General features: G+C 41.5%; 1 protein-coding gene across 1 annotated transcript; it reads left to right on the top strand.

Moving 5' to 3' along the window:
• On the top strand, positions 3420-41702 carry LOC100623190 (multidrug resistance protein 1-like). The gene is given in 16 exon segments (XM_021063963.1): positions 3420-3491; positions 3572-3973; positions 4064-4506; positions 9768-9843; positions 14530-14685; positions 15768-15941; positions 16708-16854; positions 20305-20545; positions 24405-24506; positions 25446-25464; positions 28129-28285; positions 29275-29472; positions 38214-38420; positions 40379-40445; positions 40448-40524; positions 41324-41702. Coding segments are annotated over 16 exon segments (2760 nt in total). The 3' UTR covers positions 41546-41702.

The raw sequence follows: 72089 nt of genomic DNA on the forward strand, positions 1-72089 counted from the left end.
TGAGGAGTTTAATTTGGTTTGGCTTTCTATATTGTTCCATTTTTTTTTCCAGAGTATCAGTAGAGAATCACACTACAGAAAGGCACAGCTTAAAATGTTTTGTTCACAGAGAAAAATGCACATGCCTCCTCTAGCTACCGTTAAACATCTATCTACCACTACCCTACTCATATTTGGAGACACTAAAAACCAAATACAAACCCAATCTGCTTCAAGACTACAACTAGTTTTAGAACTACTATTGAAGGTTACCCATGATCTAGTCCAAGATTACTTTACAAACTGGAAAACAGGAAGGTTGGATGGCTTCTTAAAGGATACTCAATTAATGACAAAGTAAACTTAGAACTCAACTATATTTCCACTAAGCCAGTTTCTTCCCAACTTAAATATCAAATCACATTTGATCTGCCATATGAAAATTAAAAAATAAATTCATTAAGAAACATGAGTGAGAAACCCAGGGTTTAGTAACAGCAAAAGAGAAAAGGGACAGAAATACATAACCACTGATCTGTTCGTTTTGCTGAATGTGAGGTGGGGATATTAAAAACATCCAAATGTTAGGTAGGAGAGGATAGGGACTCTGACCCAGGTGACTCCCAACAGGCCATTTATTGTTATCAAAAACAGGACACCTGCAATCAAACAATGAAGACCCATACAGATACCAGAGGAATGCTTTTCAGAGCATCTACCTATAACCTTTTTTTCTGTGCAAATAAGGCATCCTCATGGAAACCAACCAGAGGATCCAAATGTACCCCCTAAGCAAGCAAGGTGGTGGTGGGGGTGGGACAGGAAATTAGTGGGCATGGGGCAAGAGAATAGGGGTCCCCAAACAGGTCTGTGATATAGGAATATAAGGAGAGATCCAGCTGCAGCCAGCACCAGTCCCTACCCAGGACAGCCTGCACTCTACGGGCATGAATAAAGCTTGCTGTACACTGCTACCTGACTCTTGATTGTGACCTCTGGAAGCAACCAGCAGGAGCGCGGAATGGCTCATTAACAGAGCCCAGGCCAGAGCTGTTACACTGTGGTGTTGGTTTGAGGGGAAATTTCCTTGAATCAGAAGGGCTCCCTTCCTGAGTTGATTGATCCTGCCTGGAGAGATCCCCCTGCCTCCTTCCCTGCCCTGCAAGACCACTGGTGGTGCTTCAGCACCTCCAGGCTGGAACAACCTCCTGCCAGAATGCCTGCCTCCATGCTTGCTCAACAAAGCCCACTGGCTATATCACAGGCTAGGGGTCGAATCTGAGCAACAGCTGCCGGTGTGCACCACAGCCACAGCAACACAGGATCTGAGCCTGCATCTGTGACCTACACCACAGCAATGTCGGATCCTTTAACCCACTGAGCGAGGCCAGGGATTGAACCCATGTCCTCATGGATACTAGTTGGGTTCATTACTGCTGAGCCACAATGAGAACTCCTTAAAATATAATTTATTTATTTATTTATTTTTTTGTCTTTTTGCCTTTTCTTGGGCCGCTCCCGCAGCATATGGAGGTTCCCAGGCTAGGGGTTGAATCGGAGCTGTAGCCGCTGGCCTAAACCAGAGCCACAGCAATGCAGGATCTGAGCCGCGTCTGCAACCTACACCACAGCCCACGGCACGCCGGATCCCCAACCCACTGAGCAAGGGCAGGGATCCAACCTGCAATTTCATGGTTCCTAGTCGGATTCGTTAACCACTGCGCCATGACGGGAACTCCTAAAATATAATTTAAATAAGATTGAGATACAAGTCCCTTTCTTCTACTGAACTGCCTCTGATGCCAAAGTGGAGATGAAAAAGCAATAGGGAATTCCCTTGTGGCAGAGTGGGTTAAGAATCCAAAGCTCCAGTTCAATCCCCAGCCAGGCTCAATGGGTTAAAAGGATCCAGCAGAGTTCCCTTCCCGGCTCAGTGGAAACAAATCTAACTAGCATCCATGAGGATGCAGGTTGGATCCCTGGCCTTGCTCAGTGGGTTAAGGATCCCGCTTTGCCATGAGCTGTGGTACAGGCTGGCAGCTGCAGCTCTGATTCAACACCTAGCCTGAAAACGTCCATATGCCGAGGGTGGGCCCTGAAAAGACAAAGAAAAAAAAAGAAAAGATCTGGCATTGCTGCAGCTGTGGCATAGCTCAGAGTTGTAGCTTGTATTCAATCCCTGCCCTAGAAACTTCCACATGCCTGGGGTTGTGGCCCTTAAAAAAAAAAAAAAAAAAAAAAAGGTACAGTACCCTCCATTAACTGTAATAAATATTTACTGAATGTCAGATGTTATAGTAGGAAATAAGAATTAAAAAAGAAAGACAAGAGCAAAAAACAGACAAGATCATTGCCCTGAGAAATTTAACACTTAACAGAGTTTTATGAAATACATGACCTGGATAAGCACTGTATGTGTTGAAGTCTACTTGAGAACATCCTCTTTTTAAACATGTAAAGTGAAGAAAATCAGCCTTACTTATTCTATTTAGCTATCGTAAAAAAAAGCTTTGCCAGGATGTAAAAAAACTTCCAAAAATCTATCCTTCTTCAAAAGGCTGCATCCTAGACAACACAAATGGCAAATTAAAGGGCTTCTGTATTAATATTTTACTCTAACTCTAAGTGCCATAATAGTCAACTAGTCAGGTATTCCTGCTAGGAGAAAACATCTCTGATAGTATGAGCTGAAAAAAAAAGTCACTCAAAGTTATTAAATATGGGTCCTGCTATAAATATCTATATTCCACTTAAGATGCTAGACATAGGAGTTCCCTTCTTGGCTTAGTAGTTAGAGAACCCGACTAGAATCCATGAGGATGCCATTTGATCCCCGGCCTCACTCATTGGATTAAGGATCTGGGGTTCCCTTGAGCTGTGGTGTAGGTCACATAAGAGGCTGAGATTTCGCATTGCTGTGGCTGTGGTGTAGGTCTGTGGCTGCAGCTCCAACTCAGCCCCCAGCCTGAGAACCCCCAAATGCCAAGGGTGCGGCCCTAAAAAGCAAAAAAAAAATGCTAGACACATTTTAACACAAGGAAAAGAAAAAAATACAGATATCAATTGCAAATGAGAAAAAGTTTCATCATTCTCTCAGCGGATTTTGAGTAGCTGATGAAGGAGTCTCATGAAACAAATTTTACATCTTAATGGTTCAAAGAAGTTCCTAAGAAAGGGATGCTTAAGACTTTAAATTTTTTTCACACCCAGAAATAAGACTTAAAGAAAATGTCAGCGCGTTAAAAGTCAGTTATTTCTGAATATTTAGGACGACAGAAAGTAATTATACCTTTTATGTTTCCGTATCTTGTAAAGTAATACTACAATTAGAGTCGGAAAACATTTATGCAAAGGCAGACTTTGAAATAAATCACTAAGTCTCCTCCACACTTCCACTCTTGACAGCAACTGCAGAAACAGCACTAGCACTGCAATTTAGAATGGAGAGGACACTGCACACATACACACTTGGCTGGCACTCGACATTTGGGGCCCGAAATGACCACACATATGTAAGCAAGCCAAAACAGAAGGCGCTCCGATTTTGAGGCAACACAGTAAACAATCACAGTAACCACCACTTTACTAAAAGCTGGCTGACAGCTTCAGGCGCACAGAATCAAAGAGCTCTTCTTCCCGGCCCTCCTCTTCCCCACACACCCGAGAGCCCATTCAAAACACATCCTCCCCCAGCCCCGCCCCAGCCCTGCCCTCAGCAGCACCCCAGCACCCCGAAAGTCCGGGGCCTTGGCGGCGCCCAGCCCGGCCGGTCTCAGGACGCTCTGGGCCGCGGACCCGCCGGGCGCCGCAGCGGCTGGAGCTCCAACCCGTGGTCTCCGGGACCCACAGCGACTCGCGCTCCCCGCAGCCCTCAGCCCGGGGCGCCGGCCGCCCCCGCCCCTCTCCCCGAGCGGCGGCCGCGTCGTACCTGCACACGGTGATCAGGTTCCCCCTCTCCACCTCGGCGCTGCAGACGCTCAAGCTCTTCTTGACGGTGCCACTGAATCCTCCGCCGCGGCTCACGCCCAGGCCCCCCAGGTACTGGGAGACCATGGCGGGCTGACCCCAGTGTTCTTCTTGTCAGGTGCGACCCGCCCGCCCCCAAACCTGCGTCCCGGGGCTCTCCCTCCGCGGGCGACCGTTAGGGCGTGGGAGGGACGTCCAGAAGGAGCTTGGTTGGAGGGAGGATGAGGAAGACTGTGCAGGGAATTGGCAGCTGGTGCCCCGCACCAGAGCTACACACACACGCACCACCCCCGCCCTCACGAGCGAGATAGTGGCGGTAGCACCCTTACTTCCCCAGAGATCTCAACGACCGCGCGACCTCGAACGCGCCTGCACCCAGAACCCGGCCGCGCAAGCCCAAACAGCCACACCTGGCAGCCCCTTGGGCCCCAGTCCCAGCCTCGACCCGGAGGCCCAGGGTCTTGCGCGCGCAGCCCCGCCCGCCCATCGCCTATACCCTCAGCTGAAACCAATCGCAGTGCGCGAGGGGCGTGGCCTGACGCAAGGAGCTTCCCAGCCGAGGTAGAGCCCCGCCCCCGCGCGTGGGCCGCTATCCCGTTATCTGACTTAAGGGTCCACTTGCTGCAGTTAGTCCCTAAGGGGTGAAGCAGCGCCTCAGCTGGCCTGGGGATTGTGGGATGCGGAGCTCAGGAGTGGCCCAAGCAGGATGCGACCCTTGCCCGGAGCCTGACTATTGGCTGCGCTCTCTAGCTCTAATGGCTGATTATGTTCCCAGAGAATGGCTCCCAAGTCCAGGAGCATCCGAAGCTACAAAGCCAAGGAAACAGCAGCGCTGGCACCCTGCCTGCCCCAGGGCCTGACTCTGGGAAGGAATGGGGTTCCCTTTACCCTATCGCCCCCCACCCGGGCCTAACAGACACCTACAAATAACCCAAGGAGGGAAACTGCCCGCAGAATATTCCTCTTGGGGCTTCTGGTGGTGGGGTTTTTGACCCTCCACACCACGTCTCTCCTGTCCTCGCCCCCAGCACCGGCTTTCGCTGGGACTGGCCGCCCACATAAGAGTGAACACCATTGGAGTGTGTACTCTGCTCCTTGCGCCCTTCTCCCCTCCTAGACAGTTGAATCGGAATTGGGGTGGATGCCATGACTCTTAAGCGCAGTTTGGTCTTGGATGGGCCGGGGCTGCTCCCTGCCAGAGGCCAAGAGTGCTGCCCCTGTGGTGCGTGTTTGGAACATAGTGCCCACTCTACAGAACTTCTCCATTCCTCCACCCTTAGCAGCAGGGAGGTCCTGGCTTTAGTCTCCCATTCTCTGGCGCTCATCTAGGTCGACCATTCACCGCTTTGTGCATCAATATGCCCAGATTTTAGAGTGAATTCCTATTGACAGCTATCCCTATGCAGGGAGTTTGGTGCTGTGCATAGAACAGGTTCTCAATAAATGTTCATTTAATTTAACTTGAAGTCACATTTGGCATTATTTGACTCGAATTTTACAGTTTTGGTAGCTCCAAAATCCATTAAACTTGCACCTCTGGTTTTGAGGTTTCCATCAAAGAATGATACAGAACAGATATATGGATATAGTGTAGATAATCTCTTTGTATATTAAACATAGTATGGGAATTCCCATTGCAGCTCGGTGGTAATGAACCCAACTAGTATCCATGAGGAGAGGTTTGGATCCCTGGCCCTGCTCAGTGGGTTAAGGATTTGCTGTTGCCCTGAGGTGCGGTGTTAGGTCACAGAGGGCTTAGATCTGGCATTGCTGTGGCTGTGGTATAGGCCAGCAACTGCAGCTCCGATTTGGCCCCTAGCCTGGGAACACCCATACACCGCAGGTACAGCCCTAAAAAGACAAAAACGAAAAAAGTACTACAGGAGGTACTTTATGCTTTTAAAACAGTTTTGTATATAAAGCAGTAGATTACTAATCTCTGAAGTTGTACAAGAAAATTTAAATCTGTTTAAAATCCTCAGAGCAATCCCTGGCCCGGGAACTTCCACATGCCTCTGGTGTAGCCGAAAATAATTATAATAAAATAAAGTCGTCAGGCAAAAAAAATTTTTTTAATAAAAAAATAAAATCATCCAGGCAAAGACCAAGCCCCTTCATCTGCTTAGTCTATCACAATAGAATGAAAATATATGTAAGAAAAAAAATTGTTGTATTTACAATAAATATTCACATATTGCAATTATAAGAAAACAGTTTAGACAAACTTTAAACATTATCTTTCTTATAAATAAAAACAGGAGGGTTTTCCAGGACAGGCCATTCATTGCCAAATATTTCTTAACCGCTCTATGGTGCACAGAGGCTCTTAAGGAGGTTTACCCTACTCAAAGCAAAGTTATTGTCATATAAACCCATAGTAAAACTACATGGGGGTGCTCCCTTAGGCAGTACATATACTAAAATTGGAGTGGTACAGAGATTAGCTCGGGGAGTTCCTGTTGTAGTTCAGCAGAAATGAACCCCACTAGTATCCGTGTGGATGAGTTTTAGATCCCTGGCCTGCTCAGTGGGTTAAGGATCCAGTGTTGCCATGAGCTGTGGTGTAGGTTGCAGACATGGCTCAGATCCCACAATGCTGTAGCTGTGGGGTAGGCCAGCAGCTGAAGCTCCAATTCAACCCCTAGCCTGGGAACTTCCGTATGCCTTGGGTGTAGCCCTAAAAAAGACACACACACACACAGAGATTAGTGTGGCCCCTGCAGAAGGATGACAGGCAAATTCATGAAATTTGAAAAATATGAAAAATTTCATATTTTTCAGTAGAAATTGACAGAACATTGGAAAAAAATTATAATTAAAAATTTTTTTGAAACTGCATTGGGGAGTTCCCATTGTGGCCAGGTCATTAAAAAACCCAACTAGTAACCTTGAGGATGCAGATTTGATCCCTGGCCCCACTCAGTGAGTTAAGGATCCAGCACTGCCCTGAGATGTGGTGTAGTTCACAAACATGGCTCAGATCCCGAGTTGATGTGGCTGTGGTGTAGGCCAGCAGCTACAGCTCGGATTTGACCCCTAGCCTGGGAACCTCCATATGCGGTGGGTGCGGCCCTGGAAAGACACAAGACGAAAACGAACAAACAAAAAACCTGGCTTTCTAGCCATTCAAGTACATTATCATGGTATTTGTACTACAAATTTATACTTATCAAAGAAAAATTACTAATAACCCATCATAGATAATTAGGTAATAATGCTATTTTTCAAATGCTACTTTTGGGTATTCAGCTGACTTTGGTACTTACTGAGCAAGGTTATTCCTTCAACCATTTTCTCTATGTAGAAAGTGTCATTAAACTGCCACCTGGGGGCATTATTTGGTAAAGCTTTTTCTTAATTATCCTGAGCTGTATGTCCTGGGTCTCATTCTTTCCTCAGGTGACTAATCCGCAGATAATGAATCAATTATAGCCAGTACAAAGTCTTAGGTGGAAACTAAAAGGAAGGCCTAAAAAAAAAATAAGACCGCATGACTCATTGACCCACCCAGACCCAGACCTGCAGTCTCTACTTTTATCGGACCTCCACTAGTGAAACAACAAAGCCCAGGAAGCCGCTGACCTCCCAAGGACAAAGACAGCCCCAAGGAGAAAGTTAAATTTCATACCATGATCTCAACTGCCATCCTATAGAACTCAGCACATGACCCCCTGCCTATAAAACTTAAAAAGGCAAGGCTCTGTGTTCCTCTTGCTCACTGCTCCCGGCCACTCTGCTAGTCAATACATCTTGCTTGAGATCTCACTGCTCTGGTCAACTGTTTTTCTTTCCCCCAAGCTCTAACACAAAGTACAATACTACAAGAATGTAGAGCCAAATAAATTTTCACACTACTTTTTGAAATTCTTTTGGCACCTATTTCAATTATTTATCTAATCCAAGCATTTGCACAAAGATTATTCAGAGATGTAAGAAACACAATAAAAATAATGAAAACAGGAGTTCCCTTTGTGCCATAGTGGAAATGAATCTGACTTGTATCCATGAGGATGCAGGTTTGATCCCTGGCCTTGCTCAGTGGGTCAGGGATCGGACTTTTCCCTGAACTGTTGTGCAGGTCTCAGATGTGCCTAGGAACCCATGTTGCTGTGGCTGTGGTGTAGGGTGGCAGCTGTACCTCCATTTTGACCCCTGGCCTGGGAACTTCCATATGCTTCAGGTGTGGCCCGAAAAAAAAGCAAAAGCAAGACAAAAACAAAAACATTACATGCCTAACTTAACCCACAAGAACTCTGTAGAACTGAATGGGCATATCATACACATTCACCATTTTCCCAACTTCCTTATTCTCCTCATCAAAAAAGACAAAATTACAACCATAACTTACAAAATATCCTCAACTCTACAATGCTACAGGCCAGAGAGATTACTAAACCATCATTTATTATACTCTCAAAGAAGACTTTCTATGTATGCCCAAACCCAGTAGTCATCCAGAAAAGATTGATAAAATTGAAGAGACATTTTTTTAATCCATGAAGAAAGTATCACCATAAACACAAAGGCAAAATGAAAAACTGAGAAAATATATTTGAAATTCACATCATGTGCAAAAAGCTAATTTCCTTTTATACACAGTACTCCTGAAGATTAGTAAGCACTGTTTTCACAGAATAGTGAAAGTGGAAGCCACAAAAGAGAGTGGGAAGAGGGGAAGTGAGAATCACACAACTCAATTAAAAAGATATTATAAAAGGGGCCAGATGCCAAATAGAAATGTCACAGAGTTTTGGGTGAAACAGAAAAAAATAGCTTTTATTGCTTTACCAGGCAAAGGAGGCCACAGCAGGCTAATGCCTTTAATGCTGTTCCCCATTGGGAGAGAACAGGAGATGTTCTTACATTTGGGAATGAAAAATAGGGGTGCAAATAAGGATCAGGGTAGGTACAAGCTTGCATTCTTCTAAGCTGGTACTCAGTGGTCCTAGGGATGGTTCTGGTGGTCCTCCTTCTTTCTGGAATGAAGAATGCCTCATCAATTAGTTAAATCTTTCATTTTTTGAGGGTCTTAGGTCTACAAAATAGCTCAAAGGATTGTTATGTGTATCACTTGAGGGGAAACCAAGGCCCTGCCACAAGGCTGCAGTATTTTTATTTATTTATTTATTTATTTATTTATTTTTACTATTTAAGGGCCACACCTGGGGCATATGGAGGTTCTCAAGCTAGGTGCTGAATCAGAGCTATAGCTGCCAGCCTACACCACAGTCTCATGGTGGGAGAAGGTAGAGAAAGAAAGCTCCAGGAGAGTAGGCAGGAGGAGCCTGGTGCACAGCAAGCCTCCAAGGAGCTGACAGAGGCCAGTGTAGCTGGATCATGGAGGAGCAAAAAGATAAGAAGCCTGTAGCTACAGAGATGAGTTGAACCTGACAGCACTTCAAGTCTCACCTGGGGTGTGACATGGTCATATGTGCATTTTTACAAATTCCTTTGGCTGGTGCATGCAGAGTGAATTAGAAGGGTTCTAGAATGGATATGGAGACACTAGGTAGGAAGCTCTGAGAGTAGCCCAAGAAAGAGAGGATGGTGGTTATAATGGTTTGGACAAGGCTATTGTCACTGCTGAGAAGAGAATGGATTCAGATCTGACACAGAAAGTAAGGGAGAAGGGGTGCCAAGGCTGACTCTTCCCCTCCCCCCACCCTGGGTTTCTGGTAAAAAGTAAGCAGTGGTGCTGTGTACTCAGAGGTGCATGCTGAGAGTGAAGCCAAGTTGGGGGCAGAATCAAAAGTCCAGGGCTCAGTGTGTCACTCAGGTGACAAGTCCCACAGCGGGATCTTTAAATGTATTGCTTTTAACAGAAACAAAGATGATGAAGACCGAGGAAATCTTGACTTTGGACTAGCAAGAAGGTTTGCTTTGCCATTAGATGAAAAGGTAATAGGATAATATTCCTGGCTTGGATGAACATGCTTTGGCTGTAATACAGAGTAATCAATAAAATGAAAGGAACAAAGCTAGAAGTGGTAGCAGAGTATTAATCACAAACTAAATTTCCAGTTCCAAGAAAAGAACACTGCAGTAGGACAGCAAATAGAAGGCACACAATAACTACAAGGTCATGGAAAGCTATGGCAAGCAACAGAGATGATACAGTCAAATATTTGGCAGGACTACAGAATTCCTCACTGGGAAGGACTAACTCAAGGGAAACCAACTGAAAGGTAAGAATCAGTATTCATCAGTGTCTCAACAAAAGGTCATAGGATAAATGATAAGTTTTGCAATTTTTTACACTACTAGGATTAGCAACATGACCTCATTTTTTATGTGTTAACATCATTTCAGGTATTATAATAATTCAATTATTAGTTACAACAAAAATGCAACTTGTAATGAGCAATAGTCCTTTCAGTGACCAAAAAAGGTAGCTAACCTGTTCAAACTTACACAGCAAAAACAGCAGACATAGTACTTGAATCAAAGTCCAAGTTGTTCGTAGAGTCAGGTACTAAAGAAGAAACTGCTGTACATTAAAGGTTTACATATGGAAAGGCACAGAGTGAAAAAAAGAACACGTTATCTGAGAGGTGAGTTGGGCGGAAATAGATTGAACACACATGTATGTGTTGGGGCCAGAGAGGGAGCGAAGGAAGTGAGGTGGATGAAGGTGGTCAGAGAGGGACAGCATGTTATACTCCTTCAAAGCTCAGTGGAAAACTCTCAGGTGTGCTAGAGTTGGTGGTAGGGGAGCCACTGCAGGCTTTCTGAGGTGGAGTCATAAGGTGAAAATATCTCCTAGGGCTTGGAAAGGCAGTGGAGGAGAGTGGACTGTTACAATGTACCACAGTGCAGGCGGGTGGTTAAGAGTGTAGTTATGAGACCTGGAAGCTGGACTGCCTTTCAAGTCCTGGGTCAGCTGCTTACCAGTTGTGGGACTTTGGGCAAAAATGTCAACTTCAGTTTCTTCCACTCTAAAATGGGCATAACAATAATAGTACACACTTCAGAGGATAATCATGAGGATTAAATTCATCTCTTTCAAGTACTGGAAATAGTTCCTGTATATGGCCAGTGTTAATTATTATTATTTCCATGGCTTTGTACAGAATTGACTGGGGCAGGGATGCAAATCTTGAGGGTTGGGAGAGCACAGAAAAGTTGGAAAAAGGATTGCATAGTGGTGGAAGAGAAAGGTACAGAATTTGGGGGAAGTACACTTCAAAAAGTAAGGATAGAGAGTTCCTATTATGGCTCTGTGGTTTAAGAACCCAATTAGTATCCATGAGGATTTGGCCTTTTTTTGGGGGCGTGTCTTTTCGTCTTTTTTTTTTTAGAGACGCACTCACAGCATATGGAGGTTGCCAGGCTAGGGGTCTAATCAGAGCTATAGCTGCGGGCCACAGCCACAGCCACGCCAGATCCAAGCAGCATCTGCTATCTACATGACAGCTCATGGCAATGCCAGATCCTTAACCCACTGAGCGAGGCCAGGGATCGAACCCGAAACCTCATTGTTCCTAATTGGATTCATTTCCGCTGCGCAATGGCATGAACTCCCATGGGGATTTGGGTTTGATCACTGGCTTTGCTCAAGGATAGAGCATTGCTGTGGCTGGGGTGTAGCCTGGCAGCTGCAGCTTCGATTCGACTGCTAGCTCAGGAAATTCCGTATGCTGCACCTGTGGCTCTTAAAAAATTAAGGGAAAGATAGCTGCTCCCACAAAGGTGTGGGAGTAAAGATTTGCAAAGCAGCTGCTTTCAAAGGGGTTTCAAAGCACGTTAAGGCGGCTCAAAGAGGCAGATTCTAGTTCCACTTTTAGATAATACCAGGAGTGGCCAGCAGTGCTGCAGTAATAGGAGACTGGAGTCAAAGTCTTTAAAGTCAAGAACTGCCTTGGGAGTGGCTAGAACTGGCCATTGTTTTAGGTCCATTGTATATTAAATTTATACTTTCATGTTAGCAGGGCAATAAAACTAAAAGATATTACTTATATTAAAAACAGATAGATTTATTTAATATTTTCTGGGTATTCTGATCCTTAAATTACTATCCTCTATCCTCTGTCCTTGATAGAGATGTTCACTTGAAGCTCAAGGGTGTAGAAATAGTGTCATCAACATTATGTATTTGTAATATTTTAAAAAATATCTTGTTAGGCATAAACTAGAATGAAATAATGTCATGTGCAGCAATATGGACGGTCTTAGAGATTATCATACTATGTGAAGTCAGACAGAGAAAGACAAATATCATAGGCTATCACTTACACATGGAATCTAAAATATGATACAAGGGAACCCATCTGCAAAACAGAAACAGACTCACAGACACAGTAAACAAACTTATGGTTATGGAAGAGGAAGGGACAGGATGAGGAGGGGAGGGTGGGGATGAACAGATACACATGCCATATATAAATTAGGAGGGAGGAAGTGGGATGGATGGGGAGTTTGGGGTTGGTGGATGCAAACTGTTACGTTAGAATGGTTGAGCAATGAGGTCCTGCTGTTAAACACAGGGAACTGTATTCAGTCTCTTGGGATAGACCATGATGGAAGATCATATGAGAAAAAGAATGTAGATATATGTATGACTGGGTCACTATGCTGTACAGCTGAAAATGACACAACACTGTAAATTAACTATATTCTAAACAACATAAAATTAAAACAAAATTTTTGTCTTTTTAGGGCCGCATTCGAGGCATATGGAGGTTGCCAGGCTAGGGGTCTAATCGGAGCTGTAGCCTTGGCCTTCGTCACAGTCACAGCAATACAGGATCCGAGCCACCTCCTCGACCTGCACCACAGCTCACAGCAAAGCTGGATCTTTAACCCACTGAGCAAGGCCAGGGATCAAACCTGCATCCTCATGGATGCTAGTCAGATTTGTTTCTGATGAGCCACAATGAGAACTCCTAAAAAAAATTTAAAAGAGATTGGATTGTTTGCTAGACCTTTGCATATTAGTTTTGCTTGAGGTAGGCTAGAAAGATGTGTTTCAGGAGTTCTTGGTGGTCTAGTGGTTAGGACTTGGTGTTTTCACTACTGCATTCCAGGTTCAAACCCTGGTCTGGGTGTTGTGATCTGTGCCTAAGCCAGAACCACAGCAACGTGGGATCTGAGCCATGTCTGCAGCCTACACCACAGCTCATGGCAACGCCGGATCCTTAACCCACTGAACAAGGTCAGGGATCGCACCCACAACCTCATGGTTCCTAGTCGGATTCATTAACTACTGTGCCACAACGGGAACTCCAGAACATTCTTTTCTTAATTCTCCTCAATATTATTTGTTTGCTTTAAATTTTGATCATTTAAAAAACAATCTTGCCATTTTAAAAAAGTTTTTTGAAGTATAGTTGATTTACAATGTTGTGATAATTCTGTTGTACAAATTGATTCAGTTATATGTATACACACATCCATTCCTTTTCAGATTCTTTTCAAATACAGGTTATCGTAGAATATTGGGTAGAGTTCCCTGTGCTTTGCGATTGGTTAGCACTTCCACAGGGTGCATGTGCTAATCCCAAACCCCAATTCTAGCCACTTCTAAATTAATGCTTTAAGCTCTTAAAACCATCAGGTTTCTTTGGATCTGTTTAACTTCCATTTATTTCTCTGGCATTTTTTAAGGTAGAGATGAATATAATTTCATTGAAAGATAGCTGCAAATTTTAAAAGTTAAACAATGAGAAATTTAGACTCAAATCAAAATTCGTCTTCATTTGTGATCTTGAAAACTTAGCCTTAGAGATAACCCTGTTGTTTAGGTTTTGTAAGTTTCTACCAATGTCAAAAAGAGGAAAGTCTACATTTAGTTTCTAAGATAAAAAATGCCCATTGCGGATTGTGTGGGGAATGAGAAACCTCTTATCCCTAGGAGAGTGGCAGAGCACTGATGATGTTGTGAATTACCTGGTCATCAAATAACCTTGACCATCAACAGAGTTTGACAGTTGTTCAGTTCTTTAGTCTGTGTGATTCCTTCATCAGATTGGACTTGAGTGCTCACGCTGTGCTGGACACTGTGGGCTTGGTTTCTGGCACATGGTGGTAAATAGGCTACAGCTCTGTGAGGACAAGGAATGTGGAAACCTTTTAACCCACAAGTCCTCTATGGTGAAGTGTCACAGTAGAATTCAAAGATGAACTCATTTTGGGTCCAACTCTCCCCCACTCTAATAACGAAACAGCACTGTTTCTTTAAACCTCCTGTAAGTGTGCATAACAAACAGTTGAGAGAGGAAATTGCAAGTTGCTAAACATTTTGTGAACCAAAAGAAAGATATCATGTTGTTTCAGCATATTTAATGTGAATCCTTATTTACTGGCTTTAACTTTCAAATGTAATTACACCAAAAAAGAGCCGTTTTATCCTTTCCTGTAAGAACTTAAATTGCCATTTTCCTTGATAGCTGATGTTCAATGATTATTTTTGGTTGATTAACTGAACCTAACCAGCTTGTGCATATTTCTTGTTTATTCCTTTTATAGCTTACACATTTTTGCAGTGTCCAATCCAAGGCATTGGTGGTCAGTGCATATAAATTGAAGGAATGAATTTTTCCAAAGAATTGTTCATGTGTTCAACAACCAAATTTCTTCTCTCTGTAGGCCAGAGAAGGCCGGACCACCATTGTGATAGCCCATCGTTTGTCCACAGTTCACAATGCCGATGTCATTGCTGGTTGTGATGATGGAGCCATTGTGGAGAAAGGCAGTCATGATGAACTCATGAAGGAGAGGCGTTTACTTCAAACTTGTCACAATGCAGGTATACTCCAAGTCTAGCGTTTTCCCAGAGTATCTCAGGTATAAGCTGATTTTGCTGTGTTTGGTGCTATAAATCAATGTTACTTGACTTGATTGTCTTGAGAAGAGGGGAAAAAAAAAGTGGTGGTGAGGGATCAGGATTAGACCAGTATTTTGGATATTTTTTCTTTTTTTTTTAATGGAGGGTAAATAAAGAAAGATAATTAGAGAAAATTAACATTAAGAAACTTTTAAAAGTGAACTCTCCACTGTGGTAGCCACAGGCATTTGTGACTATTAAGGATTTCAGCAGTGGTTAATATTGAAATGTTTGTAAGTAGGAAATATATATCAGATTCCAATGCCTTTGTCCCCCCCCCCCAAAAAAAGAATGCAAATTATCTCAAAGTCTTTACACTGAATATATGTTGATTTTTTTATCTTGGATACATTAGGTTAAGAATATATAAATAAGATTTATTTTCCACCTTTTTTTTGTTTTTGTTTTTGGTCTTTTTAGGGCCGCACCCAAAGCATATGCAAGTGTCCAGACTAGGGGTTGAATCAGAGCTATGGCTGCTGGCTTATACCACAGCCACAGCAACACCAGATCCGAGCCGCATATGTGACTTACACCACAGCTCATGGCAACGCTGGATCCTTAACCCACTGAGTGAGGCCAGGGATCAAACCCGTGTTCTCATGCTACTAGTTGGGTTCTTTACCACTGAGCCATGACAGGGATTCCTTTCTCTTAATTTTTTTAATGTCAGCACTGAAAAAATTGTAAGTGACAAATGTGGTTCACAGTATGGTTTATACCGTACTGTATGATGATACTGGTCTAAAGCAAATGTGATTGAGCCAAAAACACCCATAAAAAGGAAACGACTATATAATATACATGTAACGGATGTCATGTTGTTTCAGCATATTTAATGTGAATCCTTATTTAGTGGCTTTACCTTTCAAATGTAATCACACCAGAAAATAGCAGTTCATCCTTTCCTGTAAGAACTTAAATTGGCATTTTCCTTGATATCAATATTCATTGAATAAATGAGCCTAACCAGCTTATGCATATTTCTTATTTATTTTAGATAAAAGGCAATGAAATAGAATTAGAAAATGCAGTTGCTGAATCCAGTGGTGAAGCAGATGCCTTAGACATGTCTCCAAAAGATTTAGGATCCAGTCTACTAAGAAAATCCATTCGCAAGAATATCAAGGGACCACAAGGCCAAAACAGAAAGCTTAGTACAAAAGAGAGCTTGGTACGGAGAAACCTATAGAGTTGTGTCTTCACCAGTGGGCCAAGGCTGGGATAGGAGTGGGAACAAGAAGGGGGTTATCCACAAGCCTCTTGTTCTGTCCCCTAATGTGTTCTACAAATCCAAATCTCAATTTTTTATACTTAAGGTATAACTGATGGGAGTTTGCTGATGGCTAAGCAAGTTGAGGAACTGGCAGTCACTGCTGTGGCATGGGTTCAGTCCCTGGCCTGGGAACCATTGAATGCCTGGGGTGTGTCCAAGAAATAAAAAAAATACAAAGGACAATTTGTAGGACAAGAATTTTAGAAAGAGAATTTATAATGTAAAGAAACAGATTTTAATGGTCGTAAATATAAACACTTCTGTTCTTTTATCCTTACTTATAAACATTTGTGTCAGGTTTCAAATGTCAGTTTATGGAATCAGAGCAGTTACCTGGTCTAGTGATTAGGATTTGGCGCCTTTACCACTGTTGCTCAGGTTTAATCCCTGGTCTGGGAACTGAGTTCCACATTAAGCCACTGCACATGGTAGCCTAAAAAAAAAAGTTTATGAAATCATTTACTTCTTAAAAAATAAAGGAGTAACATAACAGAACATATCAACACTTTTTACAAAGTTAAACAGCCATTAATTGATAAGGAAGTAGGAATAAGATATATTCATTTAAAAATTTTTGTTCATAAGGAAGAACTGTACATGGGTTAAATCAATTAATATCAATTCTTTTCCGTATTAGTCTGTTGTAATGTTTTGTGTTCTCCAGGATGAAAATGTACCTCCTGTTTCCTTTTGGAGGATTGTGAAGCTGAATATAACCGAATGGCCTTATTTTGTGGTTGGCATATTTTGTGCCATTATAAACGCAGGTCTGCAATCAGTATTTTCAGTAACACTTTCAAAGATGATAGGGGTAAGTGTTTCTGTCCATTTGGTTTGCGTGTGTAAAGAATGAACTGTTCAGCGTTCCCATCGTGGCTCAGTGGTTAAATTCGACTAGGAACCATGAGGTTGCAGGTTCGATCCCTGGCCTTGCTCAGTGTGTTAAGGATCCAGTGCTGCCATGAGTTGTGGTGTAGGTTGCAGACGTGGCTCGGATCCCGCGTTGCTATGGCTGTGGTGTAAGCCGGCAGCTACAGCTCCAATTTGACTCCTAGCCTGGGAACCTCCATATGCCGTGGGAGCGGTGCTAGAAAAGGCAAAAGAAAAAAAAAAAAAAAAAAAAAAAAAAAGAATGAACTGTTCTACAACTATAAATGTAATAAAATTCATTGAGTAATAAAAAATCTTAAAAAAGAAAAAAGAATGAACTATTCTTATTTTTAACTATATATAAAAGCCACAAAAAAAAAAAACAAAAAACATGCACTTTCATATGACACTAAGCAACTTGAGCATGTAGGAATAGAAGTCTGGTTTGTGATAGGACAGCTGATATTTCGAAATATCCTTTGTTGTGTCAGTTGCTTTCTGTCTTAGAGCCCCATGAATGAGATCCCTGAAAAACAGTCCATGAAACTAAGTGACATTCCCCAACCTGCCATAATTGGACTCTTAGTAAACCTCAGGAACTGTCATAACTCTAGTGTGGGAAAAGGGTTGTCTGCATGTCTGTCATACCAGCTCAGGAGAGAGCTGCTCCTTGACATGTGCTTGTCAGGATGTGAGCAGGCCATGCATGTGCTAAGCTGAAACCAAACGTGATGGCTTCCAAAAGAATGAAGTTAACAGAGGCTGGTTGCACCTACATTTCATGAGGGTTTGTTTGTTTGTTTATGCCTATTAGGGGTCAAACCTGGGGCATGTGGAAGTTCCCAGGCTAGAGGTTGAATCAGAGCTCCAATTACCAGCCTACACCACAGCCATAGCAACGACAGATCTGAGCCAAATCTGGGACCTACACTGCAGCTCACAGTAGTATCAGATTCTTAACTCACTGAGAGAGCCAGGTTTTGGACCTGAATCTTAATGGATACTAGTTGGGCTTGTTAGCTCTAAGCCACAAAGGGAATACCAGTGATGGCATTTTAAGTTACAATATGGGCAGGAGTCTTTCTGTTTAATGGCAGACATTCAAACATCAAGCTCAGGCACCTTTGCTGTAAAGTTGGAAATGCTGTGGAGAGAGAAGTGGATCACTGCACAAAATGTAGCACAAACACTAACTTCTGATTATACTGAAAGATACATAAATATTCAGGAGTACCCAGGCCTGGCTAACTTATTTCAGGATGACATTCACATCTTTACTATCACCATTCAAGACATGTTTTCAGTGCCTGCTTTGTGCCAGCTACCGTTCTAGTTGCTGAAAAAGTAGCAGGAAGAAGATGAACCGTGTGATTACATGGTGCACAAGTTCTAGGCCAGGAGCTAGCAAATTTTATCTATAAAGGGTAGGAGAGTAAATATTTTAGGCTGTGCAGGCCATATGGTCTCTGTTACAAACATTCAACCTTGCTATTATAGTGCGGCAGTAACCCTTCAGAAACAAATTAACATAATCGTTCCATTTTATGTTCCATTAAAACTTTACATAAGATTTAGCTGGTGGCCCATAGCCACCCTACATTGGCTGGAACTAGTCCCTGTTTTCATATTTGTCTTGCAGTCAACAAATGGCATCATCAGAAGGAAAAGAAAGAAGGAAGGAAGGAAGGAAGGAAGGAAGGAAGGAAGGAAGAAAGGAAGAAAGAAAGAAAGAAAGAAAGAAAGAAAGAAAGAAAAAGAAAGAAAGAAAAGAAAAGAAAAGAAAGGAAGAAAAGGAATGAGAGCAGTTAGGAATAAGTTTGGCTACATATATGTTATAACAAAAAACTTGACAGTTGGATTTTCTGTTTTCCTCATTCCTCATGTACAATAGGCCTAGAAGTATGGTCCAGGGCTGACTTACTAGCTCCTCAAGACTGGGTAGACAACCAGTTCTCCGCCTTACCGAAGGATTATAGCACAGAGTTTAGGGTTGTGGGCTCTGAGTTAGATCCGTTAGGTGTGTATCCTTGGTTTATCACTTGCTGGCTGTATTACTGTGAACAAGTTAACTTCTCTATGCTTCGGATTCCCCCTGTGTAAAATGGTGATGGTAAGAAAACAAACCTCAAGAGGTGGTTGTGAGGATCAAGGAGAATATACATAAATTTGCTTAGACTAATGCCTGGCACAGTGTAGGAGCTCACTGATGATCAGCTAATATTTTTGTTGGAATGACTAATCAAGAAAAATTGATTTCTTCCCCAAAGCTTTTTTCATCCTTTCATTTATTTTTTATTTTTTGTCTTTTTAGGGCCGCACCCATGGCATATGGAGGTTCCCAGGATAGGGGTCGAATCAGAGCTGTATCTGCAGGCCTACGCCATAGCCACAGCAACACTGATCCGAGCAGCGTCTGAAACCTACACTACAGCTCATGGCAACACTGGATCCTTAACCCACTGAGCAAGGCCAGGGACTGAACCTAGGTTGTCATGGATACAAGTCAGATTTGTTTCCACTGAACCACAATGGAAACTCCAAAGCTTTTTCCTTTTTAAGAGATAAATCTGTCTGGGTCAGGTTAGGAATGAGGCTCTTGCAAGACTGATTTGGGCCCAGTGTGAAGGGAGATGTGTTTTCTTTCCCTGTGGAGTGTTGTTGTCTGTGTTCCTCGAGCACAGGGCCTCCCATTAGGTCTTCTAACCAGGGTCTCCAAAGGGTGGTTCTAAGTCAGCCACCCGCCCCCAGTTGTCAACCCCCCATCCTACAAAGAAGGCTAGTTCGAGAACCTTTTTTCTTTTTTTCTTTCTGGTTCACTGAAACCACATCAGCAGAGGTGCCTCCAGACACATTTCAACTCCAGACAAGTTGAACTGTCCAAATTGTAAAACAGCTAATTGCCATTTGATGCAATTTCCCATCAAAGGAACAAGAGAGTGGGAGTTCCCATTGTGGCTCAGTGGTAACAAACCCGACTAGTATCCAAGAGGACTCGGGTTCCATCCCTGGCCTCGAACAGTGGGTTAAGGATCTGGCGTTGCCTTGATTTGTGGCGTAGATCACAGGTGTGGCTCGGATTTGGCTTTGCTATGGCAGCTGTGGCTGGAAGCTATAGCTCCAATTCGACCCCTAGACTGGGAACTTCCATATGCCACAGGTGCAGGCCTTAAAAAAAAAAAGTCCTGGGTCCATTGATGAATGAATGACAGGCCCACTCTAAGCTCACAGGGAAGCAGAATATGTCCCCTTTTAGGTCTGCCCTGAAGGAGCCAGCCTGACCTCCACATACTAAGGCTCTCTTGACCCTGAATGCTGTGCTAGATGGGAAATGGGTCAGACTTTGATTGCTTCAGTGATTAAACTGAAAACCCTTTAAATATTTTCTTAACAGGTTTTTACCAAAGTTGCAGATCCTGAAACCAAATGACAGGACGGTGACATGTTTTCACTCTTGTTTCTAATCCTTGGAATTATTTATTTCATTTTTCCTTCAGATAAATGTCTACATTTTCACTTTTGTTCATTGAAAAAATGTATCATTATTCAATTGGGGGAATTTATTAAACATCTCTGTAATTTGCTTTTTAGAATTGCTCGTCTATTCACTGGGCTCTTGGCAGCCAAGTTTCTTTGATGTATTTAAAACAAAGGTGTTTTGCTTCCTCTGGCTCCCTTCCTTCCTCTCCCCACCCTCTCCTCTCCTAAGTGGAAATACTAGTCAGAGGGGACAGATTGTTTGATCTAACATGATGGTTAGAAATAAAAACTGGGATCTAAAAATGGGATTCAGGGGAGCCCTGCACATAACATTTGGATGTAGGTACTGCCGGTCAGTTTCAATACTGGAAGAAATGCTTTCGCGTATTCCAAAGCCAACAAGGAAACCCAAACCCCAGAAAGTCATGCTGGTTTTAAATATACATGAAGAGCTTATTATTCAACTTTTGCTAAAGGACAAAGAACCCTTTGAATAATAGAAGAATGTTAGTCCTGAAACAAAAGCTGTACGAAACATTTGTAAAGAGTCAGATTTTATGGCTTGCAAAGGATTTGGCTAAAAGTAAATTACAAGGAACTAAGGGACCTAAAGGCTCAGTAAGGTAAGGCAGTATGTGCTTTGGTGTTAGACACAAGCTCAAGGACTTGCCCCAGTTCCTAATTTTGTGTCCTTGGGCAAGTAAGTAACTTAAACTGACTTGTCTAAGCCTTAGTTTCCTCATCTGTAAAATAGGGATAATGGTAGCGGACTCTTGATGATTAAATGATTTAATTCATGATGGTTTCTGAGGGAAACTCAATGCTACTTCCTCTTCTCGAATTAGAAAGTCAGCGATACTTAAAAAAAAAAAAAAAAACACACACACGCAAAATGGGCATAACTGCATTTCTTCATTGGTTAGTGTGAAGATAAAATTACTGACATATGATGCCTCTTTAGAACAGTAAAAAAAAAAAAAAAAAAAAAAAAAATTCTCTCTCCCCGTATTAGTTACTGAATCTCTATGGAAAACTCTTGCAGTAAACAAAGCTGTGAGGGTGCAGTGTACTTGATTAAGCCCTTTCCTAACTGCTTAAGAAGCAACTAGCCCCCCCCTCTTTTTGTTTTATTACTCAATGAATTTATCTGTAGTTGTATAATGATCATCACAATCCAATTTCACAGGATTTCCATCCCACAACCCAAGCACATTCCCCCACCCCCCAAACTGTCTCCTCTGGAGACCATAAGTTTTTCAAAGTCTGTGAGTCAGCATCTGTTCTCCAAAGTTCAGTCTGTCCTTTTTTCAGATTCCACATGTCAGTGAAAGAATTTGATGGTGGTGTCTCATTGTATGGGAACTAGCCCTTTCCTAATTGAAGATGATTATGCAGTGGTTATACTTTTTTTACTTGCATTCAAGGTCTGTAGCTCATAAACTCTGGCTTTTATTGGCTGGTCACGCTGTAAAAAGTGATGACATATGCAAACCAGTCACAACAACACACTTGGTTTAGAAAACATGCACAGAGATGATTTCTTAAAACAATCACATTGAAATTTACCATAAAGTCTGACTTTTTCCAGTGTTATAGTTTGTGGGATTTTCTTTTTTGCTTCTTAGGGCTGCACTTAAGGAATATGGAAGTTCCCAGGCTAGGGGGAGAATTGGAGCTGAGGCTGCCTGCCAACGCCAAATCCACAGCAACGTCAGATTCGAGCAGCCTCTGTGACCTACACCACAGCTCACGGCAATGCAGGATCCTTAACCCACTGGGCAAGGCCAGGGATCGAACCCACATCCTCATGGATACTAGTCAGGATCGTTACCACTGAGTCACAATGGGAACACCTTAATTTCATTTTATAAATATGTTTTTGTTTTTTAAGAATATGGTATTGATTTTTTTTCTAACAGCTTTTTGCATGAGGCTTTGAACTGGGTTAATGTCATATAATGTATTCACAAGTATCAGTAAAGAATAAGTGAGATTTGTGGCTCATGATTTTTAAAATGCAAATCATTCTAATGTAATCGAATGTGTCTATTTTTGAATCACTTCTGACCAGTGTAGAGGCCAGAGAGAGGAAGAACATCTTAATGTTTCTTACCGATTTATAATTTAGACTTATAATTCTACAAGTTGATCTCTTTGATTAGAGTTCCAAGGGACTTGAGAGACCCTCTTGTCCATCCTCCTTATTTTATAGATGAGGCAAATGAGACAGAGAGGTGTTTCAAGGTCCCATGCTGATGCAAGCTGAAATCTCCTTTTGTACACTGGTGTTTTTGTCTTTTCCACAGCCCTTTACTCAGTCTCCAGAAGGTAGTAAAGGGTGTATTTGTCCTAATCAAATAGCCTTATTGGGAATTACATTCAATTAAAACACAGTTGAATTGGCCCAGTGGGTAAGGATTTGGTGTTGTCCCTGCTGTTGCTTGAGTTCAGTCCCTAGACCAGGAACTTCCACAGGCTGCCCATGTGGCCAAAAAATTAAAAAGTAAAATAACAGAATTTAAACAACATGGTCAACATTTATGTACAAGGATGTTTACACAGCATTATTTTTAATAAGAATTGGAAACCTTAAAGGAATGCTTTATTAGCTGGCTGGGATATTAAGTGGCCTTTTAAATACCCCATTGTTAATGTATTTTTATTGACCTTGGTAAATGCGCTTGATATTTGGTAAGGTAAACGATAAGGCTATAAGAACAAGCATAGAACTTGAGGTCAATTTTGTTAACCAGGTATGTTTAAGGAAAAAACTACATGTAAGCTTTTACCTAAAATATACCAATATGTATCTTTTCATTACCTTCTCTACCTTTGCAATCTTTTCCAAATATTCTTTAGTTGTCTCAAATGACAACTGTACAAAAAAATAAACATTACATTAAATACATATATGTAATAACTATAAACTTAAAATGTTATCATTATAAAACAAAGAGCATGGCAGTAGAGGTAAAATACTGAGTACTCAGGTGGATTTTGCTCCTGTAAAGTGATGTGGCTTTAGGTCAGTACCTATTTAGGCTACAGCTCCTCTAACATTCACAACTAAAACTCCATTTGATAGATTACTTAGTATCCTTTTCCAGAGCATAGAAGCTCATGGGTCATGCTAAATATTATTTAACATGTGGTGTTCTTGTCATGGAGCAGGGGAAATGAATGTGACTACTATCCATGACGATGGTGCGATCCTGGCCTTGCTCAATGGTCAGCGATCTGGTGTTGCTGGGAGCTCTGGTGTAGGTCGAGGACAGAGCTTGGATCCCCCATTGCCCTGGTTGTGGTGTAGGCCAGCACCTGTAGCTCTGATTCAACCCCTAGCCTGGGAACTTCCATATGCCTGTGCAGGTGCGGCCCTAAAAAGCATATGTATATAATTTGCGATATTAAAAACACTTAATAATAAAATTAATTGTATTAATCTCTTTGATGGAGTTCAGACTCATTGTCACCATTGGCCTTTGTGCCTGTAGTGACTGGGCCCTCTCTCACACAGATTGCCACTGAAGCAATAGAAAACTTCCAAACTGTTGTTTCTTTGACTTGGGAGGAGAAGTTTGAATCTATGTATGACCAGAGCTTGCAGATACCATACAGGCAATAACCCCTGAAGAGTGGGAGGGGAGTGTGGGTAGTTTTTCAGTCATCACATTTGTTTTCTGCAAGATTACTTTTGCTGGAAGGGAGGGGACAAGTGGAGAGTCTTCTAGGAGGGAGCCAATTGGTATGCACTTACAATCATTCAAGAGAGAAATTTCAGACCCTGACTTAGGGCAGGACATGTCTGAGGTAGAAGCTGTAAGAGCAGGTAACTGATGGAATGGGGGGGGTGAATAATGAGAATGAATGATACTAAGTTGGCCTGATGACCCTATTATGTGTTCTCATTGAGAATGAGTTTGTTATGGAACATGAAATTTGAGGTATCTGTGGGTTCTAAGGACGTGATGCTTCTTGAGTTTTCCTTCCCTTCTTCTCTTTAACCTTCTCCAGTGGATGCCTTCTGTTCTCCCTTTAATGAGCTCAAGGTGAGGGCTCTAAAAAGTGATGTCAACATAGGCAAGGCCACCCTGTCTGAATCTTGTTTCTTCAATGGTGAAAGGAGAGGGCTGGGCTTAATTGATAGGTTTTCCAACTTTTTAAAAAATGACAGTAGAGCCTTTTTAAGGAAGAAAAATCATATACCACTATATGAAAGGAATAAAAGCAGAGTTGATTTGATTTGAAGCAGAAATAGGAAGCCCACACACAAGTCTGCTCTCACCTCCACATCGCCCAGTACACTGTGGCTAAAAAAATCCACACACAAAGCCTTTGTGAAGCCCTTTCTAACTCCTCCAGGGAGTTAGTGCTTCCTCCTTTCTCCCTCTAACATGTTATTCAGAAGGTACTTCCATGCATAAAAAATAATCCATGTTCACTTCTGGGTCCCTAAGGGCAAGCACATGCCTGGTTCTACTCTGTGGCCCAGCATGGTCCCTGCAGCTAGTGGGCACTGGGTCAACATGTGTTGAATGAATGTTCACTAAACAGTACAAGCATGTTACATATCCAATAGTGGGGGGAAGGAATGGAATTTATTAATCCCCCACAGACTCTTCTTGTTGTTCTTGGCTTATTTTGACTTGACCTCACACTTGAAGATGTAGTTAATTCTTCATTAAAGATGAAGACACTGAGGCTTAGAGATGAGGTAGTTTCCTAAATTCTCACAAGTGGTGACAGGAGGACCAAACTTAGTGTTTTGGAAACTCAACCCATTTTTGCCTGTCGTACCTCCGTACCCACTGCTGACCTCTCAATGGTGATGATTCAAGGACTGAGGATCAACATCAAGTAAGTGTCACAATGTCTTCTTTTCAGTAACTCTTTGAGGAAGGCACACATCTTTGGAATCACTTTTTCCATCACCCAGGCAATGATGTATTTTTCTTACGCTGCCTGTTTCCGGTTTGGTGCCTACTTGGTACAACATGGCCACATGGACTTTCAGGATGTTCTCTTGTAAGTATGGGCTTCATGTTTCTATTTCAGCTCTAGAATTCAGACCAAGGTGAGGATAAAAAACTCCACTTTGAAGCTTCATGAAGACTTTGGTGATTCAGATAATGGCATTTTATGTCTGCGTCTCTGAGTGTTATCACTGAAGCACCTTATTTCATTTGGGGAATCGGTGTCTTCCCTTCTCTCCAGTGCTGACTCACACATTTGACTTTCCCAAATCCATGACAAGGTGGGACGGTGATTCAGTGAGGTGTTTCCAGAAGGTCTGGGTGTTTGGGAAGAAGCCTAATCTGGAGCTGGTTCCTTGTAAAGGACTCTGAACAGGGCAGCCAAAGAACAGGTGTGGAGGGCTGAGTTCTGAAAGCCCTGGAGGATTCCAGGATAAATTTGATTTTCCTTGATAAGAGAAAAGCAGTTAGAAGGTAAGAGCCAGAGAAATTCAGATGTTGACAAAGGAAAGCTGAGCATGAGATCTGCTGCATCATTGTGAATGCAGCACCTCACTCAGGAGAAGACAGGCTTGGACTTATACTTCTGAAATACTCAGATATGTGGTTCAGTAGTGAAAATGTGTGGAATTTTTCCGGGTCCAGATTTGGTGATGGCTGAGCTGCTCTTTGGCGGTGTACCACAATTAGTGGCAGTACAGTTTTATGTTTAAACCAGAGTCATCTAAGTCTCGAAATATAATGTGTTAGTTTAACATTTCCATCCTATTTAGATACTGACTTCTATAAGCACTACAGTTTTTCAGGATGACACCAACAGAAGATTTAAAATTTCTGAACATCTTCCTGTTAAATAATATGCAGGTGCTATTTATAACAGTGACCAAAAGATGAGAAGCAGGCACATCACTGGTACTGGTACTTTGATTACATAATTATTTCATCTGTGGCTCAACTCTCAGGTTAAGGTACTCAGTTGATGAATGTGGCTGACTCTTGAGCATTTAGACTCAGAAAATTAAATCTTCCAAATGAAGGATAGGGGAGACCTGTCTGAAGAGCAGTGCATTTTGTTACTTTTTTTTTTTCCCATTTTTGGCCATCCTGCGGCATATGGAAGTTCATGGGCTAGGTATCAGATCCAAGCCAGAGTTACAGCCTGTGCCAGATCCTTCAAACCTCCATCCTGGTGCTGCAGAAACACTGCTGATCCATTGTGCAACAGCAGGAACTCTAAGCTGTCTGTCTTAAAAAGATCCGACAGGTCTAAATGATAACAAGCCTGTAATTAATCATCTTTGTGATTTATTTAGAGATTTTTTTTTTAAAGAAGAAGACACTGTGTGCTCCATTATCACAGATATAGAGACCAAAGGAGAGGTCTGGTGTACTCACAGTATTATTCTGGGAAGCATCCTCATATTATGTCAGTTCTAGGCCCACTGTTTAAAAAGGTATTTTGATAAATGCGTCCAGAGAAGGGCAGCTGGGATGTTGAGGGTGAAAAGAGTTATTAAAGATGCAAAAGGGCCTTTTAAACAATATTCCAGTACTTGAAGGAGTGTATTATGCAAAAGCGTGTACACTTTTCTTCTATTTGAAAAGGAACTTTTTAACAATAGATTGCCTCAGTCAGATTTCCTAAAACAAAGGAGGGAAGACAACTTAGGGAAAGTGCCCTGGCTCCAAGCGTGAGAGCCAGACTTGATGTCCTGTGAGGTCCTTCCCAACGTAGAGCCACTAGGATTCCTATGTCATAGATTAAGGATGTTGATGCCTCTTGAGAGCAGCACAGTATCAGGTTCTTTGAAGAGCTCCGTTTGCTGTACAGCTTATAGGTTTTCTAAGAATTGGATGTATTTCCAGCAAAACCACCCAAACCCATTATTGCTTGACAAACATTGCTGCACAACCACCAGCCACTAATGCCCAGCGACATAGGATAATAAACATTTATTTGTGCTTTTAAGTCTGTGGGGCAGCCAGGCAGTTCTCTGCTATGGATTGGGCACAGTGAATCTCAGCTGCACTGCGTGCAGGAAGCCACAAGCTAGTTGGTTGGGGCCACTCAGCACTCTTTTGTCTGTGCCTTGTCCTTCAGCAAGCTAGTCAGTGGCAGAGGAGTGTGTGTGTGTGTGAGAGAGAGAGAGGGAAGTATTCAAAGCTTCCTGAGTCACAGCCTTGGACCTGGCAACAGTCACTTCTACCACATCCTAATGGCCATAGGAAGTCCCAAGGCCAACCCAGATTCACAGAGTAAGAAAACAAATTCCACTTGTTCTTTTTTTTTTAAGGGCCGCAGGTGTAGCATATGGAAGTTTCCAGGCTAGGGGTCAAAATGGAGCTGCAGCTGAAGCCCTACACCACAGCTACAGCAACGAAGGATCCAAGCCAAGTCTGCAACCTACAAGACAGCTCGCAGCAACCCTGGATCTTTAACCCACTGAGCGAGGCCAGGGATTTAAGATGTATCCTCATGGATTCTAGTCGAGTTCGTTACTGATGAGCCATGATGGGAACTCCCACAAATTCCACTTCTTAAATGGAGGAGCTGCAAAGTCACATTACAAGAAGGTGAGGACACAGAGATGAAACATTGAGTCATTTTCCAATCAGTCTATCGCACTGATAAAAAATGAAAAGATTTTTATTTTTGTCTTATTTTTTTACTGATATGATTGAGGCCGTGCTCTCCAGTTGAAGAAAGTGTCAACTTTCTAGCACTGCAGTCATAACTCTGTACCTTCTGACTCTCTTGTGTACAGAGTCTTCTCAACTATTGTCTACGGCGCCATGGCCATGGGGCACGTCAGTTCATTTGCTCCTGACTATGCCAAAGCCAAAGTGTCTGCAGCCCACCTCATCGTGATCATTGAAAAGACCCCTCTGATTGATAGCTATAGCACCACAGGCCTAAAGCCGGTCAGTATGATGTTGTGTTATATGATCTGCTCATAACTGATGAATGAAAGTATATCAAGAGGAAGTTTAATCAAATCTGTGATTTTTTAAATTTCCTAGTAATAAAATGAAACTTTCTAGGTCATGTGCTCTTTTTTTTTTTTTTTTTTTTTTTTTTTTGGCTTTTTGCGTTCTCTTGAGCCGCTCCCACAGCATATGGAGGTTCCCAGGCTAGGGGCTGAATCGGAGCTGTAGCCACCAGCCTATACCAGAGCCACAGCAACACAGGATCTGAGCCGAGTCTGCAACCTACACCACAGCTCACCCCAATGCCAGATCGTTAACCCACTGAGCAAGGCCAGGGATCGAACCCGCAACCTCATGGTTCCTAGTCGGATTCGTTAACCACTGTGCCATGATGGGAACTCTGGTCATGTGTTTATTTTAATAAATGCTGATAATACATGGTAACATCTAGTACATTTGTGTAGCAAAGCCACAGGAATATAGAAATACTGCCTATTTTATGCACAAATCCTGTTCAGCTTTTATTATATGTTGGTTACTATATTCTGGGGGAACAGATTTGAGTAATCACATTTGTATTGTCTTAATGAGTCATGCTATCAAAACACTGACCCTTTGATTAGCAGAGTCAAATTATTATATATAGAATGTATAAACAAGAAGGTCCTATTGTATATCACAGAAGATTATATCCAATATCCTGTAATAAACCATAATGGGAAAGAATGTGAAAAAGACTATATGTATAATGGAATTACTTTGCTGTACAGTAGAAATTAACTATAAATCAACTATACTTTAATAAATTAAAAAGAAACACTGACCCTTTTAGGTCTTAGGTATTATATTCATTTTAGTAGTTACAAACAAAACCTGATTTTAATACAGGTTCACTACCTTCTGACACCTGGAGTAGAGAGGTTTGGCTATACAATGAGCTTTTAGGATTGGAACAATCCAAATTACTGCTATTCTGATTTTAGAATACCATGGAAGGAAATCTGACATTTAATGAAGTCATGTTCAACTACCCCACTCGACCAGACATCCCAGTGCTTCAGGGGCTGAGCCTGGAGGTGAAGAAGGGCCAGACCCTGGCCTTGGTGGGCAGCAGCGGCTGTGGGAAGAGCACGGTGGTCCAGCTCCTGGAGCGGTTCTACGACCCCTTGGCTGGAAAAGTGGTGAGAACACCTTCTTTTTCAGCTCTTTTCAAGTTTTTTGTCTATAGGCCTGGATGTATTTAATTCTCATGGATAAGCCCTGGTTTTACCAACCTTTCAACAATGGTTGATATCCTAGCTTTGGTCTCTGCGTTGTGTCCACTGCCCCAGCCAATTTCTCCTGCCTTTTTCTCAACCCTGCTCCTTTCCCCTGCTCTGCAAGCAGCTGTTTTACCTTCCCTTGATTAGGTCTCAGTTGCCATGAGAAGATCCAGGAAAAATCAGTCACCAGAAAGACAGAGGAGAGGTACAGAGAGAGACAAACAGGATGGCAGCCAGGGATGGGAAGCATTCCAGCAAGAACATGGTTGGCACTGTAAAGTGCCATGGAGAGATGGGGTGAGATGAATGCTGAAAAGACATGGTAGGAGTTGGCAGTTAATGGGCTGCTTTCTGACCTCTTCAAGTTTTCTCAGTGAAGTGGTGGTGGTAGAAAACCATTGAGCGTGGCTGAGGTGTAGTTAGCAGGGGAAATGGAGACTAAATGAAAAAATCAAAGGAGGGTTCTCTGGTGGTGCAGCAGGTTAAGAATCCAGCATTGTCACTGAAGTGGCTCAAGTTGGTTTGGTTTTTGGCCCAGGAATTTACACATGCCATAACTGTGGTCAACAAAAAAGGAAAAAAAAATCAAGGCAAAATAAGAATGAGGAGGCAGAGCTCAGGGAAATGTTGCAGATGGGGAATCTCACACATTTTTAAGGCTGAGGATGAGATAAAACCATTGATGGACAGAGGACACTGAAACATCTAAGGAAAAAGATAAATGAGATAAAATATTTGGGAAGCAGATAAAGAATATAGAGGGATTCTCTTTTGTTTCTTGAACTAAAAGAATAAGTGAAGGGTCAAATTCATTCCTGCAACATCTAATAAATCTTCACTGAGTGCCTGTCAGGGATTGGCTTATGTGGTAGGAATGAGATAGGAGTCTTTTGTCAAGTAGAGAAATTTTAAATGACTATAAAGGAAAATAGGAAAAGAATCAAAGTGGGAACAAATAGAATTTAGAGCAAAATATTTTCATCATGTCAGCACTGAGTTATGGGTTGTACTCAGAGGTGATATTCAGATATTCACCACTGGAATGGCGTGGATCCTGACCAACCAGAATGGACACCTGCTTTGTACAGTCAGATTGATGCCCACCAGCTCCAAATGGTCCTCAATGAATGATGATTCGTAGGAAAATAGGATTTTCAACCTGTAGTCCAAGGCTCTTTTTGCTTTCACACAATAATTATAGTAAAGATTTCTTATTGTATTCAAGACAGTGATGCATTTACTCAGTCCATTCTTTAACAGTTACATTCTTATTTTTATTAACTTGTTTGATATTTTCTGTGAATTCCTTTTTTTTTTTTTTTTTTTTTTTTTTTTTTGCTGCCATGTGGCATATGGAGCTCCCTGGCCAAGATCAGATCTGAGCCGCAATCTCAATCTAAGATACAGCTGTGTCAACCCTGCATCCTTAACCCACTGTGCAGGGTGGAGGATCAAAGCAGTGTCTTAGTGCTCCCAAGATACTGCTAATCCCACTGCACCAGAGCAGGAGCTCTGTGTATTCTGATTTTATGCTTCATTTTTTGTGTTTAGGATTTGGCCAAAGAACTCTCAGTGAAGACCTTACTGACAAATGAAGCATTCAGAGGAGGAAATGTTAGCTCTCACACACTGATCAAGGTCGTTAATGGACTTTTTTTTACTTTTCTTGCCACTATGCAGAAGTTCCTGGTCCAGGGATTGAACCTGTGCCACAGCAGTGACAACACCAGATCCTTAACCCACTGCACCACCAAGGAATGCCTTAACAGACATATATTAAACAGTGTTTTAAATGTTGAGCTCTTATGAGTTATAGGGGATGGAGTCTGCCCTCAAAGATTTTGACTGAAGAGATAGAGTATATCTTTCTATGAGTTAGATTGAAGAAGACAGGCCCAGAGTGTAGAAAATAGAAACTGCTCTACTTATTTCACACAGATATATATTTAATAAGGGGAATTAGGTGCTTACAAAATCATTGGAAGGGCTATCAGAAGGTAAGTAAACACTAAAAGTTAGTGCTCCCAGACATTCACTCCCAGCGCTGCAGCTGGGATTTTGTGGCCAGGAAGTTGCAGGAAAATATGCCAATTCACAGCTGCTCCAAACCTGAAGACACAGGACCTGAATCTGGCTGTTGCCATCTGCTGGAACACAAATTAGTTTAGTACAGCTTCTGTTTCCCAGATTTTGCCTTATACATCTCACTGGTAGAGCTTCAGTTACTCCAGAAGCAGGTGGGAGTCTGGGAAACAGTTTTTCAGTATTTCAGTCCCTTGATATGTGAAAGGCAGACACAGAAGAATGTGGAAATGAATGCTGAGTATGTAGGCCAGTAACCAGCTCAAGACCACACTGATCATGCTCTGAAAACAACATATCCTCAACTGTTGCAGAAATCCAATGATTTGCTCCTGTGCATTTGCACCAGAGCTTTGAAATACTGGCAACTGCTGCCAGGCTTCTAAGTGGAAGCGTCCTCAATAAACACTAGTAAATGGGACAAGTTTTGTTTATGAACATCAATTAACGACCCTTAACCCTGTTAGTAGATTACCAGTGATGAGTTCTTACTGCCACAAAAAAATGAGTCTGTGGATTTGAGCAGTATTTGATCATAAGAGCTGAAGCAGGGACTTGACCCTGAGGTCAGGAAATCCTCATGACCATCAGTGAGCCTTGAATCACAGTCTGAGAAATACTAACTTAAGCCATGGTTCTCAAACCGTGTGCATCAGAATGACTGAGAGAGTTACTAAAGCCCACAGCCACCCTGGCTTATTCGCAAAGGTTAGGGCCTAGCCTTTTCATTTTCATAATTTTCCCAGGTAATTCTCAAGCCAACCATGGTTTGAGAACCACTGAACTTGTAAGTTTGAAAGATTTAGATCAAATTATAGAGAGTCTTGGAGCTATGGAATTATTCAGAGTGGAGGTGCCAAGTTTCGTGGGCCTGAAGGCTGTACAATTTCTGGGACACTACTTAAAAGAACACAAAGTTAAGAATAAAAAAATAGGTACAAAAGTGAAGATTTACTTAAAAGGAAAAAAAAATCACAACAAAATATTGAAACCCCCTAAGAGCAGTTTATGAGGCACCTAGAATCTAGTGCCTCATAAATGCTTACCCAAGAGTTTTCTGACTACAGCCCAGCCTCCCTCCCACCTAGAACACTGTTCAGCTCCTGGCATTTACCTGCATTTGAGGGTCACTGAAGCTTAAGTTCATTAACTTGGCTGAGACGCACTCTGGTTTGAGTTCCCCTGAACTTTCTTTTCTCCCCTTGCCAACCCACCCTACCCATCACTTCCAGAGTCCTTTCTGTAGAGGGTGCAGTTAGAAGGCTGGTGTGTGGGTATTACCCACTGGGTGCCTGGGCTAAGATGGGAGCTTTCCTCTTTTGAGGCAAGACAGAAAATATCTTTTGATTCTGAGACCCTTGTATTGCCAAAACCCAACCTGTAGCATATGGATCTGAACTCCCCCAGTAACTAAATGTGACCTTATGCAAGTGACTTAACTCTGCTCATGTCCTCATCTATAAAATGGGGACTAAAATCACACCTGCCTCATAAGCATCTGTTGTGAAGATTAGAAAGTGCATAAGGCATACTTATCACAGGATCTAGAATATAGTCAGTGCTCTTTTTTTTTTTTTTCTTTGATGGCCGTCCCCAGGCATGTGGAGTTCCCAGGCTAGGGATCAGATCTGAGCTACACTGGCAACCTTCACCTCAACTGAAGCAATGGGGGATCCTTAACCAATTGTGCCCAGTGATCCAGATACACTGCCAATCCCATTGTGCCACAGTGGGAACTCATCAATGCTCGATATTAAATCTATGGGTTATTTCAGAGTAAGTAGTAGCCTAATGCATACTTAACATTTGATTGTTTGCATTCTTGAAAGCAGGCAATAGATGGAGGATTAAGATGGCGGAAAAGAAGGACTAGTGCTCAACTTCTCTCCTAAAAACAACAAAAGTCACAACTAAAAGCTGAGCAATCTCCATCCAAATGGACCAGAAACCTTAAAAAAGATACCCTACTCCAGAAGAAAAAGAGGAGGCCACATCAAGAGGTAGGAGGGGTTATTTCGTGATATAAACAACTCCATACCTCCTGGGTGGAAAGCTCCACAGACTGAACACTAACTGGTTCACAGAGACTCACCTACAGGAGTAAGAGTTCTGAGCCCCACATCAAACCCTCACGTGTGGGGATGTGGCATGGGGAGAAAGAGCCCCTGGAGCATATGGCATTGAAGGCCAGTGGGGCTTGTGTGCAGGAGCTCCACAGGACTGGGGGAAACAGAGACCCCATTCTAAAAAGGCACACACACTCCGATTAGACCCCTAGCCTGGGAACCATATGCCGCAGGAGCAGCCCTAGAGAAGGCAAAAAGACAAAATAATAATAATAATAATAATAATAATAATAATAATAATAATAATAAATAAACAAAAATAAAAAGGTGCACACGGACTTTCACATGCACTGGATCCCAGGGCAGAGGAAGGTCTCCATGGGAATCTGGGCCAAACCTGACTGCAGTTCTTAGAGGACATCCTGAGAAAACAGGGGTGAATGTGGCTTGATGTGAGGGAGGGACACTGAAGGCAAAGCTCTCGGGAATATTCAGCAGCATGCCTTTCTCTGGAAGTGGCCATTTTGGGAAAATCTGGCCCCACCCATCAGCACTGAGAAGCCCCAGGCCAAACAAAAATCAGGTGGGATCACAGCCCCGCCCCTCAATAAATAGGCTACCTAAAGATCCCTCAGGCACACAGCTGCCTCTAATCCCATCCAGAGACTAAGCCCCACCCACCAGAGGGATTAGAATCAGCTCCACCTACCAGTGGGCAGGCGTTAGTCCCTGCCATCAGGAAGCCTACAGCAAGCCCCCATACTGATTTCAGCACAAGGGGGGCAGACACCAGAAGAGAGGCTACAACTCTATTCTCTGTAAAAAGATTCACCACAACAAAAACCTATAAAAATGAAAAGACAGGGAACTGTAACTCAGATGAGGGAGAAAGGAAAAACCCCAGAAAATCAGCTAAGAGATGAGGAGATTCTTAGCCTTCAGGAAAAAAACATTAGATTGTTGATGTTGAAGATGATGCAAGACATTGGAAATAAACTGGAGGCAAAGATGGGTAACTTACAGGAAACACTGAGCAAAGAGATACAAGATATAAAACTTAAACAAGAAGAGATGCAAAATAACTGAAATAAAAAATTCACTAGAAGCATTTAACAGCAGAATACAGGAGGCAAAAGAATGAATAAGTGAGATGGAGGACACATTAGTGGAAATTACGGATGCAGAACAGAAAAGAGAAAAAAGATTGAAAACAAATGGAGAGAGTCTCAGAGGACTCTGGGACAACGTTAAACACAACAACATCCGTATTAAAGGGGTTCCAGAAGGAGAAGAGAGAGAGAGAAGGGGACAGAAAAAATATTCCAGGAGATAATAGCCAAAAATTTCCCTAACATGGGAAAGGAACCACTTACTCAAATTCAGGAAGCACAACGAGTACCATATAAAATAAACCCAAAGAGGAATACACTGAGACACATATTAATCAAACTAACCAAAATTAAAGACAAAGAGAAAATCTTGAAAGCAGCTAGGGAAAAAAAAAACAAGTAACATACAAGGGAACCCCAATAAGGTTATCGGCAGATTTTTCAGCAGAAACTCTGCAGGCCAGAAGGGAGTGGCATGATACACTTAACGTGATGAAAGGAAAAAACCTCCAACCAAAATGACTTTACCCAGCAAGGCTCTCATTCAGATTTGAAGGAGAAATCAAAACCTTCACAGATAAGCAAAAGTTGAGAGAATTCAGCAACACTAAACAACCCTTACAACAAATACTAAAGGAACTTCTCTAGGAAGAGAAGAAAAGACAGCAACAGGAAACAAAATCCACAAATGACAAGGCTCGCCAGTAAAGGTATATATACAGTAAAGATACAAAGTCATCCATGCACGATTATACCACCAAAATCAGAAATCATGAGAAGAGGTGGGTACAAATGCAGGACACTGGAGATGAACTTGCAATTAAGAGAACAACAACTTAATCTCATATATATATATAGGCTCATATCAAAACTTCAGAATAACTGCAAACAAAAAATCTACAATTGATACACAAACATGGAATCTCTGAAGAAGAAATATACCTCACAGTAAATAAGCACATAATCCACCATGAAGGGGGTCATTTGACATCATTCTTGGAATGCTGAAGTCTTCTTAGAACTGATTCTGATTTCCTCTCCATCAAAGAATTTATGATAATTATAGTTAAATAATGCAACTGTAAAATTAAATAATATAGTTCTACAATTGTATTATTAATAACCATTTCTCTCCATGGTACAATGTAAGGTCTATAATGTCTTGTTTATCACAGCACTTAAAATGGTGTAATGCCTATACTGAAGAATCAATAAGATGTAACAAATTGTGAGGACATATTTATGTAGTTACACTGTTTTTTAACCAATTTATGTATTTTATATTTTACTTATTTTCAGAGGGTGTATTATTTTTGCTATTCTAACCAGTTAAGTTATTCTCTTTATTATGTTACATAAAATATTTAATGGTATATAAGGCTTTCTTTACAAATTTTAGTTGCATAATATACACAATTTTAATAGAATGCTAATTTTTAAAGAAAAATTGAAATATAACAGATAATACTAAATAGTAAAGATGAAAGACATACAAAATGGGATAAAGTATAGAATAAATTTCCTATTTGTCTCAGTATATTTTCCATTCCACTTCTCCAGAGGGAGTCACTTAATCTGCTTCTTGAGATCCATGATATAATAATCTGTGTGAATGTAACTGTGTTTAAATATATTTTATTTTGTAAAAAAAAATAAAAATACAATTTCACAAAATAAATAAATAAATAGGGGGAAAAAAGCAGGCAGTAGATTTAACTGTGTAAATAGAGGCAGCTCATCATTTATTGTTGTTATTGTTCATCATTTTAATTTGGCCTTTCATTGCTACAGCCCACAGGTTACTTTCCCTTACATCTTTACTGAAACAAGTATCTTTTGAGGAGTATTCACTGAGAGTTCCTTGGTCCTCCCTCAGACCCATCACCCATTCCTCAGCCACAGAAGCTCTCTGACTTCATCGGGCTCCTAAACATCTTTTCCCTCAAGAATAGGGGTTTTAAAGTGTTTGCAATTGCTGTGCATGGTGTGGGCATAAGGAGGTCCAGGAGTCTCACTGTATTCAGTGTGATGGAGAAACACATTAAAACTTGCTGAGTCCAGTCACATTTGTCTGATTACATTAGGCAGTGCCTATTCTTCTCCCAGGGGAGTAAGCGTGGGAAAAAATAATTTTTTTTGAACTGCACTTTCTTTCCTCAGATTTCGATTTTCAAGCACAGTGTTCCATCTAACAAGACCTGCCATTTTGCCACAACCTTGTATAGTTTTTCTGCGTCTCTTCACCCTCTACTTTTCACCTTCACTTAACACTGGGAGGAGCGTAGATGATGGAAGAGTCTCCATGGCACGTGGGCTTGGTACTAATAAGGTCATGGCTGTGTTTTCCATCCATCCTTGCACCTGCCAGCTTCTCAAACAGAAGCTATACTTCTCGCAGCAATTCGTACCCTACTCCTGGCCAGCCGTCTCCGAGAGGCATCCAGCCAGGCACATGGGATTCAGAAGATATATGTAGTTCAGAATATCCTCATCACCACTACTAGAAAAGCTCAAAGCGGAGTCACTGATTTCTTCTGCACTGGGGATGAACAGTTCTCTCACTTGTGCCAGGGATCTCTTGCAGAGCAGATCTTAGGGGCAAACTCATCTGCATCATAGATGAGGATTTTTATCTGCAAGGCTGTAAGAGGCACTCCCCAGGCTTTTGCAGGATAATCTGGGGAGTCAGGTCACTAGAGTAAGGGCAGCCTCTCCCTCCTACTCTTTTGCATCAGGATTATACATGTCTTTCTATCCTTTCATCCACCAACAATCTGTCCATCTGCTATAGTTCCAAGTACATCTCTCTCTCTCACACACAGACACCCAAACTGCTGACTGTCCTTCACATATTCTATGCCGAATACTGTGCCAGGTGGGCTCTGTACATGATTTAATTTACTCCTCCATTCTGTGAATTTAGGAATTATTATCATTCCAATTTTACCCAGAAGGAAACTAAAAGAACAACTCTTTAATGTTACAGCTGCCACCTCCCACACTTACTTCTATTTCATCTAATGGCTACATCCCATTCCTCAACAAAAAAACAACAAAATATCTCATAATCACTTGGCATTTGTTTTTTATTGCCACACCTGCAGCATATGGAAATTTGAATCGGAGCTGCAGCTTCTGGCCTACGCCACAGCCACGGCAACACTTGATCCGAACCACATCTGCATCCTATCCTGCAGCTTGAGGCAACTCCAGATCTTTAACCCACTGAGTGAGGCCAGGCATCAATCCCGCATCCTTAAAGAGATAACATCGGGTCCTTAACACACTGAGCCACAAAGGGAGCTCCTCACTTGGCAATTTTAATGTATGGAATAGTAATATTAATTTTGCTGAACTCTGAATGTGCTGGTCCTGAAGTGGCTCTGCGAATGCTTGATTTCAGCTAATTGATGGCAAGGAGATTAAAGAACTGAATGTCCAGTGGCTCCGAGCACACATGGGCATCGTGTCCCAGGAGCCCATCCTGTTTGACTGCAGCATTGCTGAGAACATCGCCTATGGGGACAACAGCCGGGTCGTGTCTCAGGAGGAGATTGTGCAGGCGGCCAAGGAGGCCAACATCCACCCCTTCATCGAGACACTGCCTGATGTAAGTCTCTCTGCAAATGAGGTGCTTAGGAGCCTGTGGCAGCCTCGCCACTGGGCTGACTCTCATGGGCTGGTTCCCAATGGTGAAGAGAAATGGGCAACCAGAACCCACACCCAGCTGTACATGGGCATCTGGCCACACTTCCTGCCCCCACTCGATGTCACTCGATGTACCTGCTCACCGAATGATTCTCCCTGGGAACAGCCTGACCCATGTCAGTCCATACGTGTGGGAGGCCTTTCCCTCCCAGGCTGAGTGTGGGGCCCACAGAAGCAGGCGTGGCCCTCCCTCCCCATCGCTCTGCCAACCTTCCTTCCTTCCCTCTGCCTCCTTGCAGCTCCCCCCAGCCTCAGACTCCCTCTGTGGATCAGGCCAGGGAATAGGACCCATGCCAGAAGGAAGGCTCTCTGAGTATGGCTGAGCCATTGGAGTGACCATGGTGTTGTGTCATCTCTTGCCCTCTTACACATTTCATGGACCCCAAGCTCTGCTTTTGGGGTGGATCAGTGAAACCTTCCCTGGGCTGTGGTCCCATGGACGCTCTCTGAATTCCTGGAAGTTATATAAATTGGAACTCTCCCACTCTCATACAAGTCCTATAGGTTCAATTATTTTTCCCCATGCCTGTGGCATGTGGAAGTTCCTGGGCCAGGGATCAAACCTGTGGCACAGCAGTGCGCATGCCAGGTCCTTAACATGCTGGGCCCCAGGAAACTCCTCATAGATCCTGTGTTTTGAAGTCCATGTAGTACTTGCTCATCTACCCTGCCCCCATTAACACTAGTTATGTTCTTTATTGTAAGGAAGAGCCCAGTAGCCTCAAACCAGCAGAGAAGTGAAGGATGGCAGTGCCTTATGGCCTCATCCCTCTCCCAAGATTGCCTATTCTGGAGGCTCTTGTTTGGATAACTGCTGTCACCACATCATAGGCCCCAGGAAGGGGCTTTGTTCCCTCCCCTCCTTTAACCTTCTAGCCTAACTGTGCTGTAGGCTGAAGATGAGACTCAGATCTCTCATGGCTGTAGATGTGGCCAGCAGGTGCAGCTCTGATTTTACCCCTATCCTAGGAACACCCATATGCTGCAGGAGGCAGCCCTAAAGAAAAACAAAAGTGAGGGGTCCGAGGTTTTCATAGCCAGAAAGTGCAGAACTTTCCTGAGGTGTAGCAGTGATGGATGCAACAAAGACGTTGTCTTGACTCCTGCCCAGCTGAGTGTCACCAGTGACACTGCTGTGACACGTGATCTGTTGTAAGTTCTAGCTTTCACAATGTGAGGTATATACTCTTCACTCGCTTACTGAATCAAGGATAAAATGCATCTTTTGCACACACACACACAAAGAGTTAATAGCTAAAATAAATATAAAAAATAAAATGAGCTTCCATTATTTTACTTTGCATAATCTATTAAAATCAGATTTCCTACCTCCTACCAATCTTTTTCTCAAATGTGCTAAAACTAAAAGGTTGGAAGAAACCAGCAGGTAGGAAGGTAGGAAGAAACAGTGTCTTCCTCATAAAAAATGTTGTCTTGTTTACACTAAAATGTAACTTTTAAGACACATATGTCTATGCTCAAGAAGAGAGACAGAGTTCACATTGCAGTGCAGCAGAAACAAATCGGACTAGGAACCACGAGGTTACAGGTCCATCCCTGGACTTGCTCAGTGTATGTCACAGACATGGATCGGATCTGGTGTGGCTGTGGCGTAGGCCAGCAGCTGAAGCTCCAATTGGAACCCTAGCCTGGGAACCTCCATATGCCACAGGTGCAGCCCTGAAAAGACAAAAAGAAAAAAAAAAAGAAGAGAGGTCAATTCTATCATTTAGAGCTTTGTTTTTATTGTTTAATTCTCTATACACCCGTTCTTAGCTTCTGAACCTAAACTTTTTTGTGTACGTGGAAGTGGTTAGAACTTCATCAGTTCTACTTTTCCTAACCAAACCCTCTTTACAGAAATATAACACCAGAGTGGGAGACAAAGGAACGCAGCTCTCTGAGGGCCAGAAATAGCGCATTGCAATACTCGTGCCCTTGTCAGACAGCCTCTCATTTTGCTTCTGGATGAAGCTACATCGGCTCTGGATACACAAAGTGAAAAGGTAAGCATTTAAACTGGACACATTCACAATTGAATTAGTTGTCCTTAAAAATGTATGCTTCTGTCTTCCACAGTAGAGAAGAGAACTCAGCCAGATATGTTGACTGTTGCTTTGGGGGGAAGCTCAACACTTTCTGTGGCCATCCTTCAAGAGAATGGTGACGAAGCAAGGCAGATTAGTCTAATGGCACTTGGGCTCCAAAAGACAGCCCTGGATCACTTTGTAGTGACCTAAGAAGCTGCATTCAGGAGGCACAGTCTCATTTCCACTGGTAGCATCTCCTGAGTCACTATATAAAGAAGTAGAAGCCAGTGCAGTGTTATAAGCTGACTCTACCTTAAGGTAAATATTAGCAATCTCTAATTTTTGAGAAAAAGTTGAGTATTCAGGTATCTGAAAGACAAACTCATTCTGAATTTTTTTTTTTTATCTTCAAAATATCAAAATTCAGGGAAACTATGTTTGGCCTATGCTCAGGCCTCTTGGATTTACTGTAGGGATAGACCTGAAGGAGGCTGCATGGTCAGCATACTGCTAGAAGCTTTTAAATGACTGGATGGGCTGTATTTACTGTCATAACTTTGAGAAGAAATAACTCCTGCTGGAGATTAATCCAAACGAGAATTCGGTATTCTGAAATGACAGAACCCTTGCTTTGTAGAATCTATCCATATCCACTGACACTACTGTTCAAGAAGCACTTACTGTTGCAGAAATGAATTGTGAGGATTGTGATGGAGGAGGAATTAAAGGGAGAGTATTATTATGATTGGAGTCAATTTATGTGATAATTGAACAGGTTGTCCAAGAAGCCCTGGACAAAGCCAGAGAAGGCCGCACCTGCATCATGATCGCTCACCGCCTGTCCACCATCCAGAACACAGACTTGATCGTGGTGATTCAGAAAAGTAAAGTCCGGGAGCATGGCACACACCAGCAGCTACTGGCACAGAAAGGCATCTATTTCTCCATGGTCAGTGTCCAGGCTGGAGCAAAGCGCTCATCAACTGTGATGATATGAGCTGTTATATACTGTCTAATATTTGTGTTAAAATATGGCATTTAGGAGTTCCCATTGTGGCTAACTGGTAATGAACACCAGTAGTATCTATGAGGACTTGGGTCTGATCCTTAGCCCGGTTCAGTGGGTAAGGATCTGGCATTGCTTCAAGCTGCAGTGTAGGTCACAGACACGGCTAGGTTCCAGCATTACTGTGGCTGTGGTGTAGGCCTGCAGATGCAGCTCTGATTCGACCCCCTGTCTGGGAACTTCCATATGCCCTGGGTGTGGACCTAAAAAATAATAAATAAAATAATTTTTTAAAATATGGAATTTAGTCAAAATTTAAAAAGTGAACACTTACTGGAAAAACTATGTAGAGTTACAAGTTTAACATTTCCTGCTACCACTGAAGATCATTCCATCAAGCTGAGAATCTTCAGAGACTTTACAATCGAAGGAACGAAAAGAAATATCATCAAATGGAATAAAATAATGGCTTTAATTGCATTATAAAATTTACAGAATAAAGAAGATTTTGTTAATAAAGTGTATAATTTTAATTTATATTTTCTTTTTCAGACTGTAAAGGATTACCTTGTTAAAATATTGTAGAAGTAGGAAAAAACGACTGAATGCTTGCATAAAGTGCCCATAATAAAACTAAACTTTCATATGAATTGAGTCATCTTGTATAAAATGCTTCTAAATATATCTTCTCCTAGTTGAATTTTTAAAAATTTTTATTTTTGTCTTTTTAGGGCTGCACCTTAGGCATACAGAGGTTCCAAGACCAGGGGTTAAATTGGACCTACAGCTGCCAGCCTACACCATAGCAATGCTGGATCCAAGCCACGTCTGTGACCTACACTACAGCTCATGACAACACCAGATCCTTAACCCACTGAACGAGGCCAGGGATCAAACCCACATCCTGTGGGATCCTAGTAGGGTTTGTTACCCCTGAGCCACAATTGGAACTCCTCCTCCCTCCTTAAAAACTCCCATCAATTTTTGTGGGAATGGTTAAGCAGCATAATAATTCATATTGTACATGTCTTTTCATATTGGATCCTACAAAACCATCTGGTTCCATTCTTCTTGGACTAGATCCTGCTGATTCTTCCATTTCACATTTTGCTGGATCTCAATCCAATCACACAGAGCAATACAAGATTTCAGGGGCAGATGTAGGGCAGCGGATGGATAATTATGAAGAGTATACTCTGATGTACACTGAATATTTTGCATCACTTTTATAAAGGGATATTATAAGATTTTAATATTTTTGAAGTTTTAAAAATACAATTATTCTTTTTCTGTTTTGATAATGAATCATTTTCTCCAGAAATTCGTCTCTTCCAAAGTTGATCCCTCTGGTGGCACATGTTTAAAATGTGCTATAAGTACATGGTGCAAAAGGAAAACAGCACCAAAAAATAATACTCTGACTACAAAAAGACAAGCCAAAAAGCACTATAAATATTACTGAAAGTCACAAACAGAGAGCAGTATTTTCTGTTTATTATAAACAATTGTTACCTTTAAAGGAAAAAAAAAAAATACCATCACCTCCAAGGAAAAATAGACAGAGGACATGGTCCATGTGTTTCTTCCCAAAGAAGAAACATATAAGAAGGAAAACACACACTCTCAAAGAAACACGGATTTAAGCAACAAACTCTTGATGAGTAACAGCCTCATGGCAGAAGATAACCCTACTTTTCCCCTCAACACTGCAGTTTGGAATGCAACCGTGGACAAAAGAACGTTTTAGGGAGCTGGGGGACCCAGCACCACATGCCAAGGGACCTGAGAGGAGTCCTGCTTCCCTGTGGGTAGACTAACAGGGATACAGACCTTATACCTGGCTGTGGACCCTGCAGTAGCCTGAGAACTGACTCCAGCCTCACCTTGGCCTTGGTCCAGGAGGCCCTGGAAAATACTCTCAGAAAATCACCTACAGATGAAAGAACCTTTGTACACATCTAGGTTTTGAGAAGAAAAGTTCCAGGATACCTTTGGAGCAAAATTTTGGATGCACTGGGAGTGTGAGAGGAACAATTTGGCCTGAGATACACCACCCCTCCTCCAAGGTGACAGAGCTTAGGGCCAAGAGAGATCTCAGCCTTTGACTGCTCTCTGGAAAAGTGAGAACTTGTCAGTGATACCTGGCTTCCCTATCTGTGGGAGACTGCCAAAGAAGCTCTTATCTCTCTCCTCATCCACAGTATTGAATATGATCTACATGATAGGGAGGCAGGAAAAGATGGAGAATGGCAGATAGTTCTCACCGAGGGCATTAAAGGGACACAGATCCTTCTAACTACATTCAAGAAGCTTGCCCTCAAGCTTCTGGGAATGGCTCACCTGCAGATCCCTCTGCAGGTGCTGGCCCACAGGAATTCCTCTGTTCAGTATGCCTCATTCCCATACATCCCCTTTCCCTGTTGCCAGCCCTCTATGTGTACTCCCAGTAGCAATGGCTACAGCAAGATCTGGAAGACGGCTAGTGAGCACATACAGAAGACTGGTGTGAATCTGTGGGCCAGGGAGAGATCATAAACTTGAGTTTTAGCACCACCTTTGACAAAACAAAAGGGAGGAAGCCAATACATGGCCTGGTTCATTGCAGGATCAAGAGAAGGCATATAAGCTTAAAACTCTACCATAAGAGGGAGCAGAAGGTATGGATCATCTCTACCAAGAGAAGGTCTGAGAAAGCCTTGGAATCACTAGCAGAGCTGATGGCAGATATGTCTCTCCTAAAGCCAGTTAATAAAGACAGGAGAAGGTGACTTCAGATGGGAAGATAGCAATGCAAAATTTCAACGAACATGAAAAATCAAGGAAACATGACACCACCAAAGGGTCACAATCTTCCAGTAACCAACTCAAGACATGAAGATCTGTGAATTACCTGAAAAAGAGATCCAAAAAATTGTTTTAAGAAAACTCAATGAGTTACAAGCAATCACAGAAATACAATTCCATAAAATACACAAACAAAATGAGAAATTTAACAGGGATAGAAAATATTAAAAAGAACCAGATTCTGAAGCTGAAGAATACAGTGAATGAAATGAAAAATATAATAAAGAATCTCAGTAACAGAACAGTCAATGAGAAGACAAGAACTTTGAAATTACCCAGTCAAGGTAATTGAACAAAGAAGAGAGAATGAAAAAGAGTGAAGAAAGCCCACAGGATTTAAGGAATACTGTCAAAGAACCAATTTGTGAATTATTAGTGTTCTGGAAGGAGATGAGAGGACAGAAGGCTTATTTAAAGAAATAGTGGCTGAGAATTTCCAAAACCTGGGGAGAGATTAGATCTCCAAGTTCATGAAGCTTGTAGGTCACCCAACAAAATCAACTTAGCGAGATCCTCTCCAAAACACATTATATTAAAATTGTAAAAATTTAAAATAAAGAATCTTGTGCAAACTATTACATTAGAATGGATAGGCAATGAGGTCCTACTATACAACACAGAGAATTGTGTCCAGTCTCTTGTGACAGAACATGATGGGGGATGATATGATAAAAAGAATGTATATATATGTATGACTGGTTGTACAGTAGAAATTAGCACATTGTAAATCAACTATACTTTAATAAAAAATGCAATAAAGTTAAATAAATAAAATAAAAAATCTCAGAAGTATCAAGAGAGAAAAAAAGCTTATAACATTCGAGAGAATCCCCATGAGACTATCAGTGAATTTCTCAGCAGAAACCTTATAGGCCAAAAGAGAGAGTGCAATGATATATTCAAAGTGCTGAAAAAAAAAAAAAAAAAAAAAAAACACCTGCCAATTCAAGAACACTCTCTCCAGCAAAACTGTCCTTCAGAAATGGAGGAGAAAGACTTTCCCAGACAAACAAAAGCTAACAGAATTCATCACCACTAGAACTGCCTTACAAGAAACGCTGAAAGGAGTCCTTCAAGCTAAAATGAAAGGATGCTAATTAGTAACACGACAACATATGAAAATATGCAGCACACTGGTAACAGTATGTGTATTGTCAAATTCAGAATACTTTGATATTTGTATTATGGTGCTGTATTAAACATTATAGGACAGTATAAAGTTTAAAGGACAAGAATATTAATATCTGTAACTGGAGTTCCGGTCGTGGCACAGTCGTTGACGAATCCGACTAGGAACTATGAAGTTGAGGGTTCGATCCCTGCCCTTGCTCAGTGGGTTAAGGATCCGGCGTTGCCATAAGCTGTGGTGTAGGTCGCAGATCCCGTGTTGCTGTGGCTCTGGCATAGGCCAGCGACTATAGCTCCGATTCAATCCCTAGTCTGGGAACCTCCATATGCCGCGGGAGCGGCCCAAGAAATGGCAAAAAGACAAAAAAAAAAAAAAAATCTATAACTACAATGTAATAATATACAATACAAAGATAAATTGTGACATCAAAATATAAAATATACAGTAAAAGTTTACAGTTTTTGTATGCAGTATGAGTTGTTATCTGGTGTAAGAGAAACAGTTATATCTGTAAGATGTTTTATGTAAGCTTTATGGCAACCACACAGCAAAAAACTACAGTATATTCACAAAAGATAAACAGAGGAGTATCAAATCATACCACTATGGAAAATAATCAGTTCATAAAGGAAGGCAGCAAGAGAGGAAGAAAGGGATAAGTGAACTACAAAATAGCCAGAAAGTAATAAATAAGACAGCAGTAGTCAGTCTTTACCTATCAATAATTACTATAAGCATAAAAATTGATTAAAATCTTCAATTAAAAGACATAGAGTGGCCGGATGGTTAACAAAACAAGACGTAACTAAACGCTGCCTACTAGAGACTCACTTCAACTTTAAGGACTCATAGGCTCAATGTGAAGGGATGGAAAAAGATATTCCATGCAAGTCGAAACTAAAAGAGATCAGAGCTAGCTATAATTATATCAGACAAAATAGGCTTAAAGGCAAAACAATAACAAGAGACAAAGAAGGTCATTAAATAATGATAAGGAGATAGATTCATCAAAAAGATACCACAGTTATGAATACATATGCACCCAACACTGGAGCACCTAAATATATTAAGCAAATTATAAGAGATATGGAGAAATAAACATAGTAGGGGACTTTCAACAATAAATAAATCAGCTAGACAAAAAGTTAGCAAAGAAATGCTGGATTTCAACTACACTTTAGACCAAATGGATTAACAGATATGTAGAGAGCATTCCTTCCAACAGCAGCAGAATACACAGTCTTCTCAAGTACATACGTAAAATTCTCCAGGATAGATGATATGATAAGTCACAAAACAAGTAAATTTAAGAAGACTGAAATGATACCAAGCATCTTTTCCAAGAACAATGACAGAAATTTGAAATCAATAACACAGGAAAAAGCCTGGAAATTTTACAATAATATGGAAATTAACACACTCCTGAACAACCAATGGGTTAAGAAATCAAAGGGGAAACTTAAAAAATATCTTGAAACAAATGAAAACAGAGATACAACATACCAAAACCTATAAGATGCAGGAAAAGATGTTCTAAGAGGGAAGTTCATGGAGATAAATGCCTACATTAAGAAACAAGAACAATCTCCAACAATTTTATACCTTAAGAAAGTAGAAAAGAAAAACTAAGACTGAAATTAGCAGCAGAAAGGAAAGAACAAAGATCAGAACAGAAACAAAACAGAGACCAGAAAAGGAATGGAAAGAACAATGAAAATAAGAACTGGGTTTTTTTTTTTTTTTAAATATAAGCAAAATTGCCAAAACTTTAGCTGGAAAGAAAAACAGAAGACTCAAAGAAAATCACAAATCAAAGAGGAGGAATTACAACTGATGCCACAGAAATAGAAAAGATTTAGAAGAGACTACAATATAAATAGTTATGCACCAATAAATTGGATAACCTGCAATAAGTTGATAAATTCCTAGAAACACACCATAGAAAGACTGAATCATGAAAAAACAAAAAGTCTGAATAAACAAGTAATGAGTAAGGAGAATAAGTCAGTCCAGAACCTCCCAATAAAGAAAAGCCCAGGACCAGATGGTTTCACTGGTGAATTCTATCAAGCATTTAAAGAATTGACAACAATCTTCAGACTTCCAAAAAAATTGAAAAGGATGGAACACTTTCATTTTATGAAACCAGCATTATCTTGATTAAAAAGTTGGATAAAAACATTACAAGAAAAGTACAGACCAATACGTGTGATAAATAAATACACATGCAAAAATTCTCCACAAAACACTAGCAGAATGAATTTAACAATACATTATAGGCACCTTACAGCATGATCAAGGGGGCTATATCCCTGGGATACAAGGGTAGTTGAATGTATGCAAACCAATCTGTTTATTAATAAATTAATATTTATTATTATTATTAAATAAATAAAATGAAAAATAAAAATTAGATCATCTAAATAGATGCATAAAATAATTTGACCTATACCACATCCTTTCAAGATAAAAACTCTCAACAATTTAGTTATACAAGGAACATATCTTAACACAATAATGGCCACATACTGTAAGCCTACAGCTAATATCATACTCATTGTTGAAAGGTTGAAACCTTTTTCTCTAAGACAAGGAATAAGAAGCTAAGAGTCCCTAGTCAACATACTACTAGGCATTCTCACCAGAGCAATCAGGCAAAAACAAACAAACAAACAAAAAAATGAAGTAAAAAGCCATCCAAATCAGAAGGAAAGAAAAACTGTCTTTGCAGATGACATGATCATATTCATATATAAAAAATCCTAGAGATTCTACCAAAAAGTATGTCTTATTCCCCCTGGCTTTTTTCACTTAGCATAATGCCCTCCAGGTTCACCCATGTTGCCACAAATGGTGGGATATCACTGTTTTTATGGCTGAACGATATTCCATTGTATGTACTTACCACATTTTCTTTTCTATCTTCTTTTTAGGGCCACACCTGTGGCATATGGAAGTTCCCTGGCTAGGGGTCAAATCGGAGCTGCAGCTGTCAGCCTACCCAACAGCCACAGCAATGCCGCTGGATCCAGGCCGAATTTGGGACCTACATCACAGCTTGCAGCAGAACCAGATCTTTGACCCACTAAGCGAGGCCAGGGATCAAACCCACATCCTCATGAGTACTGCAAAGGGTTGGAGATTTCATGTGGGACTTCAAGGCCTCTCCAAGGAGATAAAACTCAAAAAGCCTCTGGCTGAGATAAGAATTACCAGACCCTTATCATCCTATATCACTGTAATTGTTCCATTGTTCATAAGGACCACCTCACCCCAGCAACCTGGCCTACTCCTTCCTGCCTCCTACTAGGAAAGGTAAGTGGCTTCCTCCTTACCCACCCCTATGGGGCAATATACGCCCCCAACCAAGCAGCAAGTATATCCCAAGACACCATCCTTCCCCAACCAAGCAGCAATTGTATCAGAAGACCCCATTCCTCCCCAACCAATCAGCAGGTCAACAGGTGAATGTCAAGACCTCTCCTTGCACTCTTTTATCTCTGGCTATATAAACAGACACCACCACGTGCCCAGGATATGTGCTCCCTGATTATTAGGAATTCAGCCCACTGTGTTAACAGTGTCTCTTGCCTCAATAAACTTTTCTTTTTCGGGCTATACCTGTGGGATAGGAAGTTACCAGGCTAGGGATTGAGTCAGAGATGTTGCCCATGCCACAGCCACAGCAACTCGAGATCTAAGCCTTGTCTTCGACCTACACCAGAACTCATGGCAAAGCCGGATCCTTAACCAACTGAGTGAGGCCAGGGATCTAACCAGCGTCAGTCAGATTCATTTCTGCTGAGTCACGATGGAACTCCAAACTTGTCCTTTCTACACCTTGCTTTGAACCTGGAAAATTCTTTTTCCACTCATACGCAGAGACTAGAACATTGGGTTCTTTACCCACTGAGCCTCAATGGGAACGCTGATACCACATTTTCTTTTTCCAGTCATCCTTTGATGATACTTATATTATTTCCATATCTTGGTTATTGTGAATAACCTTAGAGTGAACATGTAGTGCTGATTTCGTTTCCCTCAAATAAATACCCAGAAGTGGAATTGCTGGATCATATGATAGTTCTATTTTCAAATTCTGAGTAACCTCCATACTGTTTTTTAATTGTGTTAAGCCACCAAATTTGTAGTAATTTGTTATAGTAGCCTCAAATCAGGGAAGCTAAACATGATGATTTTATCTTTTTTTTTTTAATAAAAAAGGGTAATGAGGCTCTGAGTTAGGCTAGTAAGAACAGAGAAGAATGGGTGGCTGTGAGAAACATTCATAGTGTAGCTTTGAAAGGTGGAGGAGGGAAAAACTGGCTAGGAAAGTCTGTGCCATTGATGGAAATGAGCAGCTCTTTTAGGAGGAAGTTTGATTTGTTCATGGGGCTTGAAGGTGACATCATAGTAGAAGGTATTTAGAAGTGTGGCCCTTGGGTACTAACTAAACACAGATGAGTACCACTGTGTACTGTCTGCCTGAATTCAACTTTGTTATTTTCCTAAGTATGTCCTAGGATTACTCATCTCTAGCCAACTCTAAACAATGATGGTGACCATTCACCAGAACCAACTTTTGAATTTAGGTCCAAATATGTTTCAATCTGTTTCCTGACACACAAAGCAGGGACCTTTGTTCCCAGGTCTCAATAATAAGAAGTCTTTTGATTCATTTTTCTTACTCTCATCTCCATTTCAGATGCCTGCTTCTAATGAACATTTGGCTAAAGGACTGTGTCTTTGGATCACTTTGTTCTTTTGTCTGGCAAAGTCCTTAGGATATACTAGAGGTTCAATAAGTGTCTGCTCTTTTGCCAAGGTTTTTTGTTTGTTTGTTTTTAACCTAGTGTGTACCTTCCTCTGGGTCAGTTTTATCCAAAATTAACAACTGGGAAGTTCCCATGTGGCACATTAGGTGAAGGATCCGGCATTGCCACAACTATAGCGTGGGTTCCATCTCTGGCCTGGAAACTTCCACATGCCACTGTTACAGTCAAAAAAAAAAAAAAATCCAAGAAATCATTTGTTAATGTAAGGTATATTAAGAGTATTCTTGGAAGTTCCCGCTGTGGCGCAGTGGTTAACGAATCCGACTAGGAACCATGAGGTTGCGGGTTCAGTCCCTGCCCTTGCTCAGTGGGCTAATGATCCGGCGTTGCCCTGAGCTGTGGTGTAGGTTGCAGACGCAGCTCGGATCCTGCGTTGCTGTGGCTCTGGTGTAGGCTGGTGGCTACAGCTCCAATTCGACTCCTAGCCTGGGAACCTCCATATGCCGCAGCAGTGGCCCAAGAAATAGCAAAAAAGACAAAAAAAAAAAAGAGTATTTTTATCTAAGACCATACAGTTTTACATAAAAAATATAGAGGTGAACTCATCATTACCATAAAAATTAATACCCAGCTTTACCCATTCTATCAAATAAAAGGGAAAGCCTTATGGGAACTGTTAAAAAAAAAGTTAAGAAACTTATTGGCACAACCTATATTTTAATTAAAAAATTAAGAAAAAAATAAATATGGTAATGTATAAAATTAAAAAAAAGAAATTAGAGTAGTCTCATAATAGTATTGTACCAATGTTAACATCCTGGATTTGGATTTGTATTATAGTTACTACCTGCTGTCATTCAGGGAAGCTGGATGAAGGGTACACAGGACTCTACAATTTTTGCAACTTCTTGTGAGTCTTTAATTATTTAAAAAGAAAAGGCTAAGAAAGAAATACAAGGAGTTCCCATTGAAGCTCAGAAGAAATGAATCTGACTACTATCCATGAGGATGCGGGTTTGATCCCTGGCCTCCCTCAGAGGGTTAAGGATCCAGGGTTGCTGTGAGCTGTGGTGTAGGTCACAGATGTGGGTCAGATCTGGCATTACTATGGCTGTGACATAGACTGGCAGCTGTAGCTTCGATTTGACCCCTAGCCTGAGAACCTCCATATGCTGCAGGTGTGGCCCTAAAAAGCAAAAAAAACAAAAAAACAAAAAAACAAAACAAAAAAACCCTTTATTTATTTTTTTCTCTTTTTGCTATTTCTTGGGCCACTCCCACAGCACATGGAGGTTCCCAGGCTAGGGGTCGAATTGGAGTGGTAGCCACCAGCCTGCGCCAGAGCCACAGCAGCACTGGAGCCAAGCCGTGTCTGCAACCTACACCACAGCTCATGGCAATGTCGGATCCTTAACCCAATGAGTGAGGCCAGGGATCAAACCCGCAACCTCATGGTTCCTAGTCAGATTCATTAACCACTGAGCCACAGTGGGAACTCCAAAAAATACTTTGTTTAAAAAAAAATTGGGGGTTGTTTTGTTTTGCTTTTTAGGGCCACACCTGCTGTTTATGGAAGTTCCCAAGCTAGGGGTCTAATTGGACCTACAGCTGCTGGCCTACACCACAGACATAGCAATGCCAGATCTGAGCCGCTGCCTGCGACCTTCACCACAGCTCATGGCAATGCTGGATCCCTGACCCATTGAGCAAGGCTAGGGATCCTCATGGATATTGGTCAGATTTGTTTCCACTGGGCCACGATGGGAACTCCCAATTTATTGCTCTTAAAAAAGATTAAACAAAACATTTTCAGGAGCACCTTCTGTAACAGTTGTCCTTTGTCCCATGTGGAAATTCTAACAGCAAGGTTTGAAAGACCTGTGCCCTTGGACTTGGGAAAATCAGAATAGCAAAGAGAAAAGCAGGAATGCTTACAGATATATGCAAGAGGCAAAGATACATGATGAAATACTTTCACCTGGACTCTTTGAAAAAAGCTAGTTTTGGTCACAAGAAAACGTGACCTTTGAACTGGAAACAACATTCTTGCTTTCTCTACTAGGCAGCTATAGTTGAGTGTTTTCCCTCTCATTGACTTACTTGTTATGTGGAGAAGCCCGAAGATTCTCCAGTCAGAAAAAACCTGGGTTTCTGTTCTGGCTGCCTGTTTGTTCACAAATGAGTGTTTGGGCAAGCTGCTTATTTTTTCTAAGCCCTTATTTCCTTGCTGGAAGTTAAGGGATTTCAGAAGCCACCTCACTGGATTACTTGATCACTAAAGAATGTAATAAGGTATTTAGAACAATACTCAAAGGATGGAATATGGTGGGGAAAAAAATGTTGGTTGCTCTTCAAAATCATCAATTCTCTCACATGAAAAGGAAGTTCTATTTTGTATTATTTTTCTCTTAACAATTTTCTTAAGTGCCTACGGACTAGATACTAGGAGAATTATAAGACAAGGAGCTCACAATTTAAGGAGACAGGAAATAAGTTTAGTGATGTGTGTAGTTTCCATGACACAAGATTTTTTGGGAAACATGGAAAGAAGAGAGCCATCACTTCTCCTAGGAGTGCCCTGAGGATTAAAAAAGGTTCCTGGAGGCATCCTTGTTGTGGCTCAGTGGGTTAAGAACCCAATGCTATCTCTGTGAGAATGAGGGTTAGATCCCTGGCCTCAGAGGGTTAAGTATCCTGTATTGCTGTGGCTGTGGTCGTAGGCCAGCAACTGCAGCTCTAAGAAATAACAGCTAACTTGGTAGGAAGAGACAACAAATGCAAAGGCAGACCAAGATCACCAAACACTGCAATCTTCTAGGGCTATGTAGCAAACAGCTCTAGGTACCTGAACCGTTTCCAAAGGCAGCCACTGCTCAGGGCATATTTATAGATACAGATCTAAAGTAAAATCATCAATAAGGATTATATTATACTATTTAGAGTCTTTTTAACTAAGGTAGGGAAATGTATAGTCCTTTAAAGAAAACGCAATTAATCCAAAATGTTTAAAATATTGTCTACTGTGGTTTAAATTTGTACACTTACATTATTAGCTTCAGTTACACAGAAGATTGCACTGCACAATAAATGCTGAGTAAAGCACTGCAGCTGATTAGAGAATTTTAAGCTTAACTCAAACATTAGTTACATAAAAAATATGAGCCCTTTATTCCCCAGGTACACTGAGAAACAGAGGTGCTATTGTTATGTGAAGTGGCATTCAAGTTATAACATCTTGACCTGTATAAAACTAAGAACAACTACGCAAATGTTTTTAAAAGTAATTTTGAAAATTGACATTTGTCTCCACTGTACTTAGCTCATCATATGGTCTCTCCTTAAATCTTATTAGTCTTTCCATCCATAAGATAGGAAAATTATGACCTTGTGTGGGGAGTTTCTCTTAAAGTATTAGTTTAAAAGGTTAACAAATATTATTTTTAAATGTTTATGCATATATAGATTTAAACATATATTTTAATAATTTATTTTTTCATAAACTAATGTTAACTCACAGAAAGGGGATTCATATTTTAATTCTTGTCAACAGAACTAAAGTCAAAGGAATATGTAAGCTTTTTGCTTTTCTTTTTTTTTTTTTTTTTTTTTTTTTTCCATTAGGGCTACACCCGGAACATAGGGAGGTTTCCAGGGGTTGAATCGGAGCTACAGCTGCCTGCCTACACCACAGCCACAGCAACATCAGGTCTGAGCCACATCTGCAGCTTACTCCATAGCTCATGGCAACGCCAGATTCCCAACCCAGTGAGTGAGGCCAGAGATCGAACACGCAACCTCATGGTTCCTAGTCGGATTCGTTTCTGCTTCACCACGACGGGAACTCCCAAGCTTTTCCATAACGTAAGAAAATTTGAAATTATAGAAAAAATGACTAAGACCTGATTTTCTATGAAAATGCATGTTAAAGGAGTCCTGAAAGGCTTTAACAATTTAATTTTTCTAAATGGTAAAGAATATGCAGGGAGAATACTGGTTGTACACAGAACCAAAGTCTATGAATACTCTGGAGTTGAGTGTGGAATATTTAGAGACTTCAAATTACTTACTCTCTCTTTGCCACAATCTGTGAAAAATATCACAAAACAGTAAGTATTTGCTGAGATAAGTATCATCCAAGTGTTTTTAGTCTACAATATACAAATGTTCACTTAAAAAAACTGAAACACATACACAATAATAAACCAAAATTCAACTCCTGACTACCCGACCTAATCAAATAACTCACTTCCAAAGTTCAAACTATTACAATATTGTTCTTGTAGAATGGCATTTTTAAACCTACAGAATTATGTAGTTATATAGTAAGGTTTTAAACCTAAACTGAGAGTATGGCCAAATTTTTTAAGGGGTAATGAAAAGCATTACTAAGTATTAATAGATACATTAAATAGGGATAGGGAGTGGGGGGAGTTTGTTTAATTTGGTTTTGCTTTCTATATTGTTCCCTTTTTTTCAGAATAGCAGTAGAAAATCACAGTATGGAAAGGCACAGTTCAAAATGTTTTTGTTTAGAGAAAAATGCACATGCCTCAGCTAGCTACTACCACTTCCCCACTCATATTTGGAGAAATTAAAAACCAAATACAAATCCATTCTATTTGAAGGCTATTGCTAGTTTTAGAGCTGTTATTGAAGGTTACCAGTGATTTAGTCCAAGATTACTTTACAAACTGGAAAACAGGAAGGTTGCATGGCTTGTTAAAGGATAAAAAAATTAACTCAATACTTCCACTAAGCCAACTTCTTCCCAACTTAAATATCAAATCACATTTGATCTGTCATATGAAAATTAAAAAATAAATTCGTTAAGAAACATGAGTGAAATACCCATGGTTTAGTAACTCAGAAAGAGAAAAGGGACAGAAATGCATAAACACTGATCTGTTCATTTTGGTGAATTTGAGTGGGGCTATTTAAAACATCCACAGAGCCTTAAGTTGACTCTTTTCCAAAAAGTAAAAGCCTTTTTGACAAAGCCTATCAAATATATCTCATTACCATAGACAGGTAATAGTTTATATGCATCATCAATTATTTAGACATGAAGAACAGCCTTAGTACTATTATCCACAAAAATAAATACACAAGTTGAGATCTAAGCCAGAAACTGGGAAATTATTTTAGCCACAACACTAAACTTACATAAAATTGTAACTAAAGTCAGCACTTATATTCATTTCACAGTAGAAAAGAATTAGACAAAAATAACAAAAATACAGCTAGCCCAGACAACTGTCCATACAAATTAGTGTGATGTGACACTGAGGTTATGTCACATAACCTCAAATGTAACTTAAATAAGATTGAAATACAAGTCCCTTTCTTCTGAACTACCTCTGATGCCAAAAACGAAGATGCAAAAGGAATAAGTAGTTCCGAATGTTGCACAGTGGGTTAAGAATTCGATAGCAGGAGTTCCCGTCATGGCTCAATGGTTAACCAATCAAACTAGGAACCATGAGGTGGTGGGTTCGATCCCTGGCCTCCCTCAGTGGGTTAAGGATCCAGCATTACCATGACCTGTGGTGTAGGTTGCAGACGGGGTTGGGATCCAGTGTTGCTGTGGCTGTGGCACAAGGCTGGTGGCTGGCTACAGTTCTGATTAGACCCCCAGCCTGGGAACCTCCATATGCCAAAGGTGCGGCCCTAAAAAGCAAAAATAAATAAATAAATAAATAAATAAATAAATAAATAAATAATCCGATAGCAGCAGTACAGGTCCCTAAGGAAGCCCAGGTTCAATCTCCAGCCCAGCTCAGTGGGTTAAAAAGATCTGGCATTGTTGCAGCTGCAGCATAGCTCACAGCTGTGGCTCAGATGCAATCCCTGCCCTAGGAGCTTCCATAAACCATGCATGTAGCCATTAAAAAAAAAAAAAAAAAAAGGAATAGTGCCCTCCACTGAAGGTAATAACTCAGTAAGTATTTACTGAGTGTCAAATGTTACAGTAGGAAGTAAGAATTAAAGAAAAAAGACAACTGAGCAAAAAGCAGACAAGATCACTGCCTTGTGAAATTTAACATAGAGTTTTATGAAATACATCACATGCATAAGCACTGTATATGCTGAAGTCTGCTTGAAAACACCCTTTTTAAAAAAATAATTCTTATTAATACATGTAAAGTTTAAAAAATAAGCCTTGCTTATTGTTCTATTTACTACCTTAAAAATAGATTTGCTTCGATGTGAAAAACCTTCTGACAACCTATCTTCCTCAAAAGGCTGCATCCCAGAAAACACAAATGGTAAGTTAAATGGATTCCATATTAATATTTAACTCTTTCTAAGTGCCATAACAGTCAACAAGGTAGGTATTCCTGCTAGGAGAAAACATCTGTCATAGTACAAGTTAGGAAAACAAAAAGTCACTCAAAGTTATAGAATATAGGTCCTGCTATAAATATCTATATTCCACTTAAGATGCTAGACACATTTTAACACAATGAAAAGAAAAAAATACAGATATCAATTGCAAATGAGAAAAAAGTTTCTTCATTCTCCGATTCTTAGCGGATTTTGAGTGGCTGATGAAGAGGAGTTTGATGGAACAAAGTAATTTTACAACTTAATGGTTCAAAGAAAGGGATGTTTAGGACTTTAATTTTTTTAACACCTTGATAAGACTTAAAGAAGATGTCAGCCTGTTAAAAGTCAGTTAATTCTATATCAGACTGATAGAAAACATTTATGCCTTTTATGTTTCTATATTTTTAAAGTAAAGAAATACTACAATTAGAGTCGGAAAACATTTATGCAAAGGCAGACTTTGAAATAAATCACTAAGTCTCCTCCACACTTCCACTCTTGACAGCAACTGCAGAAACAGCACTAGCACTGCAATTTAGAATGGAGAGGACACTGCACACATACACACTTGGCTGGCACTCGACATTTGGGGCCCGAAATGACAACACATATGTAAGCAAGCCAAAACAGAAGGCGCTCCGATTTTGAGGCAACACAGTAAACAATCACAGTAACCACCACTTTACTAAAAGCTGGCTGACAGCTTCAGGCGCACAGAATCAAAGAGCTCTTCTTCCCGGCCCTCCTCTTCCCCACACACCCGAGAGCCCATTCAAAACACATCCTCCCCCAGCCCCGCCCCAGCCCTGCCCTCAGCAGCTCCCAGCACAGAAACTGACCGAAAGTCCGGGGCCTTGGCGGCGCCCAGCCCGGCCGGTCTCAGGACGCTTCGGGCCGCGGACGCGCGGGGCGCCGCAGCGGCTGGAGCTCCATACAGCCCGTGGTCTCCGGGACCCACAGCGGCTCGCGCACCCCGCAGCCCTCAGCCCGGGGCGCCGGCCGCCCCCGCCCCTCTCCCCGAGCGGCGGCCGCGTGGTACCTGCACACGGTGATCAGGTTTCTCCTCTCCACCGCGGCGTTGCGGGCGCTCAGGCTCTTCTTGCCGCTGCCACCCGCGCCGCGGCTCCCACCCAGGCCCCCCCCCGCCCGCCAGGCTCCGCGAGGCCATGTCGGGCTGACCCCCGCGCCCCTTTTGTCTGGTACAACCCGCCTGCTCCCACACCTGCTTCCCCAGGGACTCCCTCCGCGGGCGGCCGTTAAGGCGTGGGAGGGTCGTAGGGAAAGAGCAGGGTCAGAGAGCGGATGAGGAAGACGGCGGGGGAGCCGCCCCCGGGAATTGGCAGCTGGCTCTCCGCACCAGAGCTCCACACACACATACACAGACTCACGCGCACACACGCACGCGCCACCCCCGCTTTCACGCGCTCCTCCAACCTCCAGGCCCCTCAAATCCAATCACACACACCTGGCAGCCACTCTCGCCCCAGCCGCGGCCGCTCAACCCCGCCCTCCCATCGCCTGTCGGGCGGACCCCGCCTAGCTGAAGCCAATCTTAGTGCTCGACGAGCGGGGCCGGCCACTGGGAGCTTCAAAGCAAAGTGCTAGAGCCCCGCCCTGGCGCGTGGGCAGCTTTCCAGATGCTGGGCTCAGGCTCGCGGTCCGCTAGCTGTAAGCTGTTGGCACGCGGCGGAGCCGCGAGGTAGCTGGCCGTGGGATCGTGGGATGAGAGGCTCAGAAGTGTTCACGCGTGTTTAGACCTTTGCTCGGAACCCCACTAATGGTTGGCCTCTCTAGCTGTGATGGCTGATCATGCTCCCAGAGGCCAGCTCTCAAGTCCAGGTGCATCAGAAGCTGCAATGCCAGGGACACAGTAGCTCAGGCTCCCGCGCCTGATCTAGGGCTTGACTCCCAGGAAGGAAGCGGGGTTCCTTTTGTCCTAACGCCCTCCCTTGGCCTAGTAAACACAAATAACTCAAGGAGGGAAACTGCCGGCAGAATATTCCTCTTGGGGCGTCTAGTGGTGGGGTTTTTGACCCCCCCCCCCCCAAGCCGCATCTCTCCTGGCCTAACACCTAGCACGGGCTTCACCTGGGACTGGCCGCCCGCATAAGACGGAGCGCTGTGTGGAGTGTAGTCTGCTCGTTGAGCGGGTCTCCCGCCCTGGGCGGTGACTAGGTATTGGAGTGGATGCCATGAGCCTACCGGCAATTCTGCCTTGCGACCTGCCAGAGGCCAAGAATGCTGCCCTTGTGGTGCGTGTTTGGAACCTACTGCCTACTTTACAAAGCTTCTCCACCCCTCCAGCCTTAGCAGCAGGGAGGCCCTGGCTTTGGTCTCCTAGTCTCTGGCGCTGATCTAGGCCGGCCATTCACCACTTTTTTCATCAATAAAAAAGGCCCAGATTTTACGTGAAATCTTTATTGTGAGCTATTTCTATGGGGCTAGCTCCGTGCTAGTTTAAAATCCATTAAACTTGCACCTCTGGTTTTGAAGTTTCTGTCAAAGAAGAATGTTAGCAGGAGTTCCCATCATGGCTCAGTATAAACGAATCTGACGAGCTTCCATGAGGACGTGGGATTGATCTCTGGCTTTTATCAGTGGGTTAAGGATCTGGTATTGCTAGTGAGCTGTGGTGTAGGTTGCAGACATGGCTCGGATCTGGTGTTGCTGTGGCTATGGCGCAGGTCAGCAGCTGTGGCTCAGGTTGGACCCCTAGCCTGGGAGCCTCCATATGCCCCAGGTGTGGTCCTAAAAAAGAGAGAAAAAAAAATGTTACAGAATGGATATATAGATACAGTGCAGATATCTCTTCTTGTATATTATATAATTTACTAGAGGAAGTACTGTTACTCTATGTTGCATGCTTTTAAAAGACAGAGTTTTGGAATTCCCGTCATAGCCCAGGGGAAACGAATCCCACTAGGAACCATGAGGTTTTGGGTTCGATCCCTGGCCTTGCTCAGTAGGTTAAGGATCCAGCATTGCCGTGAGCTGTGGTGTAGGTTGCAGACGAGGCTCATATCTAGTGTTGCTATGGCTGTGTTGTAGGCCGGCAGCCATGGCTCCGATTAGACCCCTAGCTTAGGAACCTCCGTGTTCCGTGGGTGCGGCCCTAAAAAAAAAGAAAAAGAAATAAAATACAGAGTTTTGTATATTAAAGCTGTAGATTACTAATCTCTGAGATTGTAAAAATTGTTAATCTCTATTTAAAATTCTCAGGGCAATCGCTGGCCTGGGAACTTCTTCATGCCTAGGGTGCGGCCAAAAATAATTAAAGAAAATAAAATTGTCAAGACAAAGACTGAGACTTTTTATTTTTTTTTATTTTTTTAATTGTAATCAATTGTTATTTCCCCAATACATTTTTTCCTACTGTACAGCATGGTGACTCAGTTACACATACATGTATACATTCTATTTTCTCACATTATCAGGCTCCATCATAAGTGACTAGACATAGTTCCCAGTGCTACACAGCAGGGTCTCATTGCTAATCCATTCCAAATGCAATAGTGTGACCCCAAGCTCCCAATCCATCCGGTTCCCTCCCTCTCCCCCTTGGCAACCATATGTCTATTCTCCAAGTCCATGATTTTCTTTTCTGTGGAAAGGTTCATTTGTGCGGTATATTAGATTCTAGATATGAATGATATCACATGGTATTTGTCTTTTTCTGACTTAAGACTAATACGTTTTATCTACTTGGACTATTCACAGTAGAATGAAAATACATATAGGAAAAGAAATTTGTCTTAAGTAATTTACTACAATAAATATTCATATGTTGAAATTATAAGAAAACAATTTAGAAAGACCTTAAACATTATTTTATTCACATAAATAAAAGCAGGAGGGTTTTCCAATCCGTTTGTTGCCAGACATTTCTTGTCTGCTCTATGGTGATGCAGAAGCTCATAAGCAGATTTGCCCTACTTACAGTGAAACTGTTTTTTTTTTTTTTTTTTTTTTTTTTTTTTGGTCTTTTTGCCATTTTCTTGGGCCGCTCCCGCAGCATATGGAGGTTCCCAGGCTAGGGGTTGAATTGGAGCTGTAGCTGCCGGCCTACGCCAGAGCAACAGCAACACGGGAGCTGAGCCAAGTCTGTGACCTACACCACAGCTCACAGCAACGCCGGATCCTTAACCCACTGAGCAAGGCCAGGGATTGAACCCACAAGCTCATGGTTCCTAGTAGGATTCGTTAGCCACTGAGTCACAACGGGAACTCCGAAATTGTTGTCATTTAAACACACATTAGAACTGCATAGGGAGAAGAGTGGAAAGCCATCAGATATCAAGAAAATTCCATGCTGGTTTTTCTTGCAGGAGAGAAAGAACACATATGTCTGAAAGAGTTAGAGGAAGACAAAACTGGTTACATCAAATGGAGAAAAGTGAGGTGTCATTATTCTCAAAATTGGCTTTCTAGCCATTCAAGTACATTTTTATGTTTTTGTACTACAAATTTATATTTATGACAGAAGAATTAGTAAAACTCTTAAATAATTAGGTAATAATGTTATTTTTTTGAATGCTACTTTTAAGGGGATTCAGTTGATATTGGTACTTACTGAGCAAGATTACTCATTAAACCATTTTACTTTGTACGTATAAAGTGTCACTAAACTGCCACCTGGGGACCTTATTTGATAAAGCTTTTTCTTAATTATTCTGAGCTATATATCCTGGGTCTCATTGTTTCTTCAGGTGACTAATCTGGACATAATTAATCAATTATCTCCAATACAAAATGCGATACTACTACAGAGCCAAATGATTTTTTTTTCTTTTGTCCTTTTAGGGCTGCACCCCCGGCATATGGAGGTTCCCAGGCTAGGAGTCTAATTGGAGCTGTTGCTGCCAGCCTACACCAGAGCCACAGCAATACCAGATCTGAGCCAGTCTGCAAAGTACACCACAGCTCATGGCAACGCCAGATCGTTAACCCACTGAGTGAGGCCAGGTATCGAACCTGCACCCTCATGGTTCCTAGTCGTATTCGTTTCCAATGCGCCACCACGACAGGAACTCCCCAAATGAATTTTCACACTAGTTTTTGAACTTCTTTTGTAGCAGTATTCCCATACATGGAGAAGGGACACCAAGGCTTATTTCCAGGAAGCAGTGTTTATTCCTGCTGGCACAGGCTCAGCAGATTCATATCCAAAGACTGAGCCCTAAATGCAGCGGGCATCGCCCTATATACCCCATTGGTTTACTCACTACATCTAAATTCATTTGTTCCCTTTATATGGTGTTCTGTAAATTTTGAGCAGAGGGTTATAGATAAGCCTACAGTCATGGATACTGGTTATGCTACATTATTGCAAAACTGAGCATGCGCAGACAGATGGTGTTGCATGCTGCCTTCCCTATATTCTGGGAAGGCCCTTCTGCCTCCCCACTAAACTTTGAGCACCTATTGCAATTATTTATCTATCCAAGTATTTGCACAAAGATTATTCAGAGATGTAAAAAACACAATAAAAATAGTGAAAACAGCACATGCCCAAGTTAACCTACAAGAATTCTGTGTAACTGAAAGGGCAGATCATGCTCATTCATAATTTTCCCTACCTCCTTGTTCTCTCCATCAAAAAAGACAAAATTACAACTGTAACATATAAAATATCCTCAACTCTAAAATGCTATAAGCAGGAGAGATTACCAAACAATCATTTATTGTAATCTCAAAGTGTTACTGCGCTGCAGTGTATCAGCTCTTGCGACAGCCCTGTGGCTGTAGCGTACTAGCTCCAGCAGCTCTGGCTGCAGTGGATCAGCTCTTTTACCGGGTGAGAAACCAAAGGAGCACTGAGTTGGAGAACTCAGGTTTATTATGCAGGCGGGCTCAGGGGAGATCGCTCTCCTGAGTCTGAGCCCGGAAGAAGGGTTTCACAAGGCTTTTATGGGCTACTAATTTGGGGTCCATGCTTGGCTAGTTGGACCAGGGTGACGTCAGGCAAGGTAGTAGATGTGGAAACAACTTTACAGAAGCAGATGTGTGGGGGAGGGGTGGTTGGGGCAAGTTGGCTAGACTTTGCTTAGTCATCATGGCTGGGGTCTCTCCTTTCTACATTTTTATTGGGACATTTTCTCCTACAAAAGAAGACTTTCTATGTATTCCCAAACCCAGCAGTCATCCAGAAAAGATTTTTTTTTTTTTGCTTTTTTAGGGCAGCACCAGAGGCATATGGAACTTCCTAGGCTAGGGGTCGAATCAGAGCTACAACTGCCGGCCTACACCACTGCCACCAACGCAGGATCTGAGCCTCATCTGTGAGACCAGATTCTTAACCCACTGGGAGGCTAGGGGTGGAACCCACAACCTTGTGTTTCCTAGTCGGATTCGTTTACGCTGTGCCACGATGGGAACTCCCAGAAAAGATTGATAAAATTGAAGAGACAATTTTTCTTTTTAGTCCATGAACACATAAACACAAAGGAAAAATGACAGACTGAAAAAATACATTTGAAATCCACATTATATATGAAAAGCTAATTTCCTTTTATGCACAATGCTCCTGCAGATCAGTAAGCAATTTCCATAGAATAATGCAAGTGGAAGCCAAATAGGAGAGACTAAAAGGGAAGTGAGAATCACAAAACTCTATTATAAAGTTATTGTAAAAGGGGAGAAAAAGGGATGACGTGGGAAAGGTGGTGCTGAAACTGGGCCTCTGTCTACAGGTGTGAATAGAAATGCTGGGACAGAGTTTTGGGTGAAGGAAGAAAAAAATAGCTTTTATTGCTTTTCTAGGCAAAGTAAGCCACAGCAGGCTAATGCCTTAGAGACTGTGCCCCTCCTGGGAGAAAACAGGAGACTGTCTTACAGTTTGGGAGTGGAAAATAGGGCTGCAAATAAGAATCAGGTAAGTGCAAGTTTGTATTCTTCAAAGCTGGTTTTTAGTGACCCTGGCATTGGTTCTGTTTGTCCTCCTTTCTGGAATGAAGAATGCTTCTTCAAGCAGTTAACATCTTTCATTTGTTGAGGGTTTTAGGTCTACAGAAGAGCTCAAAGATGTTGTTATGTATCCTTTGAGGGGGAACCAGGGCCCTGGCCCAAGTCAGCACTATTGTTTCTTAACTGCTCCTCCCTGGTCATAGCATCCACTCCCTTCCATGATTAGCAACTGTTTGAACATACGCCTTGGAATTCAGGGAAGGTCATGGAAGCTGAAGCTCATTTCTTAAAAACATGGCTTTTGTGTCCAGGCACCCCATGGGGCCCTGCTCTGTTACAGAGGGGAATGCTGAGTAAAAGAATGATGATATATTATTCCTTTTGTGTTGTTACTTTTCATGGAAGTGACTTGAGCACTTTTTAAAGCTGATGGAATGAATTCACTAGGAGGAAAACAGCAGTGCAAGAGAGAGAGAAAAATGATCATAAGTGAGAAAGTGGAAAAGCTTTGGGATCTAAGGTACAAGTGGATGGATTTAACCAAAGTGAAGCTTTGGTTAAAGGTACTAATTCTCAATTGTAACCACAGAGAAGCTTGGAAGTATGGGTGTAAGTATAAGTAGTTTTAAGCTTTTATTGTTAGAAAGTTGAGGAAGTTTTCTTGTGATAACTTCTGCTTTATCTGCAAATTAAAAGACCAAGTCACTAGCTGAAATATTCAAACAGTTTTTCTTTTAGTGAGTAGTAGAATAAGTGGACTAATGAAATTTACAACTCCTGGCAATGTTTGGGGACCAATTTAAAATCGGTGATGATGAATTTACAATGACAGATAATAATAAAATTCATTAAATAAAAAAATGGAGAAGCAATGAGATCCTGCTGTATAGCACTGGGAACTATACCTAGTCATTTATGATGGAGCATGATAATGTGTGAAAAAGGAATGTGTATGTGTATGTGTGACTGGGTCACCTTGCTGTACAGTGGAAAATTGATAGAACAATGTAAACCAGCTATAATGGAAAAAAATAAAAATCATTGAATTTACAATGAGACACAATCCATCCTATTGTGTGACTTTCCTTGATATTGCTAATGACTTAGTCATCTTAGGCTGTGATAAAAAAAAATACCATAGTCTGGGTGGCTTACACAATATAGATCTGTTTTCTCAAAGTTCTTGTGGCAGGGAATTCCAAGACCACAGTGCCAGCCAATTTGGTTCCTGGTGAAAACTCTCTTTCTGGCTCATAGGTGGCGCCATTTCCCTGTGTGCACATGAGACTTCTGTGTGCAGAGGGTGGATTAGGGGGTGAGTGAGAAAACTCTCTGGTATCTCTTCATAGAAGGGCATTATTCTCATTACCATGGCCCATCCTCATGACCATCTAACCCTAATTACCTCCCAAAGGCATGATTTCCAAATACCATCACACTTGGGGGTTAGGGCCTCAATGTATGAATTTGAGGGATTATTCACAGTATTCGGAATAATTAGACTGCTGGCATTCAAATAATAAGGAAGATTTTTATTTTATGCAGGAATGTGATTTTTATGAGAAGGTAAAGCCATAAATACAACGAAGTTTGGGATATTATCAGTGTGATTCTAAAACGCTTTAGGTTGGATACAGAGGGAAAGAAGAAAAGAGACACATGATGGGGGTTGGGGTAGAGAAGAGGCATCCAAGGACTGGATGATCTGTTGAGTTCCAACAATAATCATATGGATTTGGTTACACAAACATGCTAGGAGAGGAGATTAGAGATTGTGGTCAGAGAGTGATATGCAGGAATGAGTTTTGGAATTAGAGCAGTTATGGGTGATGACAAAATTTAAGGTTTGTAACCACTGTAATATGTGCCAGTGGAGGAGTGGAAGAGTAGAGCTGGTGATGAAATGAGGTAAAAAATATCATAAGTCAGAGTGTTGAATGACCATTTATATTGTTAGGAAGTCATCAGAATTATGGCAGGATTTAGAACACAGAAGAGCTGTTATTTTCAATAATTCAAGTCAAGGGCAGCAACTGGGAGATTGGTAAATGACAATACTGTCAAATCACCTAAGCCTCAAGGATTGAGAGCAAATTTTGTTGGCTCGCTTGCTTTTTATAAAAGAGGGTGGAGAAGTAATGGTGTAGGAAGTGGCAACAGAAACCAGAAAGAACACTCTTCCTCTGGGCCTGAGGTATAAAAGAGATGAAACTATTTCAAAGCAAAAACATTTGTTTGAGATTTTGACAAGGGAAGCACAGTCCTCAGGGGAGATCCATGCTTCCCTTGAGGAAGGAGGGTGGAGGGTCCAGTCAGAAGAAGTGGAGGATACAAGACAGTATTGGTCATACAGCAAAAGTTCCAGAGGGCATGATGGAAGAGGGTGGCAGACGAGGTCCACGGCAAGGATGTACAAAACATGTTGGTACAATAGGGTGTGGATGATGAGGCTGGCATCACAGGCTAACTGTTCTTTGTGAAAAGGCTTACGCTTTGAATAAAGGCTGATCAAAACAAGATGGAGTTGATCTTACAGTTTCTTTGATGAGAGCCACATGGGCTTTTCTCCCTTTTTTTTTGGGGGGGGGGGTCTTTGAGAGGTGTGTTAATAAACCACAAATTGCAGACTCCAGACACTGCATGGATTATATTATTAATATTCAGAGTCATTCTCTGATGCAGGTAGTTATATTCTCCCATTTACAAGCTGGGAAACAGACTTAGATCAAGCAACATGGTCACACAATAAGTGGCAGAGCTGAGACTAAAATCTTGATCTATTAGATTCAAATGTATATATTAATTCCATTCTTTTTTAACACATTTACTACCTTTTTGAGAAAGTAGCTCCAGGTAAGGCTTATACACAAAACCCTGGCTTTGCACACATAGTTCTTAGGAGTCATGAAATGTTGTAGGAAGTGACCAAATGCATTCTTTAAAGAATATAGGATCTTGGGAGAGTTGACAGCACCAAAGCTCAGGCTTCCATAATATTTTACAAGAAGTGTAGGATGAGTTTCACCACTGGAGCCGGCAGGAGAGTCACCTGATCCACTTAGGAAGGGCAGCAGTTCCTCCATTTCTCTCCTCACACTTACTCTTTTTTTTTTTTTTGGACTAGTATGACATAAGCAAAATCTAGGGTGAGTAAGAATGTGGCGGATACCACTCGGCCATAAAAAAGAAACAGAAACAGATGCATAGACAAGGAGAACAGACTTAAGGTTGCCAGGGAGGTAGGGATGGGGGAGGAATGGACGGGGAGTTTGGGGTTAGCAGATGCAAACTATTACATATAGAATGGATAAACATCAAAGTCCTACTGTATAGCACAGGGAACAATATTCAATATCCTGAGATAAACCATAATGGAAAAGAATATAAAAAGAATGTATACACACATACATATATATAAAATAACCAAATCACTTTGCTGTACAGCAGAAATTGATACAATATTTTAAATCTATACTTCGATTTAAAAATTAAAAGAAAAAAAAGAATGTGGTGGATATTGGAACTGTAATTGGTTAAGAAAGACTGGAGAAGAGGTGTCAAGAGAGAAATCTGAAAGGGGTAATACAAGCCAGAATTCAGATACCCTTCCTGTATGCAAGAGTATGGACTATACCATTTAGGCAATTGAGAGGCACTGAAAGGTTTTAGTCAGGAAAGTGTCACAGTCGGTCTATTTTTCTAGCAACTTTAGAAAGATTCTGGAATTTGAATGGGAGGGGATTAAGATCAGAGGCAAAGAGCAGTTTTATTTTTTAAGAGTAATTCCTCATTTTTGCCTTCATTCCTAAGCCTCCTATTAACTCACAGTCCAATTTTATTTTTTCATTAATTCAACCTATAGAAATTAAGCCGCTACTCTGGACACAGGCTTTGGGGATTATGGAAGTGAACAGGATAGACAGAGCTCCCTTATTAATGAGTATAGCAGGAGGACACAAACAAATTATAAAAATAAAAGGAAAGGCGTTCCCTTCATGGCTCAGTGGTAAATGAACCTGACTAGGATCCATGAGGATGTGGGCTCGATCCCTGGCCTTGCTCAGTGGGTTAAAGATCTGGCATTGCTGTGAGCTGTGCTGTAGGTCACAGATGTGGCTCTCATCCTACATTGCTGTGGCTGTGGTGTAGGTCGGCACCTGTAGCTCCCATTTGACCCCTACCCTGGGAATTTCCATATGCTGCAGGTGAGGCCCTAAAAAGCAATAAATAAATAAATAAATAATTGTATGGATGGATGGATGGATGGACGGATGGAAGGATTTCCCACCGTGGCACAATGGGACTGTTGGCATCTTGGGGGTGCTGGGATTTGGGTTTCATCCTAGGCCTGACACAAGGGGTTAAGGACCCGGCATTACCACATCTGGCTGCAAAAGTGGCTCAGATCTAATCCCTGGCCTGGAAACTCCATTTGCCTTGGGGTGGCCAAAAAAGGGAAAAAAAAAATTTTTTAAAGGCAAAGCCAATAGTAATTGTTATGAATATTTAAACTGGCTGAATTTTAACACATTTAAGTTTGCTTTAGTTTAGATTACAACACTCTTCTTATGCAATGAACATTCACCTTGAAGAGTATCTTCGTTTGATCTAATGCTTTGTAATGCAAGGTCGTGAACAAATTTTGAAATTCTACAAACCGGAAAATGTTGTAAGCTACAGTACATAAATATCAGTCAGGTTTTTTTCTTTCATCATAATGTAACTTTTTTTTTTTTTTTTTTTTTTTGGTTTGGGGTGGAGAACTAAGTCTATAAATAAAAAAATATTAAAGAATTTCCAATGGTTTGGTTAAAACGAGGAGCCATCGTGGCCCACCAAAAACAAATCTAACATCCATGAGGACACAGATTTGATTCCTGCTCTTGCTCAGTGGGTTAAGGATCCCAAGTTTGGTGAGCTGTGGTGTAGGTAGCAGACTCAGCTCAGATTTTGCTGTGGCTGTGGCGTAGGCCAGCAGCTGTATCTCCCATCAACCCCTAGCCTGGGAACCTCCATATGCCTCGGGTACCACCACCACCACCACCAACAACAACAAAACGAGGAGCAAACAAGTATAGGATATTAAATATTAACCTGAACCCAAATGACAGCTTAACAGAAGTCAAGTTTTTATAGGTTAACAAACAAAAATAAGTTTCTTTTTTAGATCCAATTTTCAATTAAGGAAATTCAGGTTTTAATATCTGAAGGAAAAATTTCTTTTTGGCCACAAAGGTTGTTTTTTTGTTTTGTTTTGTTTCGTTCTTTTTTACTGCACCCATGGCATATGGAAGTTCCTGGACCAGGGATTAAATCCAAGCTGCAGTTGCAACCTGTGTCACAGATGCAACAATGTGAGATCCTTAACCTACTGCACCACATCAGGAACTCAGCGTGGCTGCCAATTTTTTATGGGTTAACAACAAAAGTAAATTTATTTTTTAGAGCCAAATTTTCATTAAGGAAAAGTGATGTTTTAATATCTGAAGGAGGAGTTCCCACTGTGGTGCAGTGGGTTAAGGATCTGGTATTGCTACGGCTATGGTGTGGGTTGTGGTGGAATTGGATCCCTTGTCTGGGAACTTCTTTATCCCCCAGCTGTGGCTGAAAAAGAAAAAAAAAAAAAAAACTGAAGGAAGGCTGCACCTGCAGCATGTGGAAATTTCCAAGCTAGAGATCAAAACTGCACCATCAGCAACCCAGGCCACTGTGGTGGCAACATGGGATGCTTAACCCACTGCACCCCAAGGGAATTCCTGTTAACCCCAAACTCTTAATTTATCCCTCCTTCCTTTTCCCCTTTGATAACCGTAAGTTTGTTTACTGTGTCTGTGAGTCTGTTTCTGTTTGCATCATTTTTAAATATTCTACATACAAGTGATATCATATATTATTTGTCTCTCTCTGACTTGCTTCACCTAATATGAGAATCTCTAGGTCCATCAACAATGCTGCAAATGACATTATTTCATTCTTTTTTATGGCTGAGTAATGTTCCGTTATATATGTATATGTATATACATATATATGCTTCATCTTCTTTATCTAAACGTCTGTCAATGGACATTTAGTTTGCTTCCATGCCTTGGCTATTGCAAATAGTGCTGCTATGAATGTTGGGGTGCATGTATCTTTTCAAATTAGAGTTTTCATCTTTAAGATATATGCCCAGAAATGGGATTACTGGGCCATACAGTAATGCTATTTTTAGTTTTTTTAAGAAACACTGTTTGCTTTTAAACACATGTCCAGGTGTTCCCTTTTATGGCTCAGAGCCTGGTTATGAACCTGACTAGTATCCATGAGGATGCGGATTCAACCCTGGCCTCACTCAGTGGGTTAAGGATCCGGCCTTGCCACAAGCTGTGGTGTAGGTAGCAGATTTAGATCACATCTGGCATTGCTGCAGCTGTGGCATAGGCTGGCAGCTGCAGCTCCAATTCAGCCCCCTAGCCTGAGAATTTCCATATGCTGCAGGTGTGGCAGTAAAAAAATAAAATAAACACATGTCCAAATTATCTTGGTAGGTGGTATGAGGTAAAAATCTAAATTAGAGGAGTTCCTGTCGTGGCTCAGTGGTTAACGAATCTGACTAGGAACCATGAGGTTTCGGGTTCAATTCCTGGCCTTGCTCAATGGGTTAAGGATCTGGAGTTGCCTTGAGCTGTGGTATAGGTCGCAGACTCCACTCGGATCCCACGTTGCTGTGGCTGTGGCATAGGTCGGCAGCTACAGCTCCAATTAGACCCCTAGCCTGGGAACCTCCATATGCCATGGGAGCGGCCCTAGAAAAGACACACACACACAAAAAAATAGGTCTATTTTCATTAAATAGCCAGTTCCTCAAACACAGTGTATTGAAAAATCTTTCTTTACCACTACTTGTGATACTTTTTAAACTGCATGTTATTTTCTAATATATAAGAATTTATTTCTGAGTCATTCTGTTTCCATGACCTAATTCTCCAGTTTGTGCCACTGCCACAATGCTTTAATCATACCAGAAAATGCTCACACTCTCTTAATATTTTTTTCATTAGATGTAGACATCTTTCATCTTTTTTAATTACTCAATGAATTTATTACATTTATAGTTGTACAATCATTATCACAATCCAATTTTATATCATTTCCATCCCACACCCCCAGCACATCCCCCCACCCCCTGAACTTTCTCCTTTGGAAACCACAAGCTTTTCAAAGTCTGTGAGTCAGTATCTGTTCTGCAAAGAAGTTCATTGTGTCCTTTTTTCAGATTCCACATGTCAGTGAAAATTTGATGTTGGTGTCTCAATGTCTGACTGACTTCACTTAGCACGATCATTTCTGGGTCCATCCATGTTGCTAAAAATGCCGTTATTTTGTTCCTTTTAATGGCTGAGTAATATTCCATTGTGTATATGGACCACATCTTGATCCACTCCTCTGTCGATGGACATTTAGGTTGTTTCCATGTCTTGGCTATTGAAAAGAGTGCTGCAATGAACATTGGAGTACATATGTCTTTTCGAATCATGGTTTTCTCTGGGTAGATGCCCAGGAGTGGGATTGCTGGATCAAATGGTAGTTCTATTTTTAGTTTTCTAAGGAATCTCCACACTGCTTTCCACAGTGGTTGCACCAATTTACAATCCCACCAACAGTGTGATAGGGTTCCTTTTTCTCCACACCCTGTCCAGCATTTATTGTTTGTAGACTTCTTGATGATGGCCAATCTGGCTGGTGTAAGGTGGTACCTCATAGTGGTTTTGATGTGCATTTCTCTAATGATGAGTGATACTGAACATCTTTTCATGTGTTTTTTGGCCATCTGTATGTCTTTTTTTTTTTTTTTTTGTCTTTTGTCTTTTTGTTGTTGTTGTTGTTGTTGTTGCTATTTCTTGGGCCGCTCCCGCGGCATATGGAGGTTCCCAGGCTAGGGGTTGAATCGGAGCTGTAGCCACCGGCCTACGCCAGAGCCACAGCAACGAGGGATCCGAGCCGTGTCTGCAACCTACACCACAGCTCAGGGCAACGCCGGATCATTAACCCACTGAGCAAGGGCAGGGACCGAACCCGCAACCTCATGGTTCTTAGTCGGATTCGTTAACCACTGCGCCACGATGGGAACTCCTTTTTTTTTTTTTTTAATTTTATTTAATTTTATTTAATTTAATTTAATTTTATTTTATTTGTATGTCTTCTTTGGAGAACTGTCTGTTTAGATCTTCTGCCCATTTTTTGGTGGGGTTGTTTTTCTTTTTTTTCTTTTTTTTTTTTTTTTTGGTATTGAGGGGTAGGAGATGTTTATAAATTTTGGAGATTAATCCCTTGTCAGTCAATTCATTTGCAAATATTTTCTCCCATCCTGTGGGTTGTCTTTTTGTTTTGTTTAGGGTTTCTTTTGCTGTGCAGAAACTTTTAAGTTTAATTAAGTCCCATTTGTTTATTTTTGTTTTTACTGTCATTACTCTAAGGGGTGGATCTGAGAAGATGTTGCTGTCGTTTATGTCAGATAGTGTTTGGCCTATGTTTTCCTCTAAGAGTTTTATAGTATTTGGTCTCATATCTAGGGCTT

The sequence above is a fragment of the Sus scrofa genome, chromosome 9, assembly GCF_000003025.6.
Source record: "Sus scrofa isolate TJ Tabasco breed Duroc chromosome 9, Sscrofa11.1, whole genome shotgun sequence".
Classification (NCBI taxonomy): Eukaryota; Metazoa; Chordata; class Mammalia; order Artiodactyla; family Suidae; genus Sus; species Sus scrofa.